This window comes from Physella acuta, unplaced genomic scaffold (assembly GCF_028476545.2).
Source record: "Physella acuta isolate Inbredline_101_S28 unplaced genomic scaffold, ASM2847654v3 ptg000311l, whole genome shotgun sequence".
In the NCBI taxonomy this organism is placed as follows: domain Eukaryota; kingdom Metazoa; phylum Mollusca; class Gastropoda; family Physidae; genus Physella; species Physella acuta.
This window is the reverse complement of record NW_026731830.1, coordinates 182,501-243,495: the sequence shown is the minus strand read 5'-3', so window position 1 is coordinate 243,495 and position 60,995 is coordinate 182,501. Positions and strand designations below refer to the sequence as shown.

The 60,995-nt window shown below is 32.8% G+C and overlaps 1 protein-coding gene across 1 annotated transcript; it reads left to right on the top strand.

Annotated features, from left to right (window-relative positions):
* The first annotated feature begins 7,692 nt into the window (after nt 1–7,692).
* On the top strand, nt 7,693–8,208 carry LOC131940193 (mediator of RNA polymerase II transcription subunit 31-like). Its single transcript, XM_059298819.1, has one exon. It carries the CDS (start codon nt 7,693–7,695, stop codon nt 8,110–8,112), a length of 420 nt encoding a protein of 139 aa, XP_059154802.1. The 3' UTR covers nt 8,113–8,208.
* Nucleotides 8,209–60,995: the final 52,787 nt, after the last annotated feature.

The following is a 60,995-nucleotide window of genomic DNA, read 5'->3' as shown; positions in this document are numbered from 1 at the left end:
TCGTTTAGTATATTTGTCTTATTAATAATATTAACTAGTTATCTAATTTATAGTACATTATTGAAAATAAGCACTTAATTCACCACAATAATTATACTTTTGACAAAAATAAATAACTCTGTAAAAAATAAATATGAGTAAATATGTTATTTTTGTCGATGTCTTGTAAGGGTTTAATGAACTTTAGATTTTTTGACTTGCTTGTCCATGTTTATAGCTTTGAATGTGTTTAGTCGTGTGTAATATTCTATAACTAGCGTTTGTTTTCTCTCAGGATCAGTCGTCTCTTGGTTTTTAAGGTCTATGAACTGTGTGATTTGTTTTGACCTCAGAATGCTTTGTTCTAAAATTAAAGTGTTTTACGTGTGTTCTTCTGAGCCTATTTGTTATATCTTATTTCTAATATGTGTACCTCTGTATTTGTTTTCTCGTATTTCATTTAGTTCTCTTTCTAGTGAGTTTAATTGTTTTTGTTATTGTCATTTTTCCGGAATAAACTCATTTTTTTTCTATTTTAGTTTCGACGTGTGCCATTAAGCTTTGTATGCTGCTTGCTCTTTCGATTGATGCCTGTTTGTTACATTATTTTTAGCCTTCCAAGTGTTCTATTATATGATAATGGTGTCGACTGTGTATAAATATTGATTATATCTTTTGTTTCCTAAAATAGGTTCGTCTAATAGTAGTAGTAAGTTGCTAAGTTTCCAGTACGTGTTAGGATTTTGTTTCTTGTGTTTTTGTTGATTATAAATGTTTGTCAAAACTGCTATGTGGTTACGAAATTAAAGAGTTTAAAATAGCGTTCTACTCTGTTGATTTTCGTGTCTATTGGGGCGTAAATTCTGTCTAGTCTGGATCTATTATCTGATGTTATGCCTCCGTGGGTTGTCTGTCTATTGTATGGATAGCGTGTTCTGTAAATGTCGGCTAGTTTTAAGTGTGCTTTTTATAACGATACTTAATTCAGCGTAAAGTTAGTCCACGTCCAGTCGAATAGCTCCTTATGGTCCTACAGTGTCAAGTCTGTCTTCTACAAAATTAGAAACAGCCAAAAATACAATTTACAATATCTTCCAGTTTTTAAAGAGCCACTACCATTTTTTTTAATATTATGGTATTTGATTAGGATTAGGTAAATGAAAGTAAAATAAATGGGTTTAATTATGAAATAATATTTATTCATACAAAAACATACGCATGTTTTGCACAAAACATAATAAAGTATTTAACTAGCTCTGCTGGGATAACAAAATAGCACTACTCCTACCCAATTTAGAAGCTAATAACTAAAATACTATGTCACTCAAGTCTAATTAAATGCATACTTACACAAAAGAAAATGCCCTCTGAATAAAATTTGCTTGTGTACCTCAGTGACAACAAAGTTATGTACACTGTTTAGGTAAATAAAGTAAAAACACCTATCTTCCAGTGTGTATGCTACTGAGTAAATAAAAACTGATACCAGATAAGGAAAAAATGTAGGACTATTATTCATAGTTGTTATAAACATGTATGTCCAAACTGAATAATGCACTGTTCATTACTCTGAATGATGGAAGTGTATTATGCACCCTGAAGAACTTGAAAGAAACTTAAAGAAACACAAATAGTAACTAATGATTAAAAAATATAACTTTCCAAAATCAATATTTTAATTGATTCCTCTCATTTTAAAATGTTAAAATATCAATGGATTTAAAAAGCATGAAATGTGCAAGCACTAAATAAATATATGATTTGTAACAATGTCTCATTACAGCCTGTTAAATTACATAATATATACACACCACAGGCTGTTCTAACTGCTTAGGTCGCCATGAGTCATCAATAAATGATGCATAAGAGCCAATGAGAGAAAAATAATGCATCATCTGGTATATTTTTACAAATGTAAAAAGAGACAGTAGTTTTTTTCTCATTAGCTAATTAGTTGATTCACTAAAATTAGCCTGTGTTTACAGTAAATCGATTCTTCACAGTTGAACCTGCTTTTCCTACTGTGTCTGAGTGTGTCTGGAATCCAATGACTATTACTGGTTCTTTGGACAAGAGATGCATCAAAAACAGAGGCAACCAAGAAAATTGGACACAAATTAAAAGAATCGCTAAATGTGCTGTCAAAAATAGTCATTGGATTCCAGGCACACTCAGACACAGCAGGCAAGGCAGGTTCAGCTGTGAAGAATCGATTTACTGTATAATTGAACAGACAATATATATATATATATATATATATATATATATATATATATATATATATATATATATATATATATTTTTTTTTTTTTTTTTTTTGTTGCCTCAGACATGTAATTTTCAGCGTCGGTTGTGTGTATTCGCTGTAGTATTACAGTTTTCATCATCGGCTTGTGAGGACTGACACAGATTTACAATAGTAGTATATATTTCTTACTTGTAGCCTACTTTCATTCATTTAAGATGGTTTACTTATACATAGATCTAATACAAAACGTCTAAATATTTTTTAAAAAATCCAACCTGAAACTGAAAATGTGTAATTAGACCAGACAATATGCGGTAACTATTGCTAAAACAACGTTCGTATTCGCAATCATTTTCAAATAGTCGGTAAGTATCAACAAAAAAAAAAGCACACTTTAAACTAGCCGACATTTACAGAACACGCTATCCATACAATAGACAGACAACCCCCGTAGGCAAAATTATGAATTTAGACTAGACAGAATTTACGCCCCAACTGACACGAAAATCAAAAGAGTGGAACACCTATCTCAAACTTTTCAATATAATGATGAGAGAGCAGTTTAACAATTAACAAACACACTACTTACTACTATTAGATGAACGCTAATTTATGACCATAAAAATATAATCAAATTAAAATGTTCCTGCATCAAGTGATAAAGCACACAGAAATTGTGATACATACGAGCTAAATTTGCACCACGGCATGTTTTTTTACAAGGACGTGCCGAATTTTCACAGGGTGGAAATGTACAATAAAGTAGGCGACGACAGACAATATTACTACTACAGAGGCGCAAAAAGAGCAAAATATATAGCGAAAATGTTGAGGGGGGAGGGTGCAAATCGAAAGTTTGAGGGGGGATGAAAAAAATTGAAAGTTCGTCCCCGAGAACGGTCGTTACGCCTCTGGGGAGGGGGGGGGGATGACACCATTAAGTGCCGCACCGGGTGACACCCTACCTCGCTACGCCACTGACAACGTCACACCAGAAAACTTAAAACCGATATAATACAGAGATGACAACGAATTGGTCAAAGTATGTCGTACTTTTTTAATTAGCTTTGTTTTTGTTTGTTACGAAGTCGCGGTTATTTCTAAATGTGTCTTGTAACAAAACCTGCAGATCTCAATTATTCATGCTGAGGGTTAGTGGATTTGGTTGATGCCAATTTCGTTTCATGATGTCAGTTTCACTGTAGTGACTGCTTTTATTTTTTACCGTGTCTGGTTGCGTGATTAAGGGAGCCGCTTTATCTGGGGTTTATGTGTTTGCTATGGTTATTTGAACTGTTGTGTCTCTGCCGTCAATGAGGTTTGACTTCAGTGCACTTGTTGTTCCTGTTGTAATTTTCTTTTCAAAGAGTGATTTCTCTTGAGTGGGTGGTATGCTCACAGTTGTTATTGAAGTCGATGTGCCATGTTTTGTATAGATGGGTGTGTTAGATGGTGGCGGTTAGTCCAGTGTAAAATGAAAGAGCAGGTCTTACGCAATTTTCTTTTCCAGGCTTTTGCGATTAGAATATTTACTGCTTTATTTTAATAGTTCAATGTAACGTGGGATGGTTGCTGGCATGTCAGTGTAGATAGTGAAGCTGCGGTTGTTGGTGAGAAAAATTTAACTAAAGAATGTCTTATAATTTTTCAGGAGAGTCCTACTGCTGGGATAAGTGTATCATTTATGAGTTTTGGAGGGACCCATCGAAGAGTCTCGTTTTGACTTTTTTATGTAGTGAGAAGTGCATTGTTTATAGACGGTGTTTTCGTCGTGTTGTGCAATGTGCTGACATCAAAGTAGCCCGAGGAAATGTACCAGGTTTCGGCTCTGTGTATTTTGGAAAAAAAAATATGTTGGTCGCTAATGAATTAATTTATGATAATATATTCATTGAGGTTTTGTCTTCCTCTTGATGTGGCGAGGTTATTGCAGATTACACTTTGCTGGATATTCTTCATGTAGTTGTTGAGTTAGAGTTAAATCTGAAAATGTTTGAGTCAATTGTATCATCACTCAACTACTTTAACCTAATGAATTAATTTATGATAATATATTCATTGAGGTTTTGTCTTCCTCTTGATGTGGCGAGGTTATTGCAGATTACACTTTGCTGGATATTCTTCATGTAGTTGTTGAGTTAGAGTTAAATCTGAAAATGTTTGAGTCAATTGTATCATCACTCAACTACTTTAACCTCTACTGATGATTATAGAGTGTATTTCAAATCCAAATTTAATTGGTTTAACTGAACAGACATTTTTTTTTTAAACTTTTATTTACTAAATTACAACATGCTTTACACTGGTAGGTTGATAATACTTTACATAATGACAAATTATATGTTGGAGTTTAATTGATATTTACAGATCGAAAGAATAACCAAAAGGGTAACAATTATTAGCGGTTAAATATAACAAATGACAAAATATAACAACATTTCCAGATTACAGTTTAACTTTTTGATCACTTCCAAAAAAGGGAAAGAATCCCCCATACTCACATAATAAATTTTAAAGTGTATTCTGCTTAGTAATGTACATCTCAAATGCCTCGCAGTTTTAAAAAAAAAAGTGCTACATGTGTAAACAACAAAGTTATAAAATAAAGGAACTTGTCCTGACTGACAACATACATAATTAATAATAAAATTTAAAAAAAAACTGTGCCATTATGTCAGAATGTTGCACTGTATCGGTGGGGTGGGTGGGGTTATAGCGGCATAGGTTGAAAGTGGATGGGGATTGGTTGGGTACGGTGGCCCACACATCAGGAGCAATGAACAGACATTATGCTGTAACGATTGAGAGGAACATTTTTGTACTAATAATCATGACACGAAAGTCAGTATTTTATTTATCAAAAGATTGTTCCAATTTTTAAAAAGTTTAAAAAAAAAAAAAAATTACATATGTAATATTTATATGTAATTAAAAGAAAACAAAATAATTTTTTTTTATTTTAAATTTTTATTACTTAAATAAAACCTTTACTTAAATTGTTTTAAATTGTATTATTCATATAGGCAACACCTTTTATTGATTTGACAGTTTAATCTTAAATTAATTCCCCTTATAGGCTATTTTTTTATTACGTTGAATTATATATGGGAGTTAATTATGTGCAGTCAAAAATCGACCATTTATAAATATTTAATACATCGCAAGTTTAATTATATAATCGACGCGATTCATTGATTCAATTATCTTAGACACGTATATTCTTATGTTTCGTCAGAACAGTTTTGCTAATTTACTGACAGCAGCGGGATTGTTGAATTGCTCATTGGATTATACTTTACATTAGTGTGTAAACGAATTTTGTTGAATATTTAAATACAACTTACTGTTTGCACTTCCAACATTGTGTTAATAATATTTAAGTTAAAATATACAGCACATGAGGGGTAGCCGTGGGTCAGTGAGACGGCGTGAGGGAACTCCAATTCGACTAATATATGGGTATAGGAGAGGTGGTAGTTTTTTTGTGTTAATTTGTAACATTTATCTAGATCACTTTCCTGTATGGTAAAATTATGTTTTCTTTCTCTTAAGAATGGCATGATTTTGGCAGATTCATTACAACAGATATACAAAAATAATTGAAGTAACTTTATTTACAAAATTAATAAATGAACAAATAATATTCGGTTTAAAATAAATGTATTCATAAACTGCCATGCACATAGTTTGGATAGCGAGACATTCTATAACATGTGTGGTTGGATTAATTGAGACATTAGTTTGTTTTACATTCAAACTTTTACAATTCGAACATTAATAGGGTACACATTCACTGACCATTCAAATAACACCCAATAGCGAGACGGGAATATGTAGGTATAGTTTCATGGTTAAATCTGGTTAAATCTGTTTCATGTACATGTTATATTTCTTGTTTAAGTGTAGGTCGATACTAAATTTTGTCATTAGCTAGGTCAAATTCAGGTTGTTATACTTTCGTGACAGAAACACGTTCTACGTTTTTAATTTGAATGCAATTAATGATATTTAATTATCGTATGGTTATGCAGAAAGTTTTTTTTTTTTTAAACAAGTTAAGTTATCTTTTTAATTAAATACAACACACTTTTTCACAGCGCGTACTATAATTAACTGAAGGTCCTAAAAAGTCGTCATGTGATATAGTTATTGTTTTGATGAAAATGTGTACTCGTGTACAGATGATTACTAGTACTAGTCTTACATTAGTAAATAAACATTGTTTTATCATTTTATTGTTTATTATTCAAGTAGCTTTATAGGCCCCTTAAAAATAATTTAAATGTGTTTTCTAGAGTTTTAAAATAGTTTTAGGGGTTCTAGAGTCAGTGTAGTACATCACTAGGCCTGATTTATTAAGTGTATTGAAAATGTAGTATGAAAATTGCCGTGTATTGCCGTTTATAAATTACCAAACTTATATTACACTTTATTAAATCCCATGTTTATGTTACAACAACAAAAATTATACTCAAGGGAGTTAACTAAAAGAACATCATTTTTATAACAAACAGAAACTCAAAACATTCAGTGTCAAATAAAATATTAAGAAATGCATAAATAACGTGTAAGCAATTCAAGTTTGTACAAAAAATAATTAAATAAGTACTTGAAATATAAAAATACTATTTACATTATGAGGCAGTGTATTTTACAGCACTTTAAAAAAATTATTTTTATTTTCCTATAATTAAAACTGTGACGTTGTTTATGCAATGGGCAGTAAAAATTACTGGTGAAACATTTGTTATTTTGTCGTATAAACAATGAAGTAAACATTGTAGAAAATAAACCGGGAGTGATCTCCCTAAACTTTCTCGAATATTCTAATATAACACTACGTGGGATGTCAACTCGGAATATAGACATGATTTTTGTTTACTTAAACTTTTAAAAATAGAATAAAATCTAGTAGAAAAAAAAAATTACGCACCAAGCGAGCACCAAAATGTGCGTAATAGTGCGCAATATTATTAGTACTTTAAAAATGTACATTAGTTTTTTGAGAAATCGGAAGTAGCGTAAATTACTACTTCCGGTCAACGGAAATTACTCAAAATTTAACAGAAGGTAGAGAATTAGATCTTTTACTTACATGTGAAATTTCATTTATCTATCTGAAATAGTACTCAAGTTATAGGCTTTTGAAAAATTCAAAGTAGAAAGAGTACCTCTTCCGGTTGTCGGAAATCGCTCAAAAGTTGATACGGATCTACGATTTTGATATAATACTTATATATGAAATTTCATCAACCTAGCTGTAACGGTACTCAAGTTATCGTGTTTACACACAGACACACAGACACACAGACACACACACACACACACAGACATACGGACAAGATTGCAAAATTATGTTTTTCCGTATCAGTGAGGTGTAAAACGTCGAGATTTGTAAAAATATCGATTTTTTTTTGCACGATTACAATACTTTCTCTATACTACGTATATACGAGAAAGTAAAAATGGATAGAAAAGAGAAGCGTTTTGGTGAAACTGAGGAACAACAGAGAACCCGTTTTCAAATTGAGCTTGAGTTTGTCCAGTGTCTAGCAAACCCCAATTATTTAATTTTTTTTGCCCAACGTAACATCTTCAAAGACCCGAATTTTATTAACTATCTCAAGTACCTTCTGTACTGGAAAGAACAAAGATATGCCAAATTTCTCAAATATCCCCAATGTTTACACATGATAGAACTTCTACAGTATGAACATTTTCGTAAGGAGCTTGTCAATTCTCAATGTGCCAAATTCATTGATGATCAACAGCTCTTACACTGGCAGCACTACCAAAGAAAACGGAATGCTTTGATACAGGAACAAGCAGAGAAAACACAAACACAGAAAGATGGAAAACAAGTTTCTTTACAATCAGGAACTTAAATGAACTGTGAATTAATGCTCTGCAGCAAATTTGTGAAAATGTCGTCTGAATTGAAAAATACAGGACCTCATAATCACCAAATGTGGATTGTACTGATGTTTTTAAGCTACAACCAGTGTCCTCATCAAAATGACCACTACCTCCAACAAACATTTGTTTTTAAAAAGAGAGATTTGCCTGATCAAAATAAATTTTTGAAACATACTGAAAAAAAAAAAAAATTGATCGGTTTATTTGGTCGGCTAGCCCTGCTTAGGGCCGGCTGCCGGGTTGAGAAGCTGGTCATCGAGGCATCGAATGCAAAAGATCGCGTGGTGCTTGTTGCGCCCACACATCCCTTGATTGCACACAGCTCTCGAGAAGAGTCACCTAGTACTTGTACTAAGGTGGCTTCAATGTACGAGTGGCTAATAATCAATTCTTTTCAGCTAGACGACGCCTTCCTAGGAGCAATCTTAGGTAGGATGCTCCGTCCCGACACCATTGAACCTATACTCAAAGCTCTATAGGAATCAATAAAAGAAATGTTAAAGAGAAAATAAAGAAGCAAAATAAAAGGAGAAAATAAATAAGCAAAATCATTGAAGATACTGAAAGGCAAGAAAAGACAAAATGAAGGAAAGTAAAGACATTTTGAAACAGGAAGTAACAAGAATCAAGACGGAAAAGCAGATTGAAGAAAGGAAACTGAAGTCTAAAGGCAAGAAAGTAAAGACGTGAAATTGATTGTACATTGTATGCTATTTCATGTAATTTTCATGTAATAAAAATGCGACCTATCCGCACAGTGAGCTCCTTGCTCAAGTGGAGTAAACTGTGTGAAGGGAATTATAAAAAAAAAAAGATGTTAAGGACACACAAAATAAAATAAATTAACAGTCCGTATTTGAGTAATCAAAAGGTTGTTCAAATTTTCTAAAAGTGATTTAAAAAAGAAATATTACATATGTAATATTGATATTTATGTAAAATTAAAAAAAATATATCCATTTTCAGTTTTGAACTTCTCTTAAATAAACAACATTTTAACTCAAATTGTTTTACATTGTATTATTTATATAGGATTACACATTTTATTGATTAAACAATTTTATCGTAAATTAATTCCCCTTACAGGCCTTTGTTTTATCATTGTCTTTTATATGGGAGTTAACTGTGTACAGTGACTAATTTAATGTTTCCATATTGAGAATAATATCTTTTCATACATTGTGTTAGTCATTTGGTGTAGGTCAGGGGTCGGCAACCTGCGGCTCGCGAGCCGCATGCGGCTCTCTTGATGTCAAGGTGCGGCTCTCGAGTTCCATGCACAATGATTAATGATTGTATTATTTCATTTTCAAAACTCATAAAAATATTTTAAATATATTTTAAATATATTTTAAATATGTTTATTTTAAATATATTTTAAATATATTTTAAATAGGGTTAAAAAACTCATTAGAGAACAGTGAGAATAGGTATGGTAGAAAGTGAATGGAGACCTGAGAGCCGCTTAGACCCACAGAGGCGTAGCGAGGGGGGGGGTGGGGGACATATGTCCCCGGGCGCAAACCTCAGGGGACGCCAAAATGGGTTGGGAAAACAAATCGAAAGTTTGAGGTTGGGTGCACATCGAAAGTTTGAGAGGGGGAGGGTGCAATTCGAAAGTTTGTCCCCGGGCGCCGGGAAGGGTCGCTACGCCTCTGAAACCCACAGCCGTGCTGTAGCCAGCCCCGTGTCGACTATTCCATTCTTGCCGACTTTTACGAATATCTTTAAGTGAGGAATGTTATTTTATTCAGAATACATCCCTCTACCGAAGTATTTTAGTTATTAATATCTTACGGTGGAGCCAGGTACTGGACTGTGGGGAACAAGTAGGGTGGAAGATAAGCACTGTGAGAACCGAAGGATAGAAGCGACCGATTCAGTTATCAAACCTATATCTAAGCCAGTTAGTCAGAGTTGAGGGCTACTTGGCTATGGGAGACACCTCCTGAGCCAGTGGTGTCCGTAAAGAAAGAAAAACAAAGTTATTGGCTTCTAAAGTGTATTTGGATTGTCCTATAGTTATATTATTTGATAACTAACTTAATCATAGCAGAGCAAGCTAAAACATTTTTTTGTGCGAAACATGTTTTTCTATGAATTAATATTAGTTCATATTTAAGTGTATTTATTTCAAATAAACAAAATTATTTACTTAATTCTAATCAAATACCAGAATATTGGAAAAATAATGTTAGTGGCTCTTTAAAAACTGGGAAATTGTGTAAATTTTAACTTTTGGCTCTTTTGTCTCAAAAGGTTGCCGACAACTGGTGTATGTCAGAGTCGGCAACCTGCGGCTCTCGAGCCGCATGTGGCTCCCCTGATGTCAAGTTGCGGCTCTTCATCGCCATGCACTATCTATATATATAATTCTCTTCTGGAAGACGCTAGAAAACAAGCTGTAAACGCGCTCCCTACCATCCCCACCCCTACATGGTCTTAGTGAGATGTGGTTTACGCTATGTTTACCTTCGTGGAGTCGGGTTTAGTGACGGCTATTAGGGGCAGATAATTTAGTTTGAAACGATTTTAAACGTTGGGGGGGGGGGGGGGAAGGAACGGGGGGGGGGGGGGGGGGTTAGTTATGGTCGTTAACGAGCTACTTATAGTGTTTTAAAGAAATATTTTCAGTGTCAGCGTTGGTACTGTCGAATTCACAAATTATGAATTACTGAAAAGTAGAAAAAACAACAACTAAATAGCGGCGTATGTTATGCCGCGAGCCGGCTGGTTATTTATAATTATCTTATTTTATTTTTAAAACTCATACAAATATTGTTCTGCAACACTCGGCAATGAACGATTTAATAATAAACATATTCTATTAAACTATTTAATTTCTCAATATTTCATTGAACTTCTTATTAAATTGTCCATTCTGAAATGACAGACTCAACTTCGTGGTGGATATCATAAAGAAGCTAAACGAGCTAAATGTAAAACTGACAGGAAAGGAAAACCCAGCCTTTGCCTTGCTTCAAGTAATGTTTTTTTTTTCGAAAACAAATACTATTTTTATAAAGACATGGTGAGCGGTAAATTACTTAATTACGAAAAATCTGGAAAAAAAAATATTGTGATGAAACCAATGCTACTATTAACATGAATCACTTCAGCATTACTATAAATAAAATAAGGGATGGGTTCACAGGGAGATTTGAGCAATTCAAAACAAATTCAAGTAGTCTAATGTTTATAGTAGACACTTTCAACACAAAAACAAATGAGATTATTTCATATATTTAATATATTTATTTTAAATTTTATATATATATATATATATATATATATATATATATATATATATATATATATATATATATATATATATATATATATATATATATATATATATATATATATATATATATATATATATATATATATAATCCTATTCAAAGAACATACTAATGACATAAACATGTTTGTGGAGATGACTTATATCAGTGGGAGGCAATGATTCAAGGACCTCCGGATAGTCATATGCAAATGGTGTTTTTTCTTTGGCCATTCATTTCCCTACCGATTTTCCATTTAATCCACCAAAGATTACATTTACAACAAAGATTTACCACCCAAATATTCACAGTAATGGTAGTATAGGCCTCGATTGAGGTCACTATGTAAACATCCATCTTAAAAACCCTTTACACCCAAAGACAGGGAAATAGCATAAAGACTAATTTACAACACAACACCACTGAGGCACAAACACAAAACCAACACACCGTCAGTGATACACAAACATGCATCTCGTTGCTATTTATTCATACAAGACACTTTGGAATGAGAACAACATTTATCTAAACCAGGGGTCGACAACCTTTTGAGCCGGAAGAGCCAAAATTACAATTTACAAAAATTCCCAGTTTTTAAAGAGCCACTAACATTTTCATATCTATATTGTAGTATTTAATTAGGAATATATAAGTTTGAGTTTTGATTTTTAATACAAAGCTTTAAAAATAAAATAATATTTATACTTAAATAGCATACTAATAATCCGTACAAAACATATTAAAGTATTTTAGCTAGATCTGCTATGATAAAATTAGTAATTAAATAATATAACTATAGGCCGATCGAACACGAAGTATTCTTTAAGGAAACACAGCATTTATAGATGACCCCTTAGGATTACGTGTCAACTGGTTATGCGCCATTGAGGCCATTGACTCCGATTTTAGCCTGTTTTTTCTTTTTGGATTTGCTTCCATAGCCTATGTCCACCCAAGAACAAACTACAAGGCAGCAGTTGTTTGATTTTGGAGTTGTCTCTCCTAGAAGAGTGGCTGTCCCCAGCTAACGAGCATCATCTCCCCGAGGGTTCGAACTCGAGACTTTTCGGTTTAGCAACCATGAGCTTTACCGACTCGACCACGCCGACCCCCACATTTGTATAAACATAAAACATAGACACTACATTCTTAAATTGTTCACGCAATTAATACACACACAAGTAACTTACAACTGTTGTAACCATTTGTGTCCACTTATCAAACTATTATGTGTTTTGGACTATTGAACGGCTGTTTATTACAAAATACATATATTGTGTGTTTCAAATATTGAGTTTTCGGTTGTTTGTTCAAATGTTAATGTTCATGATTATGGAACAAATATCACTATACATAATAAATAATAACATATATCAAGTATGCAGAATGTACTTTGTTTACAAACCTGCATAAATGTAAAATATTCTGCTTTTTTCTGAATCATCTGAAAACATAATTTACTTGAAAATCATCTCAAATACAACTAAACACGTTTGTTCAATAAGAGGTATACATGTTATTTTGTTTACCTTAATTAGTTTTGTTTGTTTTTCAGAGTAATGTATCGAATACTCCGTTTTTAATGAATTGTTTAAATAAACAATATAAAATATTTTTTGCCATTAACTTTGTTTTTATTTTTTACAATTTATTATGTTGATTTTGTTGTGTTGATATGTGTTTAAATATCATACTTATCATTTCTGTTATGTAATAACTTTGAGCTATAAAATTAGACCAGCCGAAGAAGACGTTTTCCACTAGAACATGGGTCGGCAACCTTTTGAAGCAGAAGAGCCAAAAGTTACAATTTTCAAAATTTCCCTGGTTTTAAAGAGCCACTAACATTTTTTTTTATTTCAAATATCTTTTTTTTTTATTAAGATTATTAGTATTTGCGCAAGGAGCTGGAGAGCCGCATCTTGATATCAAAAGAGGCGCATGCGGCTCGCGAGCCGCAGGTTGCCGACACCTGCACTAGAACCATCATTGAGTTAAAATGTGTTAAACATGATAAACCAACCCACTTTAAGTTTAAAATGTAAGGTAAGCTAGAGGAACATTGTCATGGCGCCTTAAATAGAAATTGAAGAGTTGAACTTAAGCTGGAGAAGCTTTGACATGAAGTATTCATTGTATTGCACACTTTTACTGAAGCGAATTAACTCCCATGTTGTATTCATTTTACGCTATACTTGTTTGAAAGGAAATAATTAAAACAATATTGTACACAATTATAATAGACTATAAAAATGGCCTATAATAATAAAATACAAAACTGTACATACAAATTAATATATTAAATAACAATATAATATGCACTTCTATAATCTTAGCCAGTATTTTAAAAGTCTATTAAAAACATGATTGCAATGCTATAATTGAACACTTAATTTATATTGGAGAATTTTTGTTTTTAAAATAAAACAATTTTTTTTGGTTAGACCTATTTCTAATGAACTTTGTATCATTGTTCTCAACACATCCAGGCTTTAATTATTTTTCTTTACTCCTAAATTTATTTCAGCTTTAGTTATAAGCGCACACCCCCTCAACCACTCCACCGAAAAAAAATATACCCTTATATTTTTAGATCGGTGAATCACCATGCAATTACACATTTGCATTTTCTGGTTTAGAAATACAACTGTAGTTAGACGTTTTGTTTTATGCATAAATAAATCATCTATATTTTTGTATGTATAATTCTCTTCTTGGAGACCCTAGAAAACACCTAACAGTCCCGACTCTTCCTCTCTAGGCATATCGCTACCACCCCAACCCAACATGGTCTGGTGAGCTGTGGTTCACGCTAAATTTTTACAATCGTGAAGACGTGTTTAATGACGGCTATTAGGGGCAGATAATTTAGTTTGAAACGATCTTAAACTTAGGGGAGGTAAATAAGAGGAGGCTGCTTTCAATAGGGGGGGGGGGTGGGTGGGTTGGGGTGGGGTAGGGGTTAGGGAAAAGGATGGTTTTAGTGTTTTAATGCAAATATTTTCAGTGGCAGCATTGGTACTGCCGAATTCACTAATTATAAATTACTGAAAAGTACAAAAAACAACAACTAAATGGCGGCGTATGATACACCGCAAGTCGGCTCGTCTTAAATAATGAATACAAGTACATTTAAAAAAGAAGTATTACAATTGTGAATCGTATCAATCCTCATAATCCGATGATGAAAACTAATACTAAAACGAACATGGTAAGGTAAGCGGAGGTTGTAAAGAAAATAAATAACAGTCATTACTCTAATTAAGCATATGTTTTAAAACCATTTTATCCTACAAATTAACTTGAGAAAAAAAAAACTTGTTTGTGAAAAAGAAATACACATAAAATAACGATGTCAGCGGGGGATTATAATTGTTTAAATATTGTAGGAACAGAAGAATAAAATGTTATACACAGTTGATACCAAAAACAAACAATATAGAACATTGGGAAGACTTAAAACAAGATATCAAACGCGTATCAATCTAAAAGCAAGCAGCATAAATAGCGTAAGAGCACGCAACAAATCTAATATAGAAAGAAAAATTACAATAACAAAAAAAAAAAAAAATTGACTTTAGAAAGAGAACTTGCCAAATAAACACAGTTAACTCCCATATAAAAATCAGTGTTAAAACAAAAGCTTGTAAGGGGAAATAATTTAAGGCTAAATTCTCTAATTAACAAAATATGTATGTAAGCATCTATACAGAATACAATGTAAAACAGTTTAGGTTATTTTTTAACATAGTACAAATACAATAGAAAAAGTGTATTTATTTTGCCTTCATTTAAATTTCGATATTACATATGTAAATGTGCTATTTTTTAAACACTTTTAGAACAGTAGATCAACTTTTTTATAATTCAAATACCTACTTCTTCATTGTATTTAACTAGGTATTGTAAGTTTTATTCAATGGTTACCTTTATATTGTCTTTCCAGTTGAACAGTGTTAAATTAAAAAAAAAAAAGTGTTAAATTGATTTGAGACCAATTATAACTATCGTTAACGGCTGTAGTAGTTGAATGACACAATTGACTCAATCATTTTCAGATGTAACATGTAAGTACACTATGATTATTTTATGAAAATGATTTAAGTTATTTTTTGTTTATATAATATAAATACAAATGGAAAATGTACTTCTTTTATTTATAATAAAATCTCGATATTACATATATAAATGTGACATTTTTAAACACTTTTAGAAACGTAGAACAACATTTTAATACTTTATATACCGACTACTTATTACACATTAAAGAATTATGCTAATTTTTACCCAATGTTTGTACCCTTTATCTATCCACACGAACTTTGTGTTATTGTTTGTATAGACACATTACAAACTTCAGTAACGATCTAAGAACTTTAACGATACAATAGATCCAAACACTTTCAGATTTAATACCTCCACACCTACATGGAAAATGTCCAGATAAGTTTTAACTGCAACAGCCTCGCTTACAATGGAAGTACTCACCACAATGTATATAGAAAATATATACTTTTAACAGTGTCACCCTCCCCCACACGGAAACATTAGTCCGACCCCACCCCCTCCCCCCCCCCCTTCCACCTCGAACATTTCAAGTCCCCCCCCCCCCTCACCCAAAGAAAAGGGTAGAAAAAATACAATCTTCACCGACCTACACATTCATTTTTTATTTTCAAATTACGCCTAGTTGATACCTGGCACCCTTCCTTACAACTAAAGTAAAAATAGAATAGAGTGACAAAAACTTTGACTGAACTTCTGAGGTAACACGTGCACATTCATGTATTTTTTTTAAATGTAGTAGAATATAGCATATGTATTAAACACGTACACAAACGTCCTCAGGTTAGCCTAAAAAATGCTTTATATTGTTTATTACAAAATAAATAGCCAATTAATACTTTGATGTGCGATAGACATGTTTAAATGTTAGCCAAGAAGAATAGATTGAGTTAAATTACATTCACTGATTGATTAAATAGCCATACGTATCTACAACTATTCTATGATAACCAAATCCTGAGTTAGATAACTAAATAAGACAATTATATATTACGACTAGATAAGACAACTATACTAGACAATTAGATCAGACAAATATATATTACAGCTAGATAAGACAGCTAGAACAAACAACAAGATAAGAAAACTAGATAAGGCAACTATATATAACATCTAGATCAGACAACTAGATCAGACAACTAGATCAGACAACTAGATCAGACACCTAGATCAGACATCTAGATCAGACAACTAGATAAGAAAACTAGATAAGGCAACTATATATAATAACTAGATCAGACACCTAGATCAGACAACTAGATCAGACAACTAGATCAGACAACTAGATAAGGCAACTATATATAATAACTAGATCAGACACCTAGATCAGACATCTAGATCAGACAACTAGATAAGAAAACTAGATAAGGCAACTATATATAATAACTAGATCAGACAACTAGATCAGACAACTAGATCAGACATCTAGATCAGACAACTAGATCAGACATCTAGATCAGACAACTAGATTAGACAACTAGATCAGACAACTAGATCAGACAACTAGATCAGACAACTAGATAAGAAAACTAGATAAGGCAACTATATATAATAACTAGATCAGACACCTAGATCAGACAACTAGATCAGACAACTAGATCAGACAACTAGATAAGGCAACTATATATAATAACTAGATCAGACAACTAGATCAGACAACTAGATCAGACATCTAGATCAGACAACTAGATCAGACATCTAGATCAGACAACTAGATTAGACAACTAGATCAGACAACTAGATCAGACAACTAGATCAGACAAGTAAATAAGACAACTAGATTAGACTATTAAATAAGACAACTCGATCAGACAACTAAATAAGACTAATAGATCAGACTACTAGACAAGACAACTAGATAAAACAACATAAAAGAGATCTATAAAATAGCCTGTAACATCACTTTAATCTAGCTCCAAGCTTTACACTTACATCTGGTTTTAGATGGCTGGTTGGAGACAATTGGTTCCGATTAGTAATTTGCTGCTGTCTAGCTATTGGCGTCTATATGGTTAGGGTAAATTCGGCCAATCAATGGTACGTCATTATATTACATTTACTCAACTTGACCCTACACGAATTCCCATAATAAACCACCTCCCCCCCCCTTTGTGTCAAAGTTTGCACTGACCTTAAGACCTATACACCTGACCAAGCTAGTACATTATACATACGCTGTTATTTAAATATTTAACTGTAACGTGGCTAACTTGAGTTTTTTTTATCGTTTTTAAACGTATGCTTTAACTGTTTGAAATGTTTACAAAATAAAAATGAAATATCGTGAAATGTTTTATATAATTGCCGCGGTCACTGCCCCTTCCCCACTCCCATCCCGATTGGAAAAAAAATCTCCCGTTTTTTTTAGGCGTTTGATATACAGTTACAGTCCTGATGCATGTATTCAACATGATAACTGTCGATTTAATATAGTGTAAGCTACATTTTATGTGCAGTGGTTTTTTATTTTTTTTTAAATGTAATTCTTTTTTTTTTTTTTTTTTGATAACATGTGGACATCCATAAATGACCCGAACCCCACCCACCACCATTCCGCACGAGAGCATAAAAGTCGATTTTGTGGGGAAAAAATGTTACACAAAACAAGTACGTATTAAGGAAAATAAGGTTTTACTTCTGTTCAAAACTATTTTTCGCAACTGCTTAACACTTAAATGACATTTAAAAATCATTTTTATTAAGTAGTTTAACAAGGGAAACAACTTTTAAGAACATTCATTAAATTAATCTAAACCTGAAAGCATACAGATATCAAAAGTAAAAATAAAATTGCATTTGCTTATTTGCAGAAAAATTAATGTATTTGTATTGAAGACATTGTTTGTAAAATGTAATTATCCTCGTTGTCGCATAAAATTTGAATCGCCTTGTTTATTTGCAAACCTTTAATACACTACTTAATGTATGCCAATAAATAAAAGTCACTCACGGATAATTGAGTTTCCTTTGGAATCTTATTTTCCATGAATTTTATTTGTTTTTGACAAACACATATAAACATTACCTGTTTATGTTAATGCTTTAATTATGCACAACAAAATAACAAAGCTACATTGTCGACTGTGTAAGCCTAGAGTCAATATAAATATTAAAATTAGTATCATTTATCTGGTATATTGTATATTATATTATTAGAATTAGGACTACACTGTCTTCCTCTGGATTTAATTACAGCAGCTGATACTGCTACTATAGCTGCTGATGGCATAGTTGGATATACAAAGGCTGGTATTGTTCCTACTTTAGCAATGGGTGTTGCTTGCGGTACACTGATGATGTATGGAGCATTTCAGACGAGCCAAGAACCCAAAAATGTCAGATTATCCTTAGGGACTTCTGCTGTTCAAACTCGTGTCATGGGCTACGGTTTTCCTAAAAATGGTAAATTCATCACAGCTGGTTTATTTGGTGCATTGAGATTATTGAAGGTTCTGAGGCACACATATAAAATGATGACAAACTAACTCCTCAAGTGTGAAAATCCTAAAAGTTATACTTTTCCAAATTTGTTTCATGTTTTTATCATTAAATGTTTGTTGAATATATAAAAAAAATCGCATAAAAGCATAACATTATCTTAGCCGGGGACGTTATTCGACTGGCCGCGGACTAACATAACATTATCTTAGCTGGGGATTCTAATTTTGTAGGAACAAAAGAAGTTATTCGACTGGCCGCGGACAATCTTTACGCAGTTTTAAGTATCAACATAAAAAGCACACTTCAAACTAGCCGACATCTACAGAACACGCTATCCATACAATACACAGACAACCCTCGCAGGCAAAATTATGAATTCAGACTAGACGGAATTTACGCCCCAACTGACACGAAAATCAACAGAGTAGAACACCTATCTCAAACTCTTCAATATAATGATGAGAGAGTAGTCTAGACAACACTTAACAATTAACAAACACACTACAAACCAAAACGCAACACTTACTGGAAACTAAAAAACTTACTACTATTAGATGAACGCTAAATTATGACAATAAAAATATAATCAAATTAAAATGTTCCTGCATCAACTGATAAAGCACACAGAAATTGTGATACATAAGAGCTAAATTTGCACCACGGCATGTCTTTTTACAAGGACGTGCCGAATCTTCACAGGGTGGAAATGTACAATAAAGTAGGCGACGACAATCAATATTACTACTACGTCACACCCGAACACTTAAAACCGATATGATACAGAGATGACAACAAATTGGTCAGTGTATGTTGTACTTTTTGAATTAGCTTTTTTTTTGTTTATTACGAAGTCGCGGTTATTTCTAAATATATTGTTACAAAACCTGCAGATCTTAATTATTCATGCTGAGGGTTAGTGGATTTGGTTGATGCCAATTTCGTTAGATGATGTCAGTTTCACTGTAGTGACTGCTTTTAATTGTTACCGTATCTGGTTGCGTGATTAAGGGAGCCGCTTCGTCTGGGGTTCATGTGTTTGCTTTGGTTATTTGAACCGTTGTGTCTCTGCGGTCAATGAGGTTTGACTTCAGTGCACTTGTTGTTCCTGTTGTAGTTGTCTTTTCAAAGAGAGATTTCTTTTGAGTGGGTTGTACGTTTACAGTTGTTATTGATGTCGATATGCCATGTTTCGTATAGATGTGTGTGTTAGATGGTGGTGGTTCGTCCAGTGTAAAATGTAAGAGCAGGTCTTACGCTATTTTCTCCTCATGCCTTTTTCAATTATAATATTTACTGTTTTATTTTAATAGTTCAATGTACGTGGGATGGTTCCTGGCTTGTCAGTGTAGATAGTGAAGCTGCGGTTGTTGGTGTGAAACATTTTACGAAGGGATGTTTTCTTTTATGCGGAAAGTCCTACTGCTTGGATAAGTGTATCATTGATGAGTTTTGAAGGGACCCATCGAAGACTATCGTTTTTATGTAGTGAGAAGTGCATTGTTTATAGACGGTATTTTCGTCGTGTTGTGCAATGTGCTGCCTTCAAAGAAGCCCGAGGAAAGGTACCAAGTTTCAGCTCTGTATTTTGGAAAAAAAAATATGTTGGTCTCTAATAAATTAATTTATGATAATATATTCATTGAGGTTTTGTCTTACTCTTCATGTGGCGAGGTTATTGCAGCTTACACTTTGCTGGACATTCTTCATCTGGTTGTTGAGTTAAATCTAAAAATGTTTGAGTCAAAATTGTTTCATTCAACTACTTTAACGGTTACTGATGATTACAGCATGTATTTCAAATCAATATTAAAAAGGTTTAACTGAACAAATAATGTGCGGTAAATATTGCGAAACAACGTGTGTATATAGCATCAATTACAAAAAGTCGGTACTCAAGTTATTAAAAGATTGTTCAAATTTTAGAAAAGTATTTTAAAATTAAAATATTACATATGTTATATTAATATTTACGTAAGAGTACAAGAAATACATTTTTTATTTTGATCTTTTATTACATAAACAAAACCTTAACTTAAATTATTTTACATTGTATTCTTTATATAGGCTTACACATTTTATTGATTAAATAATTTAATCTACAATTAATTCCCCTTACAGGCTTTTGTTTTTACATTGAATGTATATGGGAGTTAACTGTGTGCAGTCGAAATTTGACCATTTATAAATATTTAATACATCGCCAATTTAATTACATAATCGATGCGATTCATTGATTCAATTATCTTAGACACGTATATTCATATGTTACGCCAGAACAGTTTTGTTAATTTACTGACAGCAGCGGGATTGTTGAGTTGCTCATTGGATTATACTTTATATTGGTGTGAGAACGAATTTGTTGAATATTTAAATATAACTTTTTGTTTGCAGTTTCAACACTGTTCTAAATAGAGCCAACATTACGCATGTAAGTTAAAATATTCAGTACATATAAGGTAAAAGTTGGTCAGCATTGCGGCCCAACTGAGCGCCAATTTGAATGATATAATGTGTTTTTAATATTTTGTTAAGTGTTGAAAACAAATAGTTACCACATTTTTAAGTCCCCATAAACTGTCACATTTCATTACAAACATTTGTAAGCAAGTATCCCATATTTTCTTATCTTAATTACATTGTAAAACTCTTTTACTCAAACCTAAATAAAGCTGAATTGTCTGGTTTTAATGTAAACGTGAAACGACAGTAAAGGGAAACAATCGAATAGCTGACCAACCAAAAAGGACGCCAATGTTGCCTCCCATACAGTTTTGGTTGAGAATCTAAAGGCGTTGTTCAGTTGTTTTTTTTTTTTAATATTTTACTGTTACTTCTTATTACACTATAGTTGAAATAGTTGCTGTTATATATATATATATATATATATATATATATATATATATATATATATATATATATATATATATATATATATATATATAATAAATAAAAGTTGATTAAAAAAATACAAAAGATGACGGAGGTAGATATTTAGATATTAGGCATAAATGAGCATGGTGTATGCGGTATATCATAATTTAGTTGCTCATTAATTCCATTCCTGACTCCAAAAGACCTTGCCCTCCCATGTCTATTTACCCCACCCAGTGGTATGGAATATATTATGCCGCATCAACACGTTTAAACTTGAAATATCCTTCTCCACCTAGACTATATATATATGCATAAATACATAAAATATATGTACATGTATACAATATATATATATATATATATATATATATATATATATATATATATATATATATATTCAGAAACAGCCATCATAAATAGCCAGTAACAGAACAGTATAATATCCCTTTCATCTAGCCCCTAGCTTTACACCACTATCTGGTTTTAGATCGCAGGTTCAAGGCAATAGGTTCCTATTAATAAGTTGTTTGTACATATTTATTATATCGTTAATTTGTTATGTACTTATTTAGATAAAACTCATATATTCATTTTAAGTTTTATAAATCCAGTTCCTACTCTTGCAGTTAACCTTATAATTGTATTACTGAACACAAACTTCGTGCATTGGATTGTCACTTAATCAATAGGGCCTGGATGTAATGTTTACATTGTTGGCGACCCGGCTCTCGTTGAGGCCGCCTTCCCCACCAACAGCTACCCCACAAAAACTGTAGATTGTAACATATATTGGCACCTCTGTAAAGGTGTAGGAACTGGACACTAATATAATTGGTATGGAAATAATCAAAACATGAAACTATAGTGTTAAAGTAGACATGCATTTACTGCTAACACGTCGACAATAGAGACAAGTTCTTTTGACGAATTCTAAAATGTTACCGCAGATACAAGTCTAGACGCTCAATTGCTAGTCCAAAATATTACAGATTTATCTTTTAAAGATAAGATTAGTAAAAATTGATAAACTCGAGAGGATCTGTGGGTAGAGATAACCTAATTATTAAAAAGGTTCAAGCCTTAATAGGGTTTGTGAAAATGCAGATACTGAAAAGAATGGACAGATCCCATATGAATGTTTGTTACACTGAATTAAAAGTTATATAATACCCATGTTATAGGACAAACGAGAAACTTCTGTTTGTATAAAAAAATTTAAACCTGTCAAGGGAGCAAACTAGTAAAAAGTGTCTAAAATAATTAGAAAAGTAAGGTACACGTAAAAGTCAGAACCGTAAACAATAAATAGACTATTTTTTATAATTTAATTATAATTTTAAAAAATTAAAGTTATAAATATATTGCACAAAATGTATTTTTTTAATTATATTATCCATATTGTTTTTTACAGACGCAAAATAAAACATAACATTAAATTTGTTCAATTTAAATTTCGTCTATTAAATTGTATTGGAAGGGTCCACTTTTTGTTGTGAAGATTATTGTATTTTTGATTAAAGATATCTCAAACTACTTTAAATACCATACAAACAAAAAAAGAAAGAAAAAAAAGACATTGATTAAAACAAAGGTCGAATAACACGCCTTCATGAAATCTTATTTGTGTCAACAATAATTATGTCACTCTTTGATTTTTTTTTGTACGTAATTGTATGTTTAATATAAACGATTCAACACAATAATGACCGCAATCTGCTAAGTGTTAGGTAGAGCAGTTGGAAGTTATAAAAAACATGTGCAACGTACATACTTGTACTTATTTAACGATCGCAAGTAATAATAAAGAACTTCAACATTGATAACGCCTACCTTTCTTATCTCTAGCAAATGTTGTGCTAGATCAGGGGCAGCTTAATGAAAGCCACATTTGAAGCCATCTCTACGTGACACATCTAAATGGACTGCCCTCGTCTTTACCCAACAAAAACAATCTATATATATATAATTCTCTTCTGGGGGCCGTTAGAAAACAAGCTGCAAGCGCCTCCTTGCAGTCTCCTCTCTTTCTCACTATCACTACCACCCCCACCCCACCACACCCCCACATTGTCTGGCGTGAGCTGTGGTCACGCTAAATGTTTACAAAGCTAAATGTTTACAAATCGTAGAGTCGGGTTTCTATTAGGGGCAGATAATTTAGTTCGATTTTAAACTTACAGGTGGTAACTAAGAAATAACTAAGAGGAGGCTGATTTCACGGGGGGGGGGGGGGGGTGTAGGGTCGGGGTTAGGGGAAAGGGGGGTTAGTGTTTTGAAGCAAATATTTTCAGTGGCAGCATTGGTACTGTTGAATTCACAAATTATGAATTACTGAAAAGTAGAACATAAAACAACTAAATAGCGGCGTATGATACGCTGCGGGTCGGCTCGTTCCATTTAAATCAACTCATTCGGACGTTTGCAACTTTAACAGCCTACACATCAACGCAGGCAATTGCGAAAACTCCAAACTAGCCTAATAAGCTTCCATACATATAATATGTACATGTGTATAATCTGTTATTAAGTAAACTAAAATATCTAAACCCGTGGACTGTAGAAAAGCTGTAGATGTGTCCAGTGTGTATGGCTGTTTTGTCAATAAGTGAATGTGAGTGTATCTCAAACTGTCTATCTTAGATAACATTAGAACACGTCTATGGCGCAACAAAGCATTATTAAGTGCTTTGTAATCAAATACAAATATATGCAGGTTTTGAGTCGAACTCAAGGGAGTTGTATTTGTGTTTGATAACTATCTATAACTTTGTCGTCATTTTAAAGAAATAGTTGAAATCGTGTGTTTAACGTAAAAAAGTATTTGTGCCACTGTATTCTTTTTTTTTTTACTATAGCCATAATCTGATAATTGTTTGTTTTTGTGCACCTATGGCAGAAATTAAATTACTCAAATATTGACAGAAAGCAAAGATATACTCCTTCTACTCATTTGTGAAATGTCGTCTTTTATCTGAAACATGACACAAGTTAAAGGCTTTTGAAAAAAACTAAAGTAAGGTTAAGTTCCACTTCTGTTACCGGAAACCGCTGAAAAGTTTATACAATACTTAAGATGTGATATAATACTTATGTATGGCATTTCATCAACAAATCTATAAGGGTACTCAAGTAAGCTTGATCACAGACACACAGACACACACAACACATACAAACAGACATACACATACACACACACACACAGGGAGGACATAAACATCGATATTTGTAAAAATCTCGATTTCGATATTTTGCACGATTACAATATTCCTTTATACTTTGTATACGAGAAAAAAAAAAAAAACAACAACTACCACAAGTGCACTGACGTCAAACCTCAATGACGGCACAGCCATAACGTCTAAAATTACCACAGCCAACACATGAACCCCAGACAAAGCGGCTCCCGTAACCACACAACCAGATACAGTATAAAATAACAGCGGCCACCACAGTGAAACCGACACCATCAAACGAAATTGGCATCAACCTAATCCAACAACCGTTAGTAGAAAAAATATTTGCTGGTTTTGTTATAAAAAAAAAATAATAAAACAGAAGACAACGTAACATACAAAACAAATATATTCCGAAAAGTACAAAATGATCTCACTGTAAAATCTTAATTAAAAGTGGTCCTACATCACATGATACACAACACAGATGTCGTGATACACAATATTGACATTTACAATATATGTCTCTTTACAAATGACACCCCGAATCTACACAGTGTGGAAATGTAAAACAAAGAAGGAGACGACGGTCAATACGATGAAATCTACTACTACGTCACTGTAGAATACTTATTACGGAAATAATATAGAGATGACAACAAATTGTCCATTCTGAAATGACACATTCAACTTCGTGGTGGATATCATAAAGAAGATATACGAGCTAAATGTAAAACTGAAAGGAAAGGAAACCCAGCCTTTGCCTTGCTTGAAGTAGCGGTTTGCTTCGAAAAAATATACTATTTTTTTAAAGACACGGTGAGCAGTAAATTGCTTAATTACGAAAAATCTGGAAAAAAAATGTTTGTGATGAAACCAATGCTACTATTAACATGAATCACTTCAGCATTACTATAAACAAAATGAGGGATGGGTTCACTGGGAGATTTGAGCAATTCAAGACAAATTCAAGTACTCTGATGTTTATAGTAGACACTTTCAACACAAAAACAAATGAGATTATTTCATATATTTAATATATTTATTTTAATATACATATATATATATATATATATATATATATATATATATATATATATATATATATATATATATATATACATATATATATATACATATATATATATATATATATATATATATATATATATATATATATATATATATATATATATATATATATATATATATATAATCCTATTCAAAGATCATACTAATGACATAAACATGTTTGTGGAGATGACTTATATCAGTGGGAGGCAATGATTCAAGGACCTTAGAATAGTCCTATGCAGATGGTTTTTTTATCTTTGGCCATTCATTTTCCTACCGATTATCCATTTAAACCACCAAGGATTACATTTTCAACAAAGATTTACTACCCAAATATTCACAATAATAGTAGTATAGGCCTCGATTCATGTCACAATGTAAACATCCATCTTAAAAATCATTTACACCCAAAGACAGGGAAATAGCGTATAGACTAATTTACAATACAACACCACTGAAACACAAACACAAAACCAACACACCTGCAGTGATACACAAACATGCACCCCGTTTCTATTTGTTCATACAAGACACTTTGGAATGAGGAAAACATGTATCTAGACCAGGGGTCGACAAACTTTTGAGCCGAAAGAGCCAAACATTACAATTTACAAAAGTTCCCAGTTTTTAAAGAGCCACTAACACTTTCATATCAATATTTTGGTATTTGATTAGGATTAGATATATATAATTTGATTTTTGATTTGAAATAAATAGCTTTAAAAATGAAAGAATATTTATACTTTAAAAAAAAAGACTTACTAATAATTCGTACAAAACATATTAAAGTATTTTAGCTAGATCTGCTATGATAAAATTAGTAATTAAATAATATAACTACGTAAATAGGCAGTTGATTAGCATAAAGTACATTCTATTACACAATTACGGAAGGACTTACACGTGTTTTTTTTAGCTCAACTGACTGATGATTCCACGCTAGGAAATCAACGAAAAACCGACGGACAATACACTTACAGTTTCGACATGTACAACAAAACCCGAATCGACCAGACTCCACGATTGCGCCCCCCCCCCACCCCCACTATATTTACTAATGACACTTTCATTATGACACTTATAACATTAAGTTAAAAATAAAATATTTTTCTTTTAATTTATTTAACTTGTATTAGATTGGTAAAATAACCATTGCTAATAAAAGTCGTACATTATAATAAATCTGTAGCCCTCCCTAAACACTTGTCTGTTTAAAGAACTGTGCCAAGTCACTGCAGTACGCTGTGTTTTTTTTTAATTGAAAGATGAAATCAATACTCTTGAAAGTTCAACGGAAACAAGACCTTTTGATATACTTTAACGACATGGTGTGTTTGGAGAGAGTATCATACCTAGCAGATCTATTCGAACATCAACATATAAAATGAACGAATATTATCTTTTCATGATAATCTAGGGATATTTATATCAGAGCTGCTAAATTGGCAAAGAAAAATAAATCTCGGAAATATTGCCATGTTTGAGAAACTCTGCTGTGTGGTAGATGAATCTGATTCTGAGATAAATAAAAAAAATGAAACAGGAGAAAACGAACCGCGGCGTTACTTTGTCTGAGCTGAAAGAAGGGCAAACTGCACTGACACGTAACCCATTCTCTGCGTCCCTTTATGTTGTCAACGTTCCCGATGAATTACAAGATGAATTCTTAAATTTGCCGAATGACTCCGGAATGACTCCGCGTCATATGAAAAACTGTTCTCATTTTTTTGTGTAGTACGCCCATTTTTACACAAACGTGAAATTGATTGTCTTTCGTGTTTTAGTTCTTATTGTGTCTTCATATCTTTGCGAGAATAGATTTTCAACACGTTATATAGAATGCATATTTTTTTTGCCAGTTCAATAGATGTGTAATTATAGTTAAAAAGTATTGTAAGTACATAGTGACGACCACAATGTGGGGGTTGTGTGACGCCATGACGTAAACATGCAGTCTATCGAGAAAACAAGGCTACATCCAGCTTTATAAACAACCTACCATAGATTAACATCGTAAGCATTAAATGTGAACACTTTAAAGCTTTTATCGGGGGGGGGGGGGGTAACTATGAGGTGCCGCACCGGTTGACACCCAACCTAGCGTTGTATTTGAATGGATTACAAAAATAAAATGACCTATTTATGTTTTATTTCACCTGTCTAGTTTTGGTCCAAACTCACATCATAACATTAACTGTAATCATAAAAACATTTAGTAGACTATACGTGTATATGTTGGCTAAATGCATTTATAGCACAAGTACTTCCGGGTAAAACATGCATAGAACGTATGCAGTTGTTTGTAAAACAGGTTTAGTGTACATGTAATTCCTGTTAAAATAGTAATGCTGAAGTAATTCATGTTAATAGTAGCACTGGTTTCATAACGATTTTTTTTTAATTTATCGAAATTAAGTAAAGTATCGCTCTTCGTGTCTTTAACAAAACAAAAGGAATTTATTTTCGAAAAAAATCTACTTCTTCAAGCACGGCATAGGCTGGGTTTTCCTTTCCTGGCAGTTTTACATGAAGCTCGTTTAGTTTGTTTGCCATATACACCAATACTTATGGGATAAATTCACGTGAGCGGTTTGCCAGATGGCGGGAAGTATAAATTAAATTATCTGTTAGAGAAAAATAATATGCTGCACCGATATAGAAGTAAGCATACACAATTTAAAAAGAAAATGCTACTGTCATTCTTGAATAAACGATCTCTCGCTAATTTTATTACTCCTTCTCTCTTCCATATAATCAGTTTTGTCGTGGTAGGCAACTAGACATATAAATTGCCTTACCTAAAAAAAGTAAAGTTCCGTTTTTTTACACTTGACCGTCTATAGGGCAAGATAAGTAGAGTTCACTTGCTTCTCTGACCTCGACATATGAAGGGATAGTGTGGTCAGCAATATGACATGCCGCTTTTATTTCACCTAACGTAAGTTGGGTACCCATCTGAGTTGGATGGATTCAGGGATGGTCTACTGACTTGAACTAACTGTGTTACATATTTCACATTCAAAAAATTGCTTTGTCGGTTTTTGCCAAAAGACTAAATAACAGTGTCCATTTAAGTTTTTTTTTTTCCTAACACGATTTTCTCACAGCAATCTAAAGCAACAATTTAACAGGAACAAGTAAACTATGTTATTGTAACGACACACATGCCCAGGTATTTTGACTTGTCATTAAGCGAACGATGACGACATACATGACCAACATCACTTCTTTACAGCATATTTATATCAACACCCTCCCTCCATCCTTGTCGGGATTTGTCAACGTTGCTCTTAAAAGACTATTTAACTTAATTTAAAGTGGAACTATATTTTTGTATATATTTTGCTATTTATTGCCTTGGTGTCATCCCACCTTAATTGTGTCACCCGAAGCGGTCCGCATCCATGCCCTCTCCTGTTACGCCTCTGCTTACATGACCTAAGTATAATTTGTACTGCAACTCTTAATGTACAGGTTACACCAGCTCCATGTATACATAAACCTCCTTGTAAAGACTTTACACCTCATAGTATACAAGTTACACCTCCTAAGATTCACGTTACAACACCTCATTATATACACGTATTATGCGCTTAAAGTAGGCCTATACACCTTACACCCTAACATTCTGTACTCAATCATCACACCTTTAAGTGTACATTATACAACTTGCCGACACCTCCTACTATACACATTACAGACACCTCTAATTATACCTCATTAATACCCAGTTAGTTTGAGGTCTCTCGTAATGATACTTGGGAGTTTTCTCAATTTTAATCTTTTGATACCTAGCTAACAATATAAATAGTTAACTACTATGACTTTTTGTTTGTTTTAATCATATGATTGCATTTTAAATCCAGTTCTTCGTCATACATTTTATCATGTGATAATATATCGTGAAGCAGTGCTTGTGTTTAAAAAATTAAATAAGTACGAGTGATCTTCTCGTTTTTATCACTTAATAATTATAATTTAGAAAGAGTTTTTTACTTGGTTCTCTGCATTGCATCACTTTGCTGTCACTGCATGTTTTTACAGATTTCTAACACAATGTGGATCGAGTAGCAGGTCTACGCGTGTAGAATATTTTTGTTTTTCGTCTTTCAAATTTTTATTTTTCTTAAACCAAAACTCGAAGATTTCGTAAGTTGGGTCATACAGGCTTCTCATTTAGTCAATATCTACGTAAATACACATCAACCACCCATGTGTAAACGTCCCTCTCTATGTAAATGCACACACTCAAACATTTAACCAATCACCTACTCACACAAGAACACATCCGCATCACAAACCGATAAAACCAGTAAATCACTCACATGGACACATGTTCTGCACATACCCCTGGCCATAATTTAGCGTATGGTTTGAATTTGTATATAAATACAACATAAATAGACACTACTTTCTTATATTGTTCACGCACTTAATACACACGCCTGTAACTTACAAATGTCGTAACCATAATTTGTGATCACCTCTAAAACTATTTTCTTTTGCCCTCACAGAAACACATATGAACACCTATTGTGTTTTTTTGGTCTATTTAACGGTTGTTTATTATAAAATACATATATTGTGTGTTTCAAAGTTTGAGTTTTCGGTTATTTGTTCAAATTTCAATGTTCATGATTTGTGGAACAAATATCACTATACCCAATAAATAATAACATATCAAATATGCAGAATGTACTTTGTTTACAGACCTGCATGAATGTGAAATATTATGCTTTTTTTCCCCTGAATCATCTGAAAACATAATATACTTGAAATTCATCTCAAATACAACTACACACGTTTGTTCAATAAGAGGTATACATGTCATTTTAATTACCTAAATTAGTTTTGTTTGTTTTTCAGAGTAATGTATTGAATACTTCTTTATAATGAATTGTTTTAAAAGTCTTGTTTACTTTGTTGTTTAATGCTGGTAAATAAACAATATAAAATATTTTTTTGCCATGAACTTTTTTTTTTTTTACAATTTATTATGTTGTTGTGTTGTGTTGATATGTGTCTAAATATCATACTTATCAATTCTGTTATGTAATACATTTGAGCTATAAAACTAGACCAGCCGAAGAAGACGTTTTCCACTAGAACCATCATTGAGTTAAAATGTGTTAAACATGATAAAACCAAACCACATTAAGTTTAAAATATAAGGTAAGCTAGAGGAACATTGTCATGGCGCCTTAAATAGAAATTGAAGAGTTGAACTTTAGCTGGAGAAGCTTTGACATGAAGTATTCATTATATAGCACAATTTTACTGAAGTGAATTAATTAACTCCCATGTTGTATTCATTTTAAGATATACATGTTTTAAGGGAGATAATTAAAAATATATATGTAAGCAATTATAATAGACTAAAAAATATCTATAAAAAGAAAATACAAAACTATACATAAAACCTCCTTTTTATTAGAAAAAATATAATGTGCACCTTATAATCTTAGCTAGCATTTTTACAAATGTATTATAATATAAATAGTAATGCTATAACTGATCACTTAATTAAAAATGGAAATTTATTTTTTTTTATAAAAAAAAAAACTTCAATTTAAATTGTTTGGCAAATCACAATAATCGACCGAAAATTATTTTATGATACAACTATTTTTAATTAACTTTGTATAATTGGACTGCTTTAATTATATTTCTTTACTCCTAAATTTATTTCAGCTTTAGTTATAAGCACACACCCCCTCAACCACTCCACCGAAAAAAATATACCCTTATATTTTTAGATCGGTGAATCACAATTTAATTACATATTTGCATTTTCTGGTTAAGAAATACAACTGTAGTTAGACGTTTTGTTTTATGTATACATAAACCATCTTAAGTATTCTTAAGTAACGAATGAAAGTACATTTCAGAAAGAAGTATTACAATTGTGAATAGTATCAATCCTCATAATCCGATGATGAAAACGAATACTAAAATGAACATGGTAAGGTAAAAGAGGCTGTAAAGTACATATCTGTGGCGAAAACAATAGGGCTGGTAAGTAGGTCACCAACCAGTTCTATGGCTCATGCAGGCTTTATTGAGCCGTAGAACTGGTTGGTGACCTACTTACCAGCCCTATTGCAGATGGAAGACCAAATGTCAATGTTGAGGTCACAGACCCGTGCTAAATGTTGAGTTTGAATGCAAAGTATCCACTACTATTAAGCCGATGAATCAGATGCGTAGCGACCCCTCGCAGCGCCCATGGATAAACTTTCAATTTGCCCCCCCCCCTCCTTGCCCATATATTTTTTATATTTATAATTCAAAACTACAGCTTAAATGAGCTTTTGATTTTTTTTCAACCCATTTTGGCGCCCTTTGGGTCGGCGCCCGTGGAAATATGAACCCCCCCCCCCCCCCCCCCCACTTAGCTACGCCTCTGCGATGAATCGAATGAATCGAATAAATGTATTACTTACATTTATCAAGCACAGTAATCAATTATTCGAGGAAATAATAAAATATTATCGGTAATGTTCAGTGTTTTTTTTTTCAAAGTAGAGGGCATCTTTATTTGCATATGCTTGTGTTGGTAGAAGATCACCCGTTTCTTTGATACACAAATAAGGAATGTTGATGTTAATCGAAGTACGTACGTGTCAAAACCCATCTGAAGACGAAGATCCCTATAAAAGGGAGAGTTCGGAATTAAAGTGTTTTTGCGTATATATCTTGCAAACGAATAAGTGACTGAAGAAATAATGTTTCGTCACGCTTTAAGTTTATTTCTGTTTTTTTTTTTACAATTTAAGATATCAAGCCTTTTAAATTTTTTTACCATGTTTGACACATAAAAGTAAGTATTAAACAGCAACAAATGGGTTTCAATTAATTTCGGTTGCCTTGGAAACCCGAAAAACGTCCGACATTTTGATGTGGCGATGCTTTGGCTTCATTCTTATTTTCTTTTGTTTTTTTCTCTCTTGAGAAAAAAAAACTAAAATAAAAATTAGTACGTAATAAAGATTAATCCATTAACACATCAATGATTATAACAAAAGCAAGAAAGTGTAAAGATTATTGCAGGAAACTTGGTTACATAATATGTGTAGAGACAAACATTAATCTGTAGAAAGCTTTCTAGACAGGTACACAATACACGGTATCAATCAGGTAGTCACACAGTACATGGTATCATGTAGCTAGTCACACTATCAACTGTATCATCTAGATAGTCACACAATTAACGCTAACATCTAGATAGTCACACATTCAACATTATTGTCTAAATCAGGGGTCGGCAACCAGCGGCTCGCGAGCTGCTTGCGGCTCTTTTGATGCCAAAATGTGGTTCTCCAGTTCCACAATAATTATTTTATTTTTAATATTCAAAAAAATATTATACTGTAAAAAAAAGAAAATAACTTGAATCTAAAAAACAACAACAAAGAGAATAGGTGGAGTAGAGTGTATATGGACAGCCGACAGCCGCTGGGCATTATGCCGAGCCCCCACAACTGTGCTTCACAACCTTCGTGGCAATAGTTGCTTGCTTTCCAGTACTGAAGAGCACATACACATGTTAGTTGCCCTTTAAAAATTGGGACATTTTGTAGATTTCAACTTTTGGCTCTTCCGTCTCAACATGTTACCGACCCCTGGTCTAGTTAGTCACAACATCTTTAGGAGAGATCACTCCCGCTTTATTCAAATGATGGAGAAACTGGAAACTATGGTAGTTGATGGTAACATTATTTTGACAAAAAGTTAATGTATTTGTTGTTGCACTAAACAAGCACGAAATTTATCATTATAAATATATCATCAATTTATATGTTGAAGCCAATAAATAACAGTCATTCCTCCAATTTCGCATATTCATAAAAAGCCACTTTATCCTACAAATTAACTTGAGAAAAAAAAAACAACTACTTGATTGTGAACAAGAAATATACATAAAATAACTATTTCAGCAGGGGATTATACTTTTGTGAATATTGTAGGAACAGAAGATGTTATTCGACATGTCGCGGACAAACTTTACTAATATTTAAGTATCGATATAAAAGCACACTTCAAACTAGCAGACATCAACAACACACTATACACATAAAGGCAAAACATCAGATAATAAATTCAAACTAGTCCCCAACAGACCCAAAAATATTCAGTATAGTGACCACACAGAGCATTGTTTAAAACCTTTTATAATGAGCAAACACACAACAAACACAGACGTAACACGTACTGGAAACCAGTGTTTCTTCTAGACTTTTTTCTCCGAGGGGGCACTTGAAATTTGCGGGGGGGGGGGGGGGGGGGGAGGGGGGGGGGGCGGACACTGATAAAAGTATATATTTTCTATAGAAATTATATAAATTTAATTTCGTCCGGGGGGGGGGGGTATTTTCACGAACACTACAGTAGGGCAATACAATTTATAATAAAATGTTATACACAGTTGACACCAAAAACAAACAATATAGAACATTGGGAAGACTTAAAGCAAGATATCAGTCATCAATCTAAATAACAAGCAGCATAAATAGCGTAAAGGACGCATCGAATCTAAAATAGAAAGAAAAATTAGTTTACTCCGGAAAAATGACAATAACAAAAAACAAGTTAATAAAAAGTCTAGTGACAATTTAAGCGCAATTTCCTTGTGTTAATAAGTAAATCATCCTATAAATATAAACTCCTACACGATGCTCAGTTTAAAATATCATCCTAGGCCTAAACGATGCTCAGTTTAAATAATTTTTTAAAAATTTTTGTGACCGAACGAAAGGATATTTTGGAAAACTTTCTTCGGCAATATTGTTATAAATTGTGGTAGGAATCGATTAGTAAATGTTTCAAGACGCTAAGTGGTTGGGTTGCCGAGATATCTGCCAAAAACTGCATTTTTCCGAGGTTTTTGGCTTTTCCAGGAAATCCAGGAAGGAATTCCGGGAATTTTTTTGGCCTATGTTTATCCTCGGAACGAGCTTAACATATTTGCTTTGGAACTAGTCCTCGATATTGCTTCGTTGAGGAGGAGATACGACTTAAAGCTGCAAACACGCTGCGGACACATCCATCCATCCATCCATCCATCCATCCATCCATCCATCCATCCATCCATCCATCCATCCATCCATCCATCCATCCATCCATCCATCCATCCATCCATCCATCCATCCATCCATCCATCCATCCATCCATCCATCCATCCATCCATCCATCCATCCATCCATCCATCCATCCATCCATCCATCCATCCATCCATCCATCCATCCATCCATCCATCCATCCATCCATCCATCCATCCATCCATCCATCCATCCATCCATCCATCCATCCATCCATCCATCCATCCATCCATCCATCCACCCATCCACCCATCCACCCATCCACCCATCCACCCATCCACCCATCCACCCATCCACCCATCCACCCATCCACCCATCCATCCATCCATCCATCCATCCATCCATCCATCCATCCATCCATCCATCCATCCATCCATCCATCCATCCATCCATCCATCCATCCATCCATCCATCCATCCATCCATCCACCCATCCACCCATCCATCCATCCATCCATCCATCCATCCATCCATCCATTCATCCATCCATCCATCCATCCATCCAGAAATGACGAATTAATAATCGCAATTCCCCCCCCCCCAATATGGAAATTGCGCTAAAAAAAATTGACTCAACGAGAGAACTTTCGACAAATTTCGACACAGTTAACTCCCATATATAAATCAATTTAAAAACATAAGCCAGTAAGGGGAAATAATTTAAAGCTAAATTCTCTAATTAATAAAATATGTATGTAAGCATCTATAAAGAATACAATGTAAAACATTTTAAGTTTTTTTTCTTTAACATAGTATAAGCACAAAAAAAAATGGTATTTATTTGCCTACTTTTTAATTTCGATATTACATATGCAAATGTGCTATTTTTAAACACTTTCAGAACAGTAGATCAACCTTTTTATAATTTAAATACCTACTTCGCAACCATAATCGGTCATCAGATGCAAATTTCTTCAATTTTTACCTTTATATTGTTTTGAAGTAAAAAAAAAAAAAAAAAAAAAAAAAAAAAAAAAAAAAAAAAAATGTTTTGAAGTATAAATTAACTGTTTTGTTATTTTTCACATTAAATAGTTGATAATGGAAAGTGCTTTGACAACAGTAGGTGCACATTCTTTCCAAATACCTTTATAAGTTTATTGTTGAATAATTTTAAATTAATTTAGTAGCAGGTAAATATAAAACAAGAAATAAATTATCTTCTTTGTAAATATAAAAAAAAAATATATTGTTTTGAATGGTAGAAAGAGACACACACCACCCCCCCCCCCACACACACACACGCACGCACACCCCCCCCCCACCCAGCTGGACTGGCGGATGCCCCAAGGCAGCGCGCCCCAATCGCCAGGGCCAATCTTATGGGTAGCCACAATGCGAACCTCCGATTCCGCAGCTAAGGACGGAGCACAGCAAACCATGCAGTCAAGAGAAACCGAGTTTGCACAACCTACCTTAGTCCAATTATTATGCCAACCTATTTTCTCCTTTTGATAATTATATGTTCATGTCTTTGATGTTGTGTAAAACTATCAAATAAATTATTATTACTGATATAAATGTTTAAAACAATTGAATTCCAAAAAAAAAAAAGAAAGAAAGAAAAAACTGTTTGAAGACTGTATAGATATAGATGTTTGAAAGGGAAGAATGTTTGCTTTGATGTGTCTCATTGTAACAACATAACTTTTCCGATTGCTTAAAATGTGTACCATTTTAATTTTCTGTAATCCCAAATTTATTTCAGCTCTACATAAAAACCCAAATTCCACCCTGTCCCGTCCCCCGTCCCCCCTCAGCCTATCCACGCCGAGGAAAAAAAATCCCTTGAATCATCATTTAATTACACATTTGCATTTTCAGGTTGGTTTTCTTTTAATTTTAAAGTTTTTTTTTTTTTTTTTTTTTTTTTTTTTTTTTTTTAAATATTTAGACGTTTTGTATTAGATCTATGTATAAGTAAACCATCTTAAATGAATGAAAGTGGGGCTACAAGTAAGAAAGAAATATTACTATTGTAAATCTGTATCAGTCCTCACAAGCCGATTACGAAAACTGTAATACCAAAGCGAACACACAACTGACGCTGTAAATTACATGTCTGAGGCGGAAAAAAAAGAGAAAAAAAAAGAGAAAAAAAAAAAATATATATGTATATATATATATATATATATATATATATATATATATATATATATATATATATATATATATATATTGTCTTTCCGGTTGAACTGTGTTAAATTGATTTGAGACCAATTATAAATATCGTTAACGGCTGTAGTAGTTAGATGACACAATTCACTCAAACATTTTAAGATTTAACTTTACACCTACATAAAGAATGTCTAGAAATATTAATGTGTGTAACATGTAAGCACAATATGATTATATTATGTAAATGATTTAAGTTATTTTTTTGTTTATATAATAAAAATACAAAATGGAAAATGTACTTATTTTATTTATATTAAAATCTCAATATTAATTATGTAAATGTGACATTTTTAAACACTTTTAGAAACGTAGAACAACATTTTAATATTTGGAATACCGACTACTTATTTCACATTAAAGAATTTTGCTAATTTTTACACAATGGTTTATACACTTTATATCTATCCACACGAACTTTGATTATTGTTTGTATAGACACATTTCGAACATTAGTAGCGACCTAAGAACTTTAACGATACAATAGATCCAAACACTTTCAGATTTAATTCCTCCACACCTACATGGAAAATGTCCAGATAAGTTTTAACTGCAACAGCCTCGCCTGCAATGTAAGTACTCACCACAATGTATATAGAAAGTATATACTTTTAACAGTGTCAACCCCCACACTCACGGAGATATTAGTCCGCCCCACCCACACCTTCCACCCCCAACATTTCAAGTACCTCCCCCTCCCCCATCTCGCGAAGAAAAGTATGAAAGAAACAAAGGTAAAACAAATTCTCTCATCAGCGACCTACACAATCAGTGGCGTAGCGAGGTCGAGTCTCACCCGGTGCTGCACTTAATGGTGACACCCCCCAGAGGCGTAGCGACCCTTCCGGGGACAAACTTTCAAGTTTTCGATTTGCACACCCCCCCCCCTCAAACTTTCGATTTACACCCACCCCCCCTCAAGTTTTTCTCTACATATTTTGCTATTTTTTGCCTAGATCAGACAACTAAAAAAGACAAATTGTATATAACAACTAGATAAGACAACTAACTCAGACAACTAGATCAGACAAATAGATTAGACAAGTAAATAAGACTAATTGATCAGACTACTAAATAAGACCGCTTGATAAGTCAACATAACAGTGATCTATAAAATAGCCTGTAAAATCACTTTAATCTAGCTCCAAGCTTTACATTTACATCTGGTTTTAAATGGCTGGTTGGAAACAATTGGTTCCGATTAGTAATTTGCTGCTGTCTAGCTATTAACGAATATATGATTAGGGTATATTCGTCCAATACACGTGACGTCATTATATTACATTTACTCAACTTTACGCTTCACGTGTTACCATAACAAATTACCTCTCCTACCCCCCCCCCCCCCACACACACACACTTTTTTTGTCGAAGTCGCACTGACCGTGAGCCCTACACCATGGGTCGGCAACCTTTTGAAACGGAAGAGCCAAAAGTTACAATTTTCAAAATGTCCCTGGTTTTAAAGAGCCACTAACATTTTTTTCATTTCAAATATTTTATTTTTTCATTAAGAGTATTAGTATTTGTTGAAGGAGCTGGAGAGCCGCATCTTGATATCAAAAGAGCCGCATGCGGCTCGCGAGCCGCAGGTTGCCGACCCCTGCCCTACACACCTGACCAAGCTAGTACATTATACATACGCTGTTATTTAAATATCTAACTCACGGGTTCCCAACCTGATGATCGCGAAGGTCTTTCTGGGGGGTCGCCAACTGGTATACTAAACCTTAGTAATTTGAAACAAAACATAAATATTTAGAAGAATTTTTGAAATTCGGCTTCATTAACATTACTGGAAATGTAATAGAGAAGAAACAAAGCGCACTGTACAAAGTTGTTCTCAGTCACGAATCTATGAAGTCTTCAAAACTAAAACTTCGTTTGAGACGAGTCATTAGGAACACACCAAAAATATATGGAGTTCTTTCGTCGGTAAGAAGCTAGTTGCAAACGCCCCTCCCCCATTCCCATCCTGATTGAACAAATAAACTATTTTTTTAGCCGTTTGATATACAGTTGCATTCCTGATGCATTTATTCAACATGAGAACTGTCGATTTATTATTGTGTAAGCTACATTTTATGTGCAGTGTTTTTGTTTATGAATTTTTTAAAATGTAATTCTCTTTTTGTTGATAAAAAATTCAACATGTGGACATCCACAATGACCCGAACCCCACCCACCTCCTCTACCCACATTCCGCACGCGAGCATAAAAGTCGATTATTTGTGACAAAAATGTTACACAAAACAAGTACGTAAAAAAAAAAGGTTTTATTTCTGTTCAAAACTATTTTTCGCAACTGCTGAACACATATTTTAAATGACATCGAAAAATCATTTTCATAAAATAGTTTAACAAGGGAAACAACTTACAAGTACATTCCTTAAAATAATCTAAACCTGAAAACATAGAGAGATCACAACCAAAAATAAAGTAGTATCAGTTTACTTTGCAAAATATTTATTTTTTATTAGTAATGATATTGTTTGTAATTATACTCGTTGTCGCATAAAATATGTATAGTCTAATTTATAGGCAAACCTTTAAGACGCTACACATTATATGCCTATAAATAACAGTCACATTAATGAAACTTCGTTTACATTGTATTTTTCTTTTGAGCTCTTAACTTCTATAATATTTAAAAAAAAAAAAAATTGCATTTGATTTTGACAAACACAGATAAACATAACGTGTCTATGTTTTAACTATGCACAATACAATAACAAAGCTACACTGTCGACAGTGTAAGCCTAGAGTCACTATAAATATTAAAAGTATTATCATTTATCTGGTATATTTTGTATTATATTATTAGAACTAGGACTACAATGTCTTCCTCTGGATTTAATTACGGCAGCTGATGCTGCTACTATAGCTGCTGATGGCATAGTTGGATATATAAAGGTTGGTAGTGTTCCTTCATTAGCAATGGGTGTTCCTTGCGGTACACTGATGATGTTTGGAGCATTTCAGACAAGCCAAGAACCCAAAACTGTCACATTATCCTTAGGGACTTCTGCTGTTCAAACTTGTGTCATGGGCTACCGTTTTTTTCTAACAGTGGTAAATTCATTACAGCTGGTTTAGTTGGTGCATTGAGTGTATTAAAGGTTCCGAGGCTCACATATATAGTGATGAAAAACTAACTCATCAAGTGTGAAAATCCTAAAAGTTTTACTTTTCCAAATGTGTTTAATGTTTTCATCATTAAATGTATGTTGAACTGTTAAAAAAAAAAACAAAAAAAAAAAAAAACATTTACACATAACATTATCTTAGCGGGGAATTCTAATTTTGTAGGAACAGAAAATGTTATTCGATTGGCCGCGGAAAAATGTACGCAGTTTTTAGTATCAACATAAAAAGCACACTTTAAACTAGCCGACATCTACAGAACACGCTATCCATACAATAGACAGACAACCCTCGGAGGCAAAATTATGAATTCAGACTAGACAGAATCTACGCCCCAACTGACAGGAAAATCAACAGAGTGGAATACCTATCTCAAACTCTTCAATATAGTGATGAGAGAGCTGTCTAGACAACACTTAACAATTAACAAACACATTACAAACAAAATCGTAACACTTACTGGAAACTTAACACCTTACTACTATAAGACGAATTCCAAATTATGACCATAAGAATATAATCAAATTAAAATGTTCCTGCATCAAGTGATAAAGCACACAGAAATTGTGATACATAAGAGCTAAATTTGCATCACGGCATGTCTTTTTACAAGGACGTGCCGAATCTTCACAGGGTGGAAATGTACAATAAAGTAGGCGACGCCAGTCAATATTACTACTACGTCACACCAGAAAACTTAAAACCGATGTGATACAGAGATGACATTAAATTGGTCATTGTATGTTGTCCTTTTTGAATTAGCTTTGTTTTTGTTTGTTACAAGTCGCGGTTATTTCTAAATATTTTGTAACAAAACCTGCAGATCTCAATTATTCATGCTGAGGGTTAGTGGATTTGGTTGATGCCAATTTCGTGACATGATGTCAGTTTCACTGTAGTGACTGCTTTTAATTTTTACCGTATCTGGGTGCGTGATTAGGGGAGCCGCTTCATCTGGGGTTCATGTGTTTGCTATGGTTATTTGAACCGTTGTGTCTCTGCCGTCAATGAGGTTTGACTTCAATGCACTTGTTGTTCCTGTTGTAGTTGTCTTTTCTGAGAGAAATTTCTCTTGAGTGGGTGGTACGTTTACAGTTGTTATTGATGTCGATATGCCATGTTTTGTATAGATGGGTGTGTTAGATGGTGGCGGTTCGTCCAGTGTAAAATGGAAGAGCAGGTCTTACGCGATTTTCTTCTCCAGGCTTTTGCGATTAGAATATTTACTGCTTTATTTTAATAGTTCAATGTAACGTGGGATGGTTGCTGGCTTGTCAGTGTAGATAGTGAAACTGCGTTGTTGGTGAGAAACATTTTACGAAAGGATGGCTTCTTTTTTACGGAGTCACCAAAACTCATAAAAATATTGTTCTGCAGCACTCGATAATGAAAGATATAATAATAAACATAAATAATAAACTCTCGCTATTGTATCAGAATATTTAGCTACTCCCTATTTCAATGGACTTCCTATTAAAGTTTCCTTCCCAAATTAAAACATCCAACTTCATGTTGAGGTAAGTTCACAGAATTCAAGAGCAAGTTAAAAAGATTTGGCGGTCCAGTAAAACATGCACGTTTTGCTGCACAACTGAAACACTCTAAAATAAATGCCGCGAGTTGAGGCCCTATTATGTGACGCATGGAATAGTCTCCCATGATGCTACAGTAAGGTGAAGAAGTTGGCATTTGAAGTGCTGATGATCTTCGGGTCAACATATTCATGCGAGCATGCGTTTTCTTGCATACAAGTAAAAAGCCAACAAATAAAAATCTAGATGGGTGTTTGAAATTGAAAACAAGTTATGAGCCAGGTTTAAATGAACTTTCAAACGGCACGCAAGGCCAAAACTATTGTAAATATAATTCAATAATTATAGTTATATAATGTGATTACTGATTTTATTATTTTAGCAGAGCTAGATAAAATACTTTTTTTCTGCAACACATGTGTATGTTTTGATATGAATAAATAATATTTCATATTTAAAGCTATTTATTTTAAATGTTATATATATATATATATATATATATATATATATATATATATATATATATATAATCTTCATCAAATATATTATTGAAATAAAAATGTTTGTTGCTCTTTAAAAACTGGGAAATTTTGTAAATTGTAACTTTTGGCTATTCCGCCTCAAAAGGTTGCCGACCCCTGGTTTAACTGAACAGACAATATGCGTTAACTTTAACGAGAACAGCTTTTTTTCAGTATAATCAAAAAAAATAAGTCGGTATTTAACTTATATAAAAAATTGTTCAAATTTTCTATAAAGTGTTTTAAAAAAAAATATTACAAATGTAATATTGATATTTAAGTAAAAGTAAAAAAAAAAAATCTTTATTTTAAACTGTTATAACGTTAACAATAGCTAAATTTAAATTGTTTTGCGTTGTATTCTTTCTACAGGCTTACTCATTTTATTGATTAGATAATTTAATCTTAAATTAATTCCCCTTAAAAGCTTTTGTTTTTACATTGAATTTATATGGGAGTTAACTGTGTGCAGTCGAAATTAGACCATTTATAAATATTTAATACATCGCCAATTTAATTACATAATCGAAGCGATTCATTGATTTAATTATCTTAGACACGTGCATTCTTATGTTTCGCCAGAACAGTTTTGCTAATTTACTGACAGCAGCGGGATTGTTGAATTGCTCATTGGATTATACTTTATATTGGTGGGTGAACGAATTTTGTTGAAAATTTAAATATAACTTACTGTTTGAAGTTTCAACACTGTTCTACATAGAGCCAATATTACGCATGTAAGTTAAAATATTCAGTACATATAAGGTAAAAGTTGGTCAGCATTGCGGCCCGACTGAGCGCCAATTTGACTAATATAATGTGTTTTTTTTTATATTTTGTGAAATTAAGTGTTGAAAAACAAATAGTTAACACATTTTCAAGTCCCCATAACCTGTCCCATTTCATTACAAACATTTGTAAGCAAGTATCCCATATTTTCCTATCTTACTTACATTGTAAAACTCTTTTACTCAAACCTGAGTGCTCGGAAAGTCTAAATAAAGCTGAATTTTATCTTTTTAATGTAGACGTGAAACGGCCGTATAGGAAAACAATCAAACAAAAAAGAACACAAAAGTTGCCTCCCCTACAGTTTTGTTTGAGAATCTAAAGGCGTTGTTCAGTTTTTTTTTTTTATTTTTTTATATTGTTACTTTTACTTCTTATTACACTATACCTGAAATAGTTGCTGTTATTTATATTGATTTAAATAAAAGTTAATTAAAAAATGCCAAAGAGTACGGAGGTAGATATTAGACATAAATGAGCACAGTGTATGCGGTATATCATAATTTAGTTGCTCATTAATTCCATTCCTGACTCTAAAATACCTTGCCCTCCCATGTCTATTTACCCCTCCCAGTGGTATTTAATAAATTATGCCACATCAACCCGTTTAAACTTGAAATATCCTTCTCCACCTTGACTATATATATGCATACATACATAAAATATATGTACATGTATACAATATATATATATATATATATATATATATATATATATATATATATATATATATATATATATATATATATTCAGAAACAGGTAGTCTATCACAAGTAGCCAGTAACAGAACAGTATAATATCACTTTCATCTAGCCCCTAGCTTTACACCACTATCTGGTTTTAGATCGCAAGTTCAAGACAATAGGGTCCTATTAATAAGTTCTCTGAACATATTTCTTAATGGTTAATTTGTTATGTACTTATTTAAATAAAACTCATATTTTTAATATTCATTTTAAGTTTTACAAATCCAGTGCCTACTCTCACAGTTAACATTATAATTGTATTACAGAACGCAAACTGCGTGCATTGAGTTGTCACTTAATCAATAGGGCCTGGTTGTAAAGTTTACATTGTTGGCGTCCCAGCTCTCGTTGAGGCCGCCTTTACCACCAACAGCTACCACACACAAACTGTAGATTGTAACATATATTGGCTCGTCTGTAAAGGTGATGGAACTGGAAACTAATATAATTGGTATGAAAATAATCTAATTATGAAACTATAGTGTTAAAGAAGACATGCATTCACTGTTAACACGTTGACTATAAAGACTAATGTTTTGACTATTTCTAAAACTTTACCGTAGTCACCACAGTCAACTTGCTCAATGGCTAGGCCAAAATATTACAGATTTATCTTGCAGAGATAAAAACGTTAGAAATGATGAACTCGAGAGGATCTATTGGTAGAAATAACCTAATTTTTAGAAAGTTCAAGCGTTAGTAGGGATTGGAAAAGGGATTGACAAGAACGGACAGACCCCAGATGAAATGTTTGTTACAATGAATTGAAAGTTTATATAGAGCACATGAGAAACTCATATTTGTATTTTTTAAAATCTGTAGAAATTTAAAAGTGCCAAGGGAGCAAACCTATATATAAGTGTCTAAATAATATAAAAAAAAAAAACTTGCACGTGGGAAACAAATTATTAAAAATAAATATGCTGTTTTTGTTTGCTAATTTTTTAGTTAAATATATAATTGTAAGGATTTTGCATAACATTTTTTTTTTAAATTATATTATCCGTATTGGTTAACTTGGACACGAAATAGAAACATAAAATTACATTGGTTTAATACAACATTTCGTCTAATAAATGGTGGTTGGTGCATCATAAGTAATTTTTTGACATATTTTATTAAAGAACTTATTTTCAAATGGCGACTAAATCACGCAGCCTTGATACCCGTGCCGAACTGAATGAACTCGTTAGAAGAAGAGCTGAGAAAGCGAATACTTTACATAATTGGGGTTGGGGTTGGGGAAAAGAATGGTTTTAGTGTTTTAAACAAATATTTTCAGTGGCAGCATTGGTACTGTCGAATTCACAAATTATGAATTGCTGAAAAGTACAAAAAACAACAACTAAATAGCGGCGTATGATACGTATCTTATACTTCCATGTACATATCTTGTTTGAATAACAGTTTCTTTTCCAACTTTAGGAAACCCACATCAACATGTGAAGCTAAATTCTGTCGTTACGAAATACACTATAATTTTACAACTTTTACTATTCGAATCTCATCCAATGTATAACTATTTCTTTTCAGAACTAGCAGAGATTTCATGATCCTGGAAACTAACCTCCCCTCTCCTTTTAAAATTTCTACGATTTTATTTCTGCATATAATATGTAAATCCCAGAATGAATGATTAAGCACGAAAATTTCAGTATAGTTAACATTGTAAATCTGCGACAGTCTTCAAAAGTCGAGTGATGAAAGTAGAAAATCAGCCAGTGCCACCACACATTGGCTGGGCAAGCTGAAATTACAAATCTACGAAACTGAGACTTAAAAAAAAAAAAAAAAAAAAAAAAAAAAAAAAAAAAAAAAAAAAAATACAAAATAAAAAAATTATATTGTCTTTCCGGTTGAACTGTGTAAAATTAATTCGAGACCAACTAAAACTGTGGTTAACGGCTGTAGTGGTTGAATGACAACATTGACTCAAACATTTTTAGATTTAACTGTACACCTACATAAAGAACATCTAGAAATGTTTATGTGTGTAACATGTATGCAGACTATGATTTAAATTATTTTTTTTTCATATAATAAAAATACAAAATGGAAAATGTACTTTTTTTATTTATATTAAAATATCGATATTACATATGTAAATGTGACATTTTTAAACACTTTTAGAAACGTAGAACAACATTTTAATAATTAAAATACCGACTACTTATTTCACATTAAAGAATTTTGTTAATTTTTACCCAATGTTTGTACCCTTTATCTGTCCACACGAACTTTGTGTTATTGTTTGTATAGACACATTACGAACATCAGTAACGACCTAACAACTTTAACGATACAATAGATCCAAACACTTTCAGATTTAATTCCTCCACACCTACATGGAAAATGTCCAGATAAGTTTTAACTGCAACAGCCTCGCCTACAATGGAAGTACTCACCACAATGTATATAGAAAATATAAACCTTTAACAGTGTCACACTCCCGCACACGGAAATTTTAATCCGCCCCCCCTCCCAACATTTCAAGTGCCCCCCTCCCCCATCCCCCTAAGAAAAGTATGAAATAAACAATACAGGGTAGAACAAATACACCCAGCAGCGACCAACACTTTCCTTTTTTTTTTCAAATTACGCCGAGTTGATACCTGGTACCCTTCCTTACAACTAAAGTAATAATAGAATAGAGTGACACAAACTTTGACTGAACTTCTGAGCTAACACGTTTACATTCAAGTATTTCTTTAAAATGTTGTGAGAGATAGAAAATTTCTTAAACGCGTACACAAACGTCTTCGAGTTAGCCTCAAACATGCTTATATTGTTTATCTATATATATATAATTCTCCTCTGCGAGCCGTTAGAAAACAAGCTGCAAGCGCCTCCTTACAGTCCCCTCTCTTTCTCTCTATCACTATCACGACCACCCTACCCCACCCCCACATGGTCTGCTGAGCTGTGGTCACGTTAATGTTTACAAACCGTACAGCCAGGTTTAGTGACGGCTATTAGGGGCAGATAATTAAGTTTGAACCGACTTTAAACGTTTTTACTACAACGAGCCGACCCGCGGCGTATCATACGCCGCTATTTAGTTGATTTATTTTCTACTTTCAGTAATTCATAATTTGTGAATTCGACAGTACCAATGCTGCCACTGAAAATACTTGCTTTAAAACACTAACCCCCCTCATTTCCCCTAACCCAGACCCTACACCCCCCCCCCCCCCGTGAAAGCATCCTCCTCTTAGTTACCTCCTCTAAGTTTAAAATCGTTTCAAACTAAATTATTTGCCCCTAATAGCCGTCACCAAACCCGTCTCTATGATTGTAAAATGTAAACAGCGTGAGCCCAGCTCACCAGACAATGTGGGGGTGGGGTGGGGGTGGTAGTGATAGTGATAGAGAGAGAGAGGGGGGACTGCAAGGAGGCGCTTACAGCTTGTTTTCTAACTGATCCCAGAAGAGAATTATATATATAGATATTATATTATTAGAACTAGGACTACAATATCTTCCTCTGGATTTAATTACGGCAGCTGATACTGCTACTATAGCTGCTGGTGGCATAGTTGGATATATAAAGGCTGGTAGTGTTATTACTTTAGTAATGGGTGTTTCTTGCGGTACACTGATGATGTTTGGAGCATTTCAGACGAGCCAAGAACCCAAAAATGTCACATTATCCTTAGGGACTTCTGCTGTTCAAACTTGTGTCATGGGTTACAGTTTTTCTAACAATGGTAAATGCATGACAGCTGGTTTAGTTGGTGCATTGAGTTGACTGATGGTTCTGAGGCTCACCTATAAAGTGATGACAAACTAACTCATCAATTGTAAAAATCCTAAAAGTTAAACTTTTCCAAATTTATTTAATTAATGTTTTTATCATTAAATGTATGTTGAATTGTTAAAAAAAAAAAAAAAAAAAAAAAAAAAAAAAAAAAAACAATAACACATACCATTATCTTAATAGGGGATTCTAATTTTGTAGGAACAGAAAATGTTATACTGAGATGACAACAAATTGGTCAGTGTATGTTGTACTTTTTGAATTAGCTTTGTTTTTTGTTTGTTACGAAGTCGCGGTTATTTTTAAATATTTTGTAACAAAACCTGCAGATCTTAATTATTCATGCTGAGGGTTGTTGGATTTGGTTGATGCCAATTTCGTTAGATGATGTCAGTTTCACTGTAGTGACTGATTTTAATTTTTACCATATCTGGTTGCGTGATTAAGGGAGCCGCTTCATCTGGGGTTCATGTGTTTGCTATGGTTATTTGAACGGTTGTGTCTCTGCCGTCAATGAGGTTTGACTTCAGTGCACTTGTTGTTCCTGTTGTAGTTGTCTTTTCTGAGAGTGATTTCCCTTGAGTAGGTGGTACGTTCACAGTTGTTATTGATGTCGATATGCCATGTTTTGTATAGATGGGTGTGTTAGATGGTGGCGGTTCGTCCAGTGTAAAATGCAAGAGCAGGTCTTACGCTATTTTCTCCTCATGCCGTTTGCGATTAGAATATTTGCTGCTTTATTTTAATAATTCAATGTAACGTGGGATGGTTGCTGGCTTGTCAGTGTAGATAGTGAAGCTGCGGTTGTTGGTGTGAAACATTTTACGAAGGGATGGTTTCTTTTTTGCGGAGAGTCCTACTGCTTGGATAAGTTTATCGTTGATGAGTTTTGGAGGGGCCCATCGAAGAGTCTCGTTTTGTCTTTTTTATGTAGTGAGAAGTGCATTGTTTATAGACGGTGTTTTCGTCGTGTTGTACAATGTGCTGACATCAAAACAGCCCGAGGAAAGGTTTCAGGTTTAAGCTCTGTGTATTTTGGAAAAAAAAAATATGTTGGTCGCTAATGAATTAATTTATGATAATATATTCATTGAGGTTTTGTCTTCCTCTTGATGTGGCGAGGTTATTGCAGCTTACACTTTGCTGGACATTCTTCATGTAGTTGTTGTTGAGTTAAATCTGAAAATGTTTGAGTCAATTGTATCATTCAAATACTGTAACAGTTACTGTTGATTATAGCGTGTATTTGAAATCAAATTAAAAAAGTTTAACTGAACAGACAATATGCGGTAAGTAGATCTATTGCTAGAATTGGCTTTAACTTGGTATCGAATTAATTAAGGTCGGTATTAGAGTTATCAAAAGGATGTTCAAATTTTCTAAAAGTGATTTAAAATAACAATATTTCAAATGTAATATTATTATTTGAGTAAAAGTAAAAAAAAAAAACAATATTTTTTTTTAAAACTTTTATTACGTAAATAAAATTTAAATTTAATTGTTTTACATTGTATTCTTTATGTAGGCTTACACATTATATTGATTAGACAATTTAATTTTAAATTAAATCCCCTTAAAGGCTATTGTTTTTACATTGACTTATATATGGGAGTCAACTGTGTGCAGTCGAAATTTGACCATTTATAAATATTTAATAAATCGCCAATTTAATTACATAATCGATGCGCTTCATTGATTAAATTATCTTAGACACGTATATTCTTATGTTTCGCCAGAACAGTTTTGCTAATTTACTGACAGCAGCGGGATTGTTGAATTGCTCATTGGATTCTACTTTATATTGGTGTGTGAACGAATTTTGTTGAATATTCAATATAACTTACTGTTTGCAGTTTCAACACTGTTCTAAATAGAGCTAATATTACGCATGTAAGTTAAAATATTCAGTACATATTAGGTAAAAGTTGGTCAGCGTTGCAGCCCGACTGAGCGCCAATTTGACTTATATAACGTTTTTTTTTTTTTTTATATTTTGTTAAGTATTGAAAAACAAATAGTTTCCAATTTTCAAGTCCCCATAAACTGCCCCATTTCATTACATGTGTAAGCAAGTATCCCATATTTTCCTATCTTACTTACATTGTAAAACTCTTTTACACAAACCAGTGGCGGAACTAGAAAAATTGGGCCACCCCGCAAAAAATATTTTTGGGCCCCATTTATATTTTAATATATATATATTTTAATATATATATTTTTTAATATATATATATATATTAATATATATATATTAATATATATATATTTTAATATATATATATTTTAATATATATATATTTTAATATATATAATTTTTAATATATATGTATATATATATATATATATATATATATATATATATATATATATATATATATATATATATATATATATGCCCAAAATTTGACAAAAATTAAAAATTATTAGTTTATATTTCTAAATAGTACATGATACAACAAAACATCATTTGTGTGAGTGCCATTTTTTTTTTTTTGTGTGAGTGCTATTAGTCTGTTTTGAATTTTTCTATTTGAATGTCTGACATAATGTCTGCTATCAAAAGAATATGAAGCACGCAGGCATTGTATGTGTAATGGTTTCTCGGCTTATGTTTATTTTGAAGTTTATTTGTGTTTATATTATTAGTTTTTTTTATACATTTTCTTTTTATACTATGTTATGTGTTATTAAGTATTTTCAAAAAAAAAATATTTAAGAGAAGTAATTGCTTTTTAATTTGTTTAGTGCAAATCTATTTAAAATTTCTGAAGAACTCACATATTTGACTATATAAAAAATGGGAAATAAGTCATGGAAGTGGTTTGAACGTTTGCCTATTGTTTGCCTATATATTTTTTTCCTTCACGAAACAGCGTGTGATAGCTACTGTAGAATATCACTACTGTAGTAGATCTGTCTTTTTTACAAGAAAATTATTTTTTAACTATTAAAAAATGGATTATGGTGGGCTGTGGACCACTAAACAGACTGCCCCCCCCCCCCCCCCCGCATTGCGGGGTCTGGCGGCACTGTAGTTCCGCCCCTGACTCAAACCTAAATAAAGCTGAATTTTATCTTTTTAATGTAAACGTGATAAACGACCGTAAAGGGAAACAATCGAACAGCTGACCAACCAAAAAGAACAAAAAAGTTGCTTCCCCTAATGTTTTGTTTAAGAATCTAAAGGGTTTGTTCAGTTTCTTTTTACTATTTTTACTTTTACTTCTTATAACACTATATAGGAAATAATTTCTGTTATTTATATTAATTTAAATAAATGTTGTTTTAAAAAAATGCAAAAGATGACGGGTGTAGATATTAGGCATAAATGAGCATAGTGTATGCGGTATATCATAATTTTGTTGCTCATTAATTCCATTCCTGACTCCAAAAGACCTTGCCCTCCCATGTCTATTTACCCCACCCAGTGGTATGGAATATATTATGCCACATCAACCCGTTTAAATATCCTTCTCCACCTTGACTATATATATGCATAAATACATAAAATATATGTACATGTATACAATATATATATATACATATATATATATATATATATATATATATATATATATATATATATATATATATATATATATTCAGAAACAGGTAGTCCATCACAAATAGCCAGTAACAGAACAGTATAATATCACTTTCACCTAGCCCCTAGCTTTACACCACTATCTGGTTTTAGATCGCAGGTTCAAGACAATAGGTTCCTATTAATAAGTTCTCTGGACATATTTCTTAAATTGTTAATTTGTTATGTACTTATTTAGATACAAGTCATATATTAATTTTAAGTTTTACAAATCCAGTTCCTACTCAGTTAACCTTATAATTGTATTACAGAACACAAACTTCGTGCATTGGGTTGTCACTTAATCAACAGGGCCTGGTTGTAAAGTTTACATTGTTGGCGTCCCGGCTCTCGTTAAGGCCGCCTTCCCCAACCAGCATCAACCGCAAAAAAAACTGTAGATTGTAACATATATTGGCACCTCTATAAAGGTGTAGGAACTGGAAACTAATATAATTGGTATGAAAATAATCAAAACATGAAACTATAGTGTTAACAAAGACATGCATTCACTGCTAACACGCCGACAATAGAGACTAATCTTTTGACGAATTATACAATTTTACCGCAGATACGAGTCTAGACGCTCAATTGCTAGGCAAAAGATTACAGATTGATCTTTCAGAGATAAGATTAGCAAAAAGTGATAAACTCGACAGGATCTATGGGTAGAAGTAACCTAATTATTAAAAAGGTTCAAGTCTTAATAGGGTTTGTGAAAATGCAGATACTGAAAAGAATGGACAGATCCCAGATGAAATGTTTGTTACACTGAATTAAAAGTTATATAATACCCATGTTATAGGACAAACGGGAAACTTCTGTTTGTATAAAAAAATTAAACCTGTCAATGGAGCAAACTAGTAAAAAGTGTCTAAAACAATTATAAAAGTAAGGTACACGTAAAAGTCAGAACAGTAAACAATAAATAGGCTAACTGTTATACTTTAGTTATAATTTAAAAAATTAAAGTTATAAAATAATTTGCACAAAATGTAATTTTTTTATTATATTATCCTTATTGTTTTAGACAGACGCAAAATAAAACATAACATTAAATTTGTTCAATTTAAATTTCGTCTATTTGATTGCATTGGGAGGGTCCACTTTTTGTTGTGAGGATTATTGTTTTTTTTTATTAAAGATATCTCAAACTACTTTAAATACCATACAAACAAAAAAAAAGAAAGAAAAAAAAAACATTGATTAAAACAAAGGTCGAATAACACGCCTTCATGAAATCTTATTTGTGTCTACAATAATTATGTCACTCTTTGATTTCTTTGTACGTAATTGTATGTTTAATATAAACGATTCAACACATGTATATAATGACCGCAATCTGCTAAGTGTTAGGTAGAGCAGTTGGAAGTTATAAAAAATATGCGCATCGTACATACATGTACTTATTTAACGATCGCAAGTAATAATAAACAACTTCAACATTGGTAACGCCTACCTTCCTTATCTCTAGCAAATGTTGTGCTAGATCAGGGACAGCTTAACGAAAGCCGCATTTGAAGCCATCTCTACGTAACACATCTAAATGGACTGCCCTCGTCTGTACCCAACACAAACAATCTATATATATAATTCTCTTCTGGGAGCCGTTAGAAAACAAGCTGCAAGCGCCTCCTTGCAGTCCCCTCTCTTTCTCACTATCACTACCACCCCCACCCCACCCCCACATTGTCTGGCGTGAGCTGTGGTCACGCTAAATGTTTACAAAGCTAAATGTTTACAAATCGTAGAGTCGGGTTTCTATTAGGGGCAGATAATTTAGTTCGATTTAAAACTTACAGGAGGTAACTAAGAAATAACTAAGAGGAGGCTGCTTTCACGGGAGGGGGGGGTGTAGGGTCGGGGTTAGGGGAAAAGGGGGGTTAGTGTTTTGAAGCAAATATTTTCAGTGGCAGCATTGGTACTGTTGAATTCACAAATTATGAATTACTGAAAAGTAGAAAATAAAACAACTAAATAGCGGCGTATGATACGCTGCGGGTCGGCTCGTTCCATTTAAATCAACTAATTCGGACGTTTGCAACTTTAACAACCTACACATCAACGCAGGCAACTGCGAAAACTCCGACCTAGCCTAATAAGCTTCCATACATATAATATGTACATATTCTCCCATATATTTTTATATTTATAATTGAAAACTACAGCTAAAATGAGCTTTTGATTTTTTTTCAACCCATATTGGCGCCCCTTGGGTCGGCGCCCGTGTACATATGTCCCCCCCCCCTTAGATAAGCCTCTGCGATGAATCGAATAAATGTATTACTTACATTTATCAAGGACAGTAATCAATTATTCAAAGAAATAATAAAATATTGTCGGTAAAGTTCAGTGGGTTTTTGTTTTAAAGTAGAGGGCATCTTTATTTGCATATGCTTGTGTTGGAAGAAGATCACGCGTTTGTTTGATACACAAATAAGGAATGTTGATGTTAGTTGAAGTACGTACGTGTCAAAACCCATCTGAAGACGAAGATCCCTATAAAACGGAGAGTTCGGAATTAAAGTGATTGCGTATATACCTTGCAAACTAATAAGTAAATGAACAAAAAATGTTCCGTCACATTTTCAGTTTATTTCTGTTTTTTTTTTTTTTTTTACAAATTTAAGATATCAAGCCTTTTGAATGTCTTTACTATCTTTGAGACATAAAAGTAACTATTAAACAGAAAAAAAAATGGGTTTCAATTAATTTCGGTTGTCTTGGAAACCCGAAAACCTCCGCCATTTTGATGTGACGATGCTTTGGCTTCATTATTTTCTTTTTTTTTCTCTCTTGAGAAAAATAACTAAAATAAAAATTGGAACATAATAAACATTAATCCACTAACACATCAATGATTATGACAAAAGCAAGCAAGTGTAAAGAATAATGCTGGAAACGTGGTTACATAAAATGTATAGAGACAAACATTAATCTGTAGAACACATTCTAGGTAGTCACATAATCAACGGAATCGTCTAGATATTCATGCAATCAACTGTTTCATCTAGAATCTAGATAGTCAAACAATCAACTGTATCGTCTAGAGGCTAGATAGTAACACAATCAATAGTATCATCTGGATAGTCACACAATCAACGGTATCATCTAGATAGTCACACAATTAACAGTATCGTCTAGATCCGGGATCGGCAACCTGAGGTTCGCAAGCCGCATGCGGCTCTTTTTGATGTCAATAAGTGGTTCTCCAGTTCCATACTATTTATATAATTTTTTTTTCAAATATAAAAAAAAAATATGATACTGTAAAAAAGAAAATAACTTGAATCTAAAAAACAACAACACAGAGAATAGGTGGAGTAGAGCGCATATGGACAGCCGACAGCCGCTGGGCATTATGCCCAGCCCCCACAACTGTGCTTCACCAGCCCCGTGGCAATAGTTGCTTGCTTTTCAGAACTGAAGAGCACATACAAATGTTAGTGGCTCTTCCGTCTCAATATGTTGCCGATCCCTGGTCTAGATCAGTGGTCGGCAACCTTTTGAAGCGGAAGAGCCAAAAGTTACAATTTTCAAAATTTTCCTGGTTTTAAAGAGCCACTAACATTTTTTTTATTTCAAATATTTTATTTTTTTATTAAGATTATTAGTATTTGTTCAAGGAGCTGGAGAGCCGCATCTTGATATCAAAAGAGCCGCATGAGGCTCGCGAGCCGCAGGTTGCCGACCCCTGGTCTAGATAGTCACACACATCTCTAGGGGAGATCACTTCCGCTTTATTTAACTGATGGGGAAACTGTAAACTATTGTAGTTGATGATAAAATTATTTTAACAAAAAAGTTAATGTATTTGTTGTTTCACAAAACAAGCACGAAAGAAAAAAGAAAGATTTTACTTCTGCTCAAAACTATTTTTCGCAGCTAGTAAAAACATATTAAAAGACATATTAAAAGTCAACAAACAAGGGAAAAATCTTACAAGCAAATTCATTAAATTAATCTAATCCTAAACAAAAAAAAACAAGAGACAAAAAAACTTAAAATTCAAAATGAATTGTTATTTATTTATGCAAAATTATAAGTTGTTTTCAGTCAAGAATATATTTGTAGATATAGTCCTTGACTAATACAATCTGAATCACCCTGTTTAATTAAAAAAAAAAACTTTCGTAAATTTATATATTGAAGCCAATAAATAACAATCATTCCTCTAATTTCGCATATTTTTGAAAAGCAACTTTATCCAAAAACCAACTTGGGATAAAAAACAACTTGATTGTGAAAAAGAAATAAACATAAAATAACTATTTCAGCGGGGGATTATAATTTTGTAAATATTGTAGGAACAGAAGACTTTATTCGACTTCTCGCGGACAAAGTTTACGAAGATTTAAGTATCGATACAAAAGCACACTTCAAACTATTCGACATCTACATAGCATACTATTCATACAGAGGCAAAACATCAGATAATAAATTCAAACTAAACAGACCCAAAAAATCAACAGGGTAGAACCCTATCTCAAACTCTTCAATATAGTAATCACACACATATTGTGTTTACAATCTTTTATAATGAGCAAACACAAAACAAACACAAAAGTAACACGTACTGGAAATTTAACAACTCACTACTATTTCACGAACGCTACAGTAGGGCTATACAATTTATAATAGAATGTAATACACAGTTGACACACAAAAAAAAAAACAACAATATAGAACATTGGGAAGACTTAAAACAAGATAATAGTCGTCAATCTAAATAACAAGCAGCGTAAATAGCGTAATGGACGCATTGAATCTAAAATAGAAAGAAAAATTAGTTTACTCCGGAAAAATGACAATAACAACAACAACAAAAATTGACTCAATAGAAGTAGAACTTGCCAAATCTCGACAAAGTTAACTCCCCTATATAAATCAATGTAAAAACAAAAGCCTGTAAGGGGAATTAATTTAAGTCTAAATTCTCTAATTAATAAAATATGTATGTAAGCATCTATAAAGACTACAATGTAAAACAATTTAAGTTTTTTCTTTTAACATAGTACAAATACAAAAGAATAAGGGTATTTATTTTGTCTTCATTTTTTGATATTACATATGTAAATGTGCTATTTTAAAACACTTTTAGAACATTAGATCAACCTTTTGATAATTCAAATACCGATCACTAATTCTACGTTATTTTACATCGATGTTATTCAATGGTTACCTGTATATTATCTTTTCAGTTGAACTGTGTTAAATTGCTTTGAGTGAACCATTATAACTAGAGGGTGTGGTTTACAGAGGCGTTAAGTTTTTTTTTCTAAATAAGGGGTAATATTATATTGTTAAAGAGAAAATTAATTGTATCTTCTTTGTGTGCATATATACAGTTTTTACAAGCTTTTATTTAACTCACTTCCTCGTCAGTCTGTCGTCAGTCGTCAGTCTAGATCGAAACGCTGGAGTGAAAATTCGGTCACTTCTACTTGACCGATACGATTCACATTTGACACGTGGGTCAAGACATGAAGACAATGCAATCTGAAATTAAATTTGACTTAATTGAATGCCTAATTAATTTTTTATGATTTAATTAAAATTTGGACCGAATTAGTAGGCATGTTTTTCCAACCACACCACACGCGTCATCACGTTCAATAGCTGCGCCATCAGGTTTAATAGCTGCGCCATTACATTCAATACACGCGCAATGGTTTTTAGTCATGTAACACTATTGTAAATAAAACATGTAAAGTACTGAATTAAATTCATAAAAAAAGTTTTAATAACAAGCTTTTATGTAATGATGCACTAAAAAGTAGAAAATAAATTATACACTACTATTTAAATTACTATAAAGAAAAGCGTGGGTCTCTTCTCAAATATTAGTAAAGGTATCCAATAGGTACTAAAGTACTAAAGTGACCCACGCTTTTCTTTATAGTAATTTAAATAGTAGTGTATAATTTATTTTCTACTTTTTAGTGCATCATTACATAAAAGCTTGTTGTTAAAACGTTTTTTTATGAATTTTTTTTTGTAGTGTTTATGTTAATTTTTAAGAGCTCGTGGCTAGTTATTGATATTTGTGCATGGAGCTGAAGACCCGCACCTTAACATCACAAGAGCCGCATGCGGCTCGCGAGCCTCAGGTTGCCGACCCCTGGCATAGTCCAAATTGAAAAGTATTCAGGAATTTCTTAGCCAAATTCTTCTAGAAGTCTATAATAATTTAAGAAAGATATTACAGCTACAGTAGGAGGATCAAGAATAGCACTCATATTTAGACAGGCCCATAATTAAAATATCTTAAACTTCTATTTATATTCCGTGTTCTTTTACTACAAAAGTGAAGATATAATGAAATATTAAGTTACAATCCAATATTTTTTAAACTATTTAAATTAATCACATAAACATTCAATTTTTTAAATTCTGTTTGTTGTCAAATTTTCTGATTTTCTTATACAATTTAAAACCAAAATTTTAGATTCTTTCTTTGTGAGTTAGCTCCCTTGAAAAAGTGTCCTTACCTCTTTTGGAATATATTTTCATGTTAAGTGATACAAACATGTGAATTACTTATGTGCCCTCTAACAAGTGTATTATATACATTTTTAATTCATTGTAACAAACATTTCATCTGGGGCCCTTCAGGAGGGGGGGGGGGGTACATATGTCCCCGGGCTTCTACCCTAGGGGAGTCAAAAAAAGCTCATTTTACCTTTTTTGAATTATAAATATAAAAATATATGGGGAGGATGGGCGGGGTGGGGGGGGGGGGTGGCTACGCCTCTGTTTCTTTATTTTTTCTTACAATGTATGATTATAACAATGTATATAAAACGAACACAGTTGATGACTGTGGCTCAGATTTTCGTTTTTGGCTGCAAAGCTTAAAAAAATATTTGTGTAACAAAAGTTTGCACTAATAAAATATTTATATACTGATAATTGTTCTATACTACTTACTAAACAAAATGACAAAACTAGAGAAACTTATCTATTTATTGTTATTATAATAATAGTTATAACGGAATAATAAAATAAATAATATATAAATAAATGTCTTTTTACAAGGACGTGCCGAATCTTCACAGGGTGGAAATGTACAATAAAGTAGGCGACGACAGCCAATATTACTACTACGTCACAACAGAAAACTTAAAACCGATATGATACAGAGATAACAACATATTGGTCAGTGTATGTTGTACTTTTTGAATTAGCTTTGTTTTTTATTTGTTACGAAGTCGAGTTTATTTCTAAATATATTGTAACAAAACCTGCAGACCTCAATTATTCATGCTGAGGGTTAGTGGATTTGGTTGATGCCAATTTCGTTATATGATGTCAGTTTCACTGTAGTGGCTGCTTTTAATTTTTACCATATCTGGTTGCGTGATTAATGGAGCCGCTTCATGTGGGGTTTATGTGTTTGCTATGGTTATTTGAACCGTTGTGTCTCTGCCGTCAATGAGGTTTGACTTCGGTGCACTTGTTGTTCCTGTTGTAGTTGTCTTTTCAAAGAGTGATTTCTTTTGAGTGGGTGGTACGTTCACAGTTGTCATTGATGTCGATATGCCATTATAGATGGGTGTGTTAGATGGTGGAGGTTCGTCCAGTGTAAAATGGAAGAGCAGGTCTTACGCTATTTTCTCCTCATGCCGTTTGCGATTAGAATATTTACTGCTTTATTTTAATAGTTCAATGTAACGTGGGATGGTTGCTGGCTTGTCAGTGTAGATAGTGAAGCTGCGGTTGTTTGTGTGAAACATTTAACGAAGGGATGGCTTCTTTTTTGCGAAGAGTCCTACTGCTTGGATAAGTGTATCATTGATGAGTTTTGGAGGGACCCATCGAAGAGTCTCGTTTTGTCTTTTTTATGTAGTGAGAAGTGCATTGTTTATAGACGGTGTTTTCGTCGTCTTGTGCAATGTGCTGCCTTCAAAGCAGCCCGAGGAAATGTACCAGGTTTCAGCACTGTGTAGTTTGGAAAAAAAAAATATGTTGGTTGCTCTTGAATAATTTATGATATATTCATTGAGATTTTGTCTTCCTCTTGATGTTGCGAGGTTATTGCAGATTACACTTTGCTGGACATTCTTCACGTAGGTAGTTTTTGAGTTAAATCTGAAAATGTTGGAATCAATTGTATCATTTAACTACGTTAACCGTTAGGGATGTTTATAGCGTTTATTTCAAATCAAATTTTAAAGGTTTATTTTTTTTTTTTTTTTTTTTTTTTTTTTTTTTTTTTTTTTTTTTTAGACAAGTTACACATTTTTATTCAACTGAAAATCAGTAAGTTAAAAAAAGTTTCAAAACATGGCTATTTTTAAAACTAAAGCACTGAAAACAAGATGAATAAAGTTTTTATAACAGGAAAATTGTTTTAATAGTCCTTATTTCTAGATCAGTTGAATCAATAATGAAACTAAATTATATTGGCAAATCAGACTGAACTGTTAACACCATTTTTTTTTCTTTTAATCAACTACGTTTTCATAGACTTGACATCAACAGCGAGTATACACATTCTAATTAGTTCATTTATTTAAAAACTAGTATCTCGAATAGAACTATTTATTCAGTGTGATTTTTTTCCCTGGATTCCTTCTCTCCCAAATAAGTCTGTTTCTGTTTCATTTGTAGGTCTCTAAAGCACCTTGCTCGCTTCTCATATCACCATATTTGATGAACCAGTTAACACCCGCCTAGTTATAATCTTCATCAATCTGTTGACATTTGTATTTTTTATCAGGACCTTCCCACACATATCATTCAATCTTTCTTTGCCTCAGAATCCTGACAATATCGCCGTCAACCATCCTGTCTCTGTGGAAGTGCTGGTCAGCTTCATAGATGCAAACTGGATCTTCTTCATCACACTGGTCAACTGTTGAAACGCCTGTGATAATACTTGGCTTGGTTCCTGCTCTGAATAGGTAACACCACCTTCTCTCGTACATAAGTCACTGGCCCGTCGAAAACTTTAAATAAAGCCATTGCAACATTCTGAAACTTGAAATTTCCAATATTTTGGGGTTATGCTGAGAGATGCTCTTCTTCTTAGTTCCCCTTTTTCAGGTTTATTTAAACAGACAATAATCGATAACTATTGCGAGAACACAATCGCTTTGCCCAAATAGTAATAGAACGTCGGTATTTGACTTATCAAAAGGTTGGTTAAATTTTCTACAAGTTTTTCAAAATGAAAATATTACATATGTAATCTTAATATTTTGGTAAAAGTAAAAAGGTTTACTATTTTTATTTTAAATTTTTATTACGTTAACAAAAACTAAACTTAAATTGTATTATGTTGTATTCTTCATATAGGCTTACACATTTTATTGATTAGACAATTTAATCTTAAATTAATTCCCCTAATATTCTATTGTTTTTTCATTGACATATATATGGGAGATAACTGTGTGCAGTCGAACTTTGGCCATTTATAAATATTTAATACATCGCCAATTTAATTATATAATCGATGCGATTCACTGATTCAATTATCTTAGACACGTATATTTATATGTTAGTTGGTTAAATTTTCTACAAGTTTTTCAAAATGAAAATATTACATATGTAATCTTAATATTTTGGTAAAAGTAAAAAGGTTTACTATTTTTATTT

Bases quoted from the DNA above. Each gene is read 5' to 3' on its own strand.
- LOC131940193 (XM_059298819.1), top strand. From the start codon at position 7,693: ATGGATAGAAAAGAGAAGCGTTTTGGTGAAACTGAGGAACAACAGAGA.